At 45.0% G+C, this 71,475-nt stretch overlaps 7 protein-coding genes across 9 annotated transcripts in view; 3 read left to right on the top strand and 4 right to left on the bottom strand.

The window, feature by feature from the left end:
- Positions 1-314, bottom strand: part of LOC4349930 (dirigent protein 22) — an 801-nt gene extending 487 nt beyond the window's left edge. Inside the window, exon 1 of the mRNA XM_015761019.3 lies at positions 1-314. This exon is cut by the window's left edge and continues 487 nt beyond it. Within this exon, the coding sequence (XP_015616505.1) occupies positions 1-176 (176 nt within the window). The 5' untranslated portion in view covers positions 177-314.
- Positions 315-5,503: 5,189 nt separating this feature from the next.
- Positions 5,504-6,502, bottom strand: LOC4349931 (dirigent protein 22-like). The gene has a single exon (XM_015760520.3). It carries the CDS (start codon positions 6,355-6,357, stop codon positions 5,824-5,826), a length of 534 nt encoding a protein of 177 aa, XP_015616006.1. The 5' UTR covers positions 6,358-6,502; the 3' UTR covers positions 5,504-5,823.
- A 2,237-nt stretch (positions 6,503-8,739) lies between these two features.
- On the bottom strand, positions 8,740-12,937 carry LOC107275351 (NAC domain-containing protein 40). The gene has a single exon (XM_066305949.1). The coding sequence runs from the start codon at positions 10,332-10,334 to the stop codon at positions 9,531-9,533; it is 804 nt and encodes a 267-aa protein (XP_066162046.1). The 5' UTR covers positions 10,335-12,937; the 3' UTR covers positions 8,740-9,530.
- A 4-nt stretch (positions 12,938-12,941) lies between these two features.
- Positions 12,942-20,976, bottom strand: LOC107278568 (dirigent protein 23). 3 transcript variants are annotated; one of them, XM_015760066.3, is made up of 4 exons: positions 20,568-20,976; positions 20,170-20,250; positions 18,929-19,045; positions 12,942-14,556 (listed from the first exon to the last, which is right to left on the bottom strand). In XM_015760066.3, exon 4 carries the CDS (start codon positions 13,986-13,988, stop codon positions 13,452-13,454), a length of 537 nt encoding a protein of 178 aa, XP_015615552.1. In that variant the 5' UTR covers positions 13,989-14,556; positions 18,929-19,045; positions 20,170-20,250; positions 20,568-20,976; the 3' UTR covers positions 12,942-13,451. The 3 variants fall into 3 exon arrangements, with proteins under 3 accessions (XP_015615552.1, XP_066162048.1, XP_066162047.1); XM_066305951.1 differs by having other exon boundaries at positions 18,907-19,045; XM_066305950.1 differs by having other exon boundaries at positions 12,942-19,045.
- Positions 20,977-32,306: 11,330 nt separating this feature from the next.
- Positions 32,307-32,855, top strand: LOC136353899 (dirigent protein 2-like). The gene has a single exon (XM_066305204.1). It carries the CDS (start codon positions 32,307-32,309, stop codon positions 32,853-32,855), a length of 549 nt encoding a protein of 182 aa, XP_066161301.1.
- A 5,658-nt stretch (positions 32,856-38,513) lies between these two features.
- LOC4349932 (dirigent protein 2) lies at positions 38,514-39,231 on the top strand. Its single transcript, XM_015760905.3, has one exon. The coding sequence runs from the start codon at positions 38,531-38,533 to the stop codon at positions 39,083-39,085; it is 555 nt and encodes a 184-aa protein (XP_015616391.1). The 5' UTR covers positions 38,514-38,530; the 3' UTR covers positions 39,086-39,231.
- Positions 39,232-40,474: 1,243 nt separating this feature from the next.
- Positions 40,475-56,623, top strand: LOC136353970 (dirigent protein 21-like). Its single transcript, XM_066305416.1, has 2 exons — positions 40,475-40,824; positions 56,461-56,623. Exons 1-2 carry the CDS (start codon positions 40,475-40,477, stop codon positions 56,621-56,623), a joined length of 513 nt encoding a protein of 170 aa, XP_066161513.1.
- The last annotated feature ends 14,852 nt before the right edge of the window (positions 56,624-71,475 follow it).

Genomic DNA, 71,475 nt, shown 5'->3' on the forward strand with positions numbered 1-71,475 from the left:
TTCGTCGACGCCGCCTGCGCCACCCGGATCGCCGTCGGGTTCGGCCCCGCCACCACGTCGTGCCAGTACACCTTGATCTTTGTCATCCCGGCGCCGCCGCCGCCGCCGTCGTCCATCGCCCACGCCACCGCCGCCACGCACAGTAACAGAAGCAGCTGGAGAGCCGCCTTCGCCATGGCTGCAGCTGGAGCTTGAGCTGATCGAGCAAGCTGAAGGAGGAGCTAGTGAGAGGATGAGTGCTGCTAATATATAATTAATGTAGCTACTACTGCTGTACTCCTTCCGTCCTAAAAAAAACTTAACTTAGAAGGAGATGTGGCACATCTTAGTTATCCAAATTTGTTATATTAAAAGAGATCATATTTTTTCTTAGGTTGAGTTTTCGTGGGACAGATGAAGTATTTAAGATGAAAGGGAAGCAATGGATATAATGCGATGGGAGTGGTTGGTGTAGGAGATGAAGTGATGAAGCAGCATGCACGTGGTAGAGCTTTTTCCCTTTTCTAATGGGGTTGGTATGTGAAGTAGCCATCTCCTTGATTTAACCTATATTTAGCATCTCCTTAATTAGCCTATAGTTAGCATTTCTCTGTTTAATTATTCTGTCTTTTTTTCTATTATATATACTCCCTTCGTTTTTAATGAGACATTGTCAACACCTAACAATTCATCATTCATCTTATTTAAAATAAAATAAGTACAAATATATAGAAAATATAAGTCATATATACTTGAGCCGTGTATTTCATTCGTCCTAAAATAGTAACGTTTAGTCTTCAAAGTTTATTTAAAAATATAACAACATCTTTATCCATGTTCTCTTCCCAACTAATTACAACACTCCACAAATCAATTTCCTCACTTATCTTCACTTGCATCCAATCACAATCTTCCCTATTTAATTCTATCTGTTTTGTTAATAATTGTGTTCAACCCTAAAAATCCTAATATTTTGGGATGGATGTGGTATAAAACAAGTCGCAACAAAAGAAATAATGCTTATATAGTTCTTTTAGCAAGATAAATAGTAAAATTCTATGTTCAGAAATCGATAATTAACGTCACACATTAGAAAACGGAGAATGTGTATAGACTAATGAGGTGATTAGTCCTTAATAGTACACTAGTAGTGTCAGTAGTACAATTCATGCCACTACCACCAAGAAGTTACCCTTTTTTAGCGTGGACTCGTCAGGTTAGTAAATTGCATTACGCGTGCACATCTCATTAGCTAATTAAGCAAGCTATACTTTATAGTGCTGTAATATTTATTTAGTAAGCAACTATTAATTATTGTTAGTGACAGGCTGATAGTAGCAGGGAAGAATGTTAAGCATGTGAATTGTTTGTACCTGAAAACTGGGAGTAGTCGGTGTTAAGGCAGACTGACTGCGACTAGCTAAGATTCTTCAGACATTGGGGGTGGTTGGATGGTGGTGACACTGAAGAGAACATTATTCATGCAGGATTTCAGAAAAGGAGTTAACAATATGCAGTGGTGATTGGCCTGCTTAATTACATTTTGATCAACTGGTTTCATTATTATAGATATATTGAATTAATCATCCAAGTTATAGATATGCCACCTGAAGATTTTAATAATTGAGAAATTAAAATTAAGGTCGTGGTGTCAACGTGTCATCACTGCATTGCAGATCTGTAGTCACTGTTTGTCGATATGCATCTTGGTTCTTCTAGTGTGTTCCTATATTTTATCATCTTCAGGTTTGGTGGGTATAACAACAGTAATATGATAAGGAGAGAAATAATTGATCTGCCTTTTGCAGATAACCAACTTCACCAACACAGATTCGTTCTTCCTAATTTTGTTTTTTTTTATAATGAGAGTTTTTATTGAACCAGTTAATTATATCAATTTTTTTTCTCTCCTTACTATTTCAGAGATTTGTTATTACGAAAGCTCCCAGATTTAAGCAAAACGTAAATAAATTAGTCCAATTACTCATGCACGGTCCTGTACCTACTCATGCACGGTCAGAGAGTGCACATGATGGACTCTTGCTTGCAGCTAAATTTACACTCGCAGAATTAAGGAGTTGTAATTAACACAGTACGGAGTTTTTCATATTATTAATCTCTGCTTGCGTATACATTAACACAGTACTAGTAAGTTAGTTGCGTCAGAATTATCAACTTCACCCGTAGGAATTAATTCCTCTCTTCTTACACATTGGAAGAATCAGAATGCAATTATAAGGACTAGTCCAAATACAACAGGTCAGATAAAGTCACTCCAAACAAGTTATATTTAGAGCTGTCTCAGAGGACAGATGTGTTTGTTTGTCATTGGCACATTAGTGTGTGTGTATGTGTGAGAGGGATGCATATATACTTGAATTATTAGTTTCCTGTGTCAAGGAAGAGAAGCTAAGAACAAGACAGGGAGAGAGAGAGAGATTCAGAATTTTCAGACATGAGAGTGACTCAGTGGCACGGTGAAAGTTCCCTGACAGAAGTTTCCACCGATTATGCTGAGTTCTTTAGAGCTCATTGAGAAAAAAAAAGCCGAGAAAGCTATTAGCATATAATTAATTAAGTGTTTTAAAAAAATATCTATTTAATTCTTTAAAGAAACTTGTAAACAATTTCTTTTAAAAATATTGTTTATCAGTTAAAAAAGCATGCTAGTAGAAAACAAAGCACTGGTCAGCCCAAAAAGCTCAAAAGAACTAATCTTAACAGTGACTCGTTTGCCAAGGTGAAAGCCATAGGAAAGAAGTTGCCTGCAGCCATGAAAACATGATTGACCTGTATGACTACCAACCAAGGCTTTCAGTGCTGATCTGTCTGTCAAGCTATGTACTCTACAATTGATGATCTTGGGAGTAGTTTTTCTGGCCATGATCATCTGTAGAGGTTCGGTGGTGTGCGTAAAAGATAATACTCCCCTGACTGGCCGACCCTACCTAATTTTGCAGGTAACCAGCGCGTACCTTTGTCCCACCATGTTGCCATCGTTGTAAAGCTTTTGTTCTCGATCGATTTTCAGGTTCCAAATCCGATCGAATTTAAGCAAACAGATCGAACAAATTCCTCTGTGATAAAGAGCATAACTTTTCTCTACCCATTTCTCCATCTCGTTTTGTTCAGCAAAGAGTTTATTTGTGATGTTCAGTGGTGGTACAGAGGTTGTGATGATGTTCCAGTTGAGATCAGAGTTTTTGGAGATTCTTAGTTGGTATAATTGCGCAGTGGCACATATACTCCCTCCGTTTCAAAATGTTTGACACCGTTGACTTTTTAAGTACGTGTTTGACCAATTGTCTTATTCAAAAAATTTAAATAATTATTTATTCTTTTCATATCATTTGATTTATTATTAAATATACTTTCATGTACACATATAGTTTACATATTTTACAAAAAATTTTGAATAAGACGAACGGTCAAACATGTGCTAAAAAGTCAACGGTGTCAAATATTTTAAAACGGAGGGAGTAAGAAACATGCGCAATACGTACGAATTTTGTTTGGTTTGAAATGGCGAAAGATTAGCACAAATTAATAAGCTTTGCGCAGCTGTGGTGCCACTGAGCCTCTGAAGACTGAAGGAGAAAGAGAGGGTCGGAGAATTAAACTCCGTACGCACTGCGTAGTGGGCCGCAGCTTCACAATTCGGCAAATTGCACCGCGTTGGGCCCGACCCACTTCACAGATGGGCCTTCAGATTATGGCTGCTTCTTTACTTTGGAGGCCTGAAGGGCGATGGTCCAAACTGCATGCGGCCCAGTCATTTTGACAAGTGCTAGATAGATGAAATACTCCAATACATTAATCTTTTTTTTTAAAAAAAAATGAACGCAAGCATGTCCAGACTCCAGAAACCAGAATGACATGTGCGTATGAACAAAGTTATTGGCCGGTCGATTTTCATGGAGCAGGAGATATGGAAAATAACTGCGTACGGATGCTTATAATTTGGAGCGAGATTAATTCTTCTACCTGATGGCGTACGTTTATGTGTTAATTAATTTGGATCTAATTTGGAGTTGATCGTTCATGTTCGAAAGGGGGTAATTTTTAAAAAAATGGATTATTTGAATTTGACCCTGAAAGACGTGGAATGCATTGACCAGCTGCCGCATGCCGCGTTTCTACTTACCCATCACGTGGCCATGCTTACGTTTTTTCACACTATACTACATCCGCCATGGAAGCTTCCTCTTCCGGGTGCACTGCTGCTGACCTTTCTACTACCTCATTTCAAAACATAAACATTTTTAAAGATAGGCTGTGTTTGAGGAAGAGAGGATTGAGAAGATTGGGAAGATACGTAAAACGAGGTGAGCCATTAGCATATGATTAATTAAGTATTAACTATTTTAAACTTCAAAAATAGATTAATATGATTTTTTAAAGCAACTTTTCTATAGAAGATTTTTGCAAAAAAAAATGCACCGTTTAGTAGTTTTAAAAGCGTGCGCATGGAAAAGGAGTCGCAATCTCCCCTGTCTCCTGTGAACGAACGCAGCCTAAGGGTGTGTTTGAGAAGAAGGGGATTGAGGAGATTGGGAAGATACGCAAAACGAGGTGAGCCATTAGCGTATGATTAGTTGAGTATTAACTATTTTAAATTTTAAAAATGGATTAATATGATTTTTTAAAGCAACTTTCCTATAGAATTTTTTTGCAAAAAGCACACCGTTTAGTAGTTTGGGAAGCGTGCGCGCGGAAAACGAGATGTTTTCTCTCTCAATCTCCCAGATCACCTGGGAACGAACGAAGCCTAAGAGCAGGTACAATAGCAGGCTATTAGCTAGCTGTAAACATATTTTAATGAGATAAAAGATGAGAGAGAAGAGCAGTGGGCTACAGATCTGTAGCCAGCTGCAGCGCGGATTCCAAGACGCAATGTGTGCATGACATGTGGGACCATATATTAATAGTATAGTAAGCAACTATTGTATGAATTGGCTATTAGATTAGTTGTAGATGAATTGGAGCTAGTAGTGGGCTATACTATTAAACTTGCTCTAAGGGTGAGTTTGAGGGATAGGGGATTGAGAAGATTGGGAAGATACGCAAAACGAGGTGAGCCATTAGCGCATTATTAATTGAGTATAAACTATTTTAAATTTTAAAAATAGATTAATATGATTTTTTAAAGCAACTTTCCTATAGAAATTTTTTGCCAAAAACACACCGTTTAGTAGTTTGGGAAGCGTGTGCGTGGACTATGATGTATTTTCTCACCCTAACTTATCAGAACGAACGCTCCCTAAGGATAGAAACGGATAGAATTGGTAGCATCTGTTCGAAAAATATTATCGATTAATCTGGAATTGACCAACTATTTAGTGTCAACAAGAAGATCGAATAAATTAGAAAAAACTAAAATTTATATATTGTTAGAGTCGGAAACGGCAACACTTGTGTGGATACGACGCTCGGTTAGTGGGGAAAATTTTCCATGATTATTTTGAGTATATGTTATCTTGACGGGATGGTCAGTGTTAGGTGAACCAAGGCGTGCACAAAAATCTTGGAGGAATATTACCATCCATCAAAATAAAAAATTGTAACAAAGGTAAGCTAATGAAGCTCTCATTATTCTAAAACACATTAAGAACTTATAAACAATAATCATCCTCAAGAATACACCCCTACCAACAACAACAACAACAAAAATCATAGCTAGCGTTTTTTTACAGGGAAAAAAAAAGCATATGACACCACACCCAGCTTATATATTCTAGTAATCAACTGGTCAACACACAGCAAAAACCGGCAGTAAAATGAACTGATCAACACGATCATCATCTTCAATATCATCGTCTCAAGTAATGAGAATGAATGAATGAATTAATCGAGGCGGAGATGGATGTTGTACTCGACGGTGGCGTCGCCGGTGGTGGCGTTGAACCACCACGTCGTCGCCTGGCAGTAGCCGCGCGCGAACCGGAACACGCCGGTGCCGCCCACCACCGGCATCTCCCGCACGGCGCGCTCCGCCGGGTTGGCGCCGAGGATCGCGAGGCTGCTGCCGTTGTACGGGCCGTCGCCGGCGAACACGAAGTTCATCGCCATCATCAGCGACAGCGCGTCCTTGCCGGCGGCGACGTACATCCCCTGCGCGCGGCCGACCAGCCGCGAGGCCGTCAGGTTGGGCCCGTCGGTGAGCGGGTCGTCGATCACCACCACCGCGCCGAACCCCGTCGCCGAGGCGTTCGTCGTCGGCGCCTCCGCCACCTGCGCCACCGTGGAGTTGGGCCCGCCGCTCACCACGTCGTGCCAGAACACCCGCAGCTTCGTCTCCCTCTGCGCCTGCGCCGCCGTCGCCGCCGCCAGGACGAGGAGCGCCGCCGCGAACACGAAGGAGGAGGAGGAGGCAGCCATTGCTTGGTTCGGATTAAGCTAGCTTTAGCTGTGTGATGTGATTTGCGACGACGTGTGCATGGGTGAATTTAAAGGGGGAGGTCGGGGACGTGGTTGGTGTGTGCTGGATTCGAAGGTTCTTCGATCGTCGTCTACACGGCGAGGAAGGCGACTGCAAAAATGGTCGGATATATGCAAACAGTCAGGTTAGAAATATAATGGAGGATAAATTAGTTAACACTAGTGGAGAAAGGGGTTTTACTCCCTCTTCGGAACCCCTGTACTCCCGGTTTTACAACAGGAAGGACGAATCCAGGACTAAAGATAGGTATCTTTAGTCTCGGGTGAAATAACCGGGCTTAAAAATCCATCTTTAAAGATGGATAGGGGCCACATCCCAACTGTTTTTTTTCTTTTATTTATTGTTTCTTTTTGCTGCTTGTATCTATTCCCCCAGCCAAATCCACACAAATCATCAATCATGCACAATAAAAATTTCCACAAATCAAGCACAACAAAAATCATCCACAATACATACACATCCACAATCTACAAATCTTGTGAGATCATCCCCAAATCAACAAAAAAAATATCCAATAAAATATACAAACCATTCATCATTCACTACAAAAATTCACAAAATAAAAAAAATCCAGTCGCTGTTGTCGCCGCCCGGCCGTGGGCTGCTGGCCTCCTTGCGCCCGGCCACCGCACGGGCCACCGCCACCGGCCGCCGCCAAACAATACGTCTCCAATCCAGCGAGTAGATGAAAGAGCGAGCCATTCCTTGCCATGGCGGTATGCACTACTACAGAAATAATTTTTCTAGACAAGATCCTCTTTAGATTGCAGACAGACCGTAACTAGTCCAGTATGTAAAAAATCGTACTCCATTTTCGCATACAGCTCCTTAATAGGACCGCACGCAAAAATCGATTTTCACAAGTGGTCCTCTTAAGGATTCGCACGCTAAAATAAGCTTATTTTTACAGGCGAACCTCTCAAAGAGACGCCCGTTTCGCAGGCGGGCCTCTTAAATATATTTTTGTGGCGGGCGACGCGGCTGACAACGAGCAGCGGGCTGTGTGGTTGACGGCAAGCGGCGAGCGGATCCGCCTCCGCCGGCCTCGTAATGGGCGGCGGATGGCGTGGCTGACAGCGGGCAGTGGGTGGTAGCAACGGACCACGGTGGCGGGCTCCCCCGCACGTTGAAGGAGGCAACGACAGCTTCCTTGCACGGAACAGTCGGGCGGCGAGCGGCAGCGATGGAGCACGGCGGCAGGCTCCGTCACACGTCGAATGTGGCGAAAGCGGCTCCCACGCGGATCCAGCGGGCGGCGGGCACCGCCCGGATCTGCTGGCAGAGGGAGGAGCCCGGCGGCGGTGGCTAGAATTTTTTTGCGATTTTTAATTTTTTCAGATTTTTATTTTTAAGTGCGGACGATATAAGCACCCGCATGCAAAAGTTGAATTTTCGTATGCGGGTGCTCCACTAGCATAGAAAAAGAGAGATTTTTTCATAACTTTCCTGGTAGACGGGCCAGAGTTCCGCATGCAAAAATGATCACTTTTGGCCCATCTTGAGATATCTAAATTATTTACACATAAAAATTTTGGTATCATGGAATATCTAGTAGTTGAAGATATACCAAATTTTACATAAAAAATACGATATCTCATAATACCTTCTCTAAAAGATGAAAAAATATATTATCTTCTGACACCTTCTTAAGGTTAGCTCTAGCTGATCGTGTGTTCAATTTAGACTTTGATTAATTTACATTGCATTCTTCAATAATTCTTGCATGCTTGGATTAACTACATGTAGAAATTCTTATGGCATTCTTGCGTGCATGCATGCAAGTTGGATATGTTAATTTATTTTAAATTCTTTTGGCGTGTGAGAGGGTAGGAATGGACTGGGTCGGTGATCGGACTTTTGAAGAAGCTGGCAACAGATGCAGTAGGTGAAGTGCTGACTGTGAATTGGTACGTATGAACTACTCGCATCGATCTCTGGGGTTTTCTTCTTCTTTTCTTTTTTAAGGTGAAATTAGCACGCGTAGCCGCGTATATAGGTATTTGGTGAGATGAAGGCATGCTTGGTTTAATTAATTTCCAAGCTTCTTCGGTATATATGTTCTAGAAATCTATTGATGTAATTAAATATGCTCCGATCATCACCTTTGGTCTTTGGAACGTCTGTACGTGTCTATCCAAATTGTGATAACAGAATTATAGCAAAGTTATGTTGCTTCTGTATGTTCAAAAATCAACAGATTTTTTTTTGAACGCTTAGAAGTTCTTGCTGACAAGGCCTCTAGTTTAACTTCGTTTGTGCTAGGCTTATTCCGGGTCAAGTCGGGTCAACAGAAAAACAAATCAGTTTATAGTTCAGTCCAAAAATATTTTGTCTATAGTCCAAGTATTGGCAATTAAATCGTACAGAAATTGTAACTGTACAATACTTATTTACAGCTCGTTAAAGCCAATGTCTACAACAGACAACACTCTAAAGAGAAAGGCACTCCTACAGAAAGCTTTTTCTCAAACGATCATATATATTCAGCTTTTTCAAACAGACGCCAAACATGTATAAAAATACTGATTGTTATGGGCTGGCACCGTAACCACATGCAAAATCTTATTTTCGTAAGCGGACATGTGAAGATGTTCTCCTGCAAAAGAATTTTAGCCATAAAATCTCCAAGATAATTTATACCCCTAGCCACCGTCAAATCGGGTAAGCTTGAAGGCTAGCGTCGTAGCTGCCCAAAGCGAGGTATGAGAAGAGGCGATGAAGCTGTCATCATTGTCCCCCACGTCGAGCTCCACCAGATCCAACGAGCCTGAAGCGTGCTGCCACTACCCAAAGCTCAACCGTGGGAAGCGAGGGACGGGGAGAGGCGATGGAGGTCACCATTCCTGTGCCGCCGACGGTGGATCCGTCACTCCTGAGGCCATTGGAGGTGGATCGACTGCTCTCGAGGCCAGCGACATTGTCCAGTCAGCTCGCGGCAGCGGCTCTTCCCTGTCAAAGAGCCGTAGCCATAAACGTTATTGCCGTCACAGTCCTCACACAAGTGCAATGGCTCGCCGCCGCCACCCGTCGCCGGCCACAAAGCCATTGCCGGCGACCTGCTCGCCGTAACCATATTGGTGGCTCGGACCCGGCTGGTCTGGATAATATTAGACTACACCGCCGCTGCCATAGTTGTTGTCGCCGCCGACGTTGTATTGTTGTGGTTGGCAGTGGCGCTGTCACCGGCGCCGGCGGCGGTGTGGTCTGGGTTAGGGCCAGAGCGCTCGCCGGCGGCGGAGGTGGAGCAGGAGGGCTCCTCCTTGATGCACAGCTTCTTGTCCTTGGCCCTGGGGGTGGCCCTGATCCGGGAGAGCACGGTGGCGGGGAGCGGCGGCGAGGTGATCTCGTACTCGTGCATGACCCATCCGGAGGAGGAGCTCTCGCCGCGGCGGTGGAAGCTCAGGTTGCGCCGCTTGTACACCACGTCGAGCTCGCCTCCGCCTCCGCCGCCGCCGCGGACGATGGTGAGGATCGCCACCTCGCCCTTCTGGATCCGCCACACGCCGCCGCCGTTCTTGACTGCGCGCTGCACCTTGCGCCTGCCGCCGCCGCCGCCGCCGCCGACGCTCTCGTGGTCGTGGACGAAGAAGGCGTGCGCGCTGGTGGCGTGGCCGTGCTCCCGCATCAGCGTCCACGGCTCGCACCTCGACACGTCGTCCTGGATAACGGCGGCGTGGCCGCGGCCGTAGAGCGCGCGCGGGAGGAGGTAGGAGGCGACGATGTCGGCGTCGGTGGGGTCGAACTTGAACGCGGGAAACCAGGAGAATCTCGAGAACCCGAACCTCCACGCCTCCATGCCCGCCACCGCAACCCGCTCCTCGTCCTCTCGCACCGCCGCCGGCGCCTCTGCCGCCGATGAGGTCTGCTCATCTTCTTGCAGGCTACGCGCCGAACGTTTCCTCGACGTGGAAGCCATCGAATTCGTTCGGAGATCGATCGCTCGATGGGTCGGTTGCAAATTTACCTTGCAAATTAAATACAGAGAGGTTTACTTCGATTCCTACTCGGATTGTGTAAGTGTAATCGAGCGATGCGTTGCTCCCCACGTCGGCCGGCAATCGAGTCGGCGAGCGCGAGGATCGCCGCCCGGAAGGAGATTCTTCCTCGCCGCGGTGACGAGAAGCAGCCGGAACGCCGGCGAGCGCGGGATCTCGATCGTCGCCGCGGCCATGGCGGTTTCGCTAGCCGCCGCGCGCACCATAGGTCCACAGGTCAAGTGTGATGCAGGCGATGATTCCGAGACAACGCGAACCGTTCAGATTAGATCTAACGGCTGGCTGTGGTCAACTTTGAGTCTTTGACCATGACGGCTACTTGATGGGCCTAATTGGCCCACATAAAACGTGAGACACCATGGGCTGCCTTCGTTGGTGAAAACGGGCGGTCGTTAGCACGTAATTAATTAAGCACTACTAGCTATTTTTTAAAATAAATGAATAAGTATGATTTTTTAATCAATTTTCGTATAGAATTTTTTTTAAAAAAGAACGTAATGTTTTATAGTTTGAAAAACATACGTGTGGAAAATGAGAGGGGGAGTCAGGGACTGCTAAAGCTGTTGACGAAAAAATCGAACACATCGGCCTGGGAGATCTGCTTAACTCCAGTGCAGGTCCAAAGATTGGTGAGATGCGAGCGTGCCAGTCAGTTTGATCCTGCAACTGACAAGATATGCAAATAGTAGATTAAAACAGCCGATCGGCCGACAAGCCGATGGAGTAGTTCCAGCCGATGCCGATAATAGCCGATGCCGATACCAGCCGATAGCGATAGGGTTTAAGCAATCGACTATATGTCCAATGTAGATAATGATATAAAGGCAATCGGCTGACGATGATGTAATAAAATAACAATGTAATCAAGTATAAACCAATCAGCAAATAATGATATGATAAATAAGCATCGATCCGAAGGTCAAAGCACACATCGGCTGGAGGTCCGATGTCATGAAATCCACAAGATTAGCTTAAACAATGAAGCCTTTGTTGTCATCGGCTAAATCCAACTTATATGTATATGCAATCCTTATGAGCCGATGCAACGTCCAGATAACTCACCGGCTGAAACCCCGATGAAACACTTATTGGCAATCAAGAAGCAGGCTAGAGATTATAGTTCTAAGCACGACTTAGTAGATCAAACTTAACTGATGCAGCACTAAGTATGAAAAGAAATATAATATCTAGACAATCAAGCCGTTGACTGAGTTTTCAGGGTGGTAGATGTCTAAGCTAATCTAATCTAGCAACGCGATTTAGCCGATACCGGCAGAAACCCTAAAATGAGAAGCAGCCGATAGAACTAAATTGATATGCTAAGACTAGATTAACAGAGATATATGATAAATAGATAGGCAAGTATATCATCCAAACCAGAGCAATCCAAGAGGTCGAATGTACTGATGCAGCCTTCAACGACGCCGACGTAAACGATACAATTGCCTGGGCCGATGGAATATTGGACTTATCCCTTCACCGGAGATCGAAGACGATGCAGCCCCGCGTCGGGTGCCAAGTTCCGCCGAAACGTAAAAACAAAAGTAGAAATAAAAAGGGTGGCGATGCTCCGAATTGTATTGATCGTGGAGATAGATTACATAGACCCCGGGTGTACATATTTATACCCAGGGGTTGATACAAGTCCTTGTCGGACAAGAAAGAAACTAACCTAAAGATAAGAAAGAAACTAACCTAAATATAAAAGGAAAATATAAAGTCCTTATCGGACACTAAACACACTTTCCTAAAGATAAAAGGAAACTAACAAACTATTCCTAATTAATAGATAAACTGCCATGCCGTATCCTCTTTAAACTCGGTCACTTAGGGATAAGCTCCCTTTAATAGATTGATTTCCTTAACCGAATATAGCAGGAATCCGACTATTGGCGACTTGATAACTCCCATCGGCTGATTCCGAGATGCTGCAGCCGATAATGATTCTAAGCGGATGGCGTCTTTACCGATTATCAAATTTCACTGTTAACAGCCGCCCATATCGCTTGACGTATCTTATTTGAGGCCAGAGTTTTAATCACGATACTCAACGGTAAAGTCAACTATAATATATTTTCTCATTAAATAAAATGTCAAAATAATATCAAGCTCGAAGTATGACTGACGTGACGTCTATGTTAATAAGGAGTACTCATTACAACGTAACATATTATCTTAATTTGTTTTGTTAAAATGTTGATGGTTGTTTTGGGTTCCATGCCCGCATGCAACATGTAGCTAGGATACGGATTTTCATTCCTCGACGGAACATCCTTCGTTATTTATATACCATCTAAATATTTATAAAATTTTTTAAAAAAATTTATAATATAGATTAATACAAAATATATCACTCCACAAACATGCAAGACCAAATTCAACTTCTACAAGTTGTAACAAAAATAACAAATTAAACTAAAAATAGTTATCGTATATTCGCAACTATATTTGTTATTTTTGTTATAACTTGTAGAAGTTAAATTTTAACTTGCTTATGTTTGTGGAGTGATATATTTTATATTAATCTATGTTGCTAATTTTCTTTTCATATTTTTTATGACTATTAGGTGGTATGCACGAAACTAGGGATATCCCTCGAGAGATAAAATCATTTTCCCCATGTACCTAATACTATTCTCATCCTAAAATAATTTCATTTTTCATCCATCTCATGTATACCAATATAAAACCAAGAAAGCTAAATTACTCTTAATTTATCAAATCGCAATGTAACTATTTTTCACCTTATTTTAAAATAATAATTTTTATTATAATAAATTCTAATTTAATAATTACTCTAAAAATAAATTTATTTTATGCTAAATAGAAGGTGCTAATTAAAATGAACTTTATTACGGGATGGAGAGGTAGTACATGATACAGTAGTAATTGACACACAACGTATCGCTACCTGGCTAACTAATTACTCCCTCCGTTTTAAAATATAAACTTCTATGATCGGATTAGATATTTCATACGTCCTATCCGATATTAATTAGGTTCTTATATTTTGACACAAAGGAATAATAATGAATCAGTTAATCGTGGCGGATATGGATATCGTACGGGACGGTGGCGTCGCCGGCGGCGTTGTACCAGTACGTGGTGGCGCGGCAGTAGCCGCGGGCGAAGCGGAACGCGCCGGTGCCGCCGACCACGGGGATCTCACTCACCGGCCTCGCCGGGTTGGGCCCGAAGATGGCAACGCTGCTGCCGTTGTACGGCTCATCGGCGGCGAACACGAAGCTCATCGCCATCAGCAGCGACATCGTCTCCTTCCCGGCGCTCACGTACATCCCCTGCGCATGGCCGACCAGCCTCGACGGCGCCGTCAGGCTGGGCCCGTCGGTGAGCGGGTCGTCGATGACGTACACAGTGCCGAACACCGTCGCGGAGGCCCTCGACGTCGGCGCCTCCGCCACCTTCGCCACCGTCGAGTTCGGCCCGGTCACCACATCGTGCCAGTACACACGCATCCGCATCTCCTTCTGCTGCCCCGCCGCCTCCGCCGCCGCCGTCACGGCCTGGAGGAGTAGCGCCGCCGCCGCGAGCACGAAGGACGACGAGGCTGCCATTGCTTAATTAGCTAGATTAATGTCGAAACAAGATTTCGGCAATAATAAAAGGGGTGGCTATCAAGCTAGGAAAGTGGATGAGTTTGGAGACAAGGAATTTTATATAGGTTCAGGCCTTCTTATTCAACAAGTAATATCCTACTCCTGTCCGGAGATGATTCCGCCGAGTACGTTATTGATTGTATAAATTGGAAAAAAGAATCGCGCCCCGAGAGGCACACGGACCCTCCTTATATAGGGGAAGGAGTCCGCTTTACAAAATACAGCCCATATCCTAACGGAATATGGGATTATAGATAAAATACAATCGTAACCGACTAAGATCTCGGGTATTTCCTTGACATACAAGTAAAAAACTAACCCGAGTCTTCATAAAGATATTCTATCTATATTTGGTACCGTATATCCGACTAAATTATAACTGTCATGTAGAAATGGGATATCCATATTCTCCACAGTAGCCCCCGAGACCTTCGCAGTTGACAAAACAACCTTCTCGAAACAAAAAACAGCAATCCGAGTGCTTCAATTCAACTTGCTCCAGTTTGCCGAGTGCTAAAATCAAAGACTGCGAAGGGCGAAAATAAAACATGGTGCATCGAGTAGATGCACCTAATTAGGTATAGCCCCCGACTATGTAATTAGTTGAAAAACTAAACACGTAGTCAAGAACCGAGTGGTTTTATCAACACTCCTTGAACATATCAAGGATAAAAAAATATGAAAGGGCCGAGTGATAAACACTCAAAAGGTCCAAAAATAGACATATTTGATAGGAATCCGAGTAAGAAACTCTTAAAATGATTCACCAAACATGATAAAAAATCACGGTAATTAATGAGTCTAATAGCCTAGGCTGTGACCCTTACAATAACCAAAATAAGCATATAACATGCTAAAAGAATAACTATTAGTAAACCAGTCATCTCAAATCAACCCAAACAGCTTTTGCAGCCTAATAAAGCTTACAAAAATGGTATAACACCTTTCTGTCGGGCACCTTTTGTTTGCATCGTGTTAATTCCAAAGAATTATCAAACCGCATTAAAAAGGGTTTTAACAGCATTGGACCACATCATTGTGAGCACAAATTGCCAAAGCAAAAAGTGCCTAAGTCCCTAAGGATCACAATGGGCCACGCTGGAAATAAAATTGGGCTGAAGTACTGTGCCGGCCCAGGCCTGCTAGCGCTCCCGATACTCTAATATCACCGAAGTGAAAAATGTCTCTTCGTCTTCCCCGCCGAGACTCTCACCATTTTCCCCATTTCCTGCTACAGTACAAACTGCGCCGGCCAAGCTAGGGTTCAGCAATCCGCTCCAATCCATCCTCAAACACTCCACAAAATTTCTACCCGCATCCACCGCTCCAATTCCCCATCCCTTTCCAGCCGTATCTCGGACCAAATCAAACCATCCAGTCCACATTCATGGCGGAAGAGAGAGAAAGCTTCGAGAGCCAGTGGGCGTCCTCCGATGTGACGGAAGATAATCTAAAGGAGATGGTGGCGCACGGCGTTCTTCCAGCAAAGGAGATCATCGGATGGCGACCAGCATTCGGCGAAGCATTCCCGACCCCCGATACACACGAAATCGTGGTATTTGCTCATTTCTTCTATGGCGGATTTTCTCTTCCAACCTCAAGGTTCTTCCGGGGAATTATGAACTTCTACAGGATTAGCTTGCATCATCTGAATCCAAACTCTATAGTGCATATCGCCAATTTTATTCATGCCTGCGAAGCTTTTCTGGGCATTAGGCCTCATTTCGCCTTGTTCTGCCGCATCTTCTTCCTCAAGCCCCAGCCAAACAAAAGCAAACCATGTGTTGTTGGGGGTGCTGGTTTCCAACTCCGGGGAACGCTAAGCCAAAAATACTTCTCCATGCCCTTCAAGACCTCAAACAAAGGCTGGCATGCAAATTGGTTTTATGTTCAAAACCCTGAGCCTGCTCTCCCCGAGTACTCCTGTCTTCCTCCAGTTTATCGGGATACTTGGAACTCACTGCCAATGGGAGACGAAGCTGCACAAGCAGTGGAACTGATGGAGCGCATGATAAAGCTGAAAGAACAAGGCCTTCAGGGAGAACAGATCACACGGCACTTTATCAAGTGTCGGTTAGCTCCAATCAAAGAGAGATCTCGCACAGCCTTCGAATTTGACGGCAAGCACGACCCAAATCGTGAAGATCCAGATTCTCTTGACTTCAAGGTCATGAAGGAAAGGATGTATAAGATCTTCTCTAATGCTATCGTTGTCAGCTATTCACACTTGCTGCCAGTCGTGCCATTCAATGCCTTTAATCCTCCTCCACCGGTATGTAACCGAACACTTCAACTTTTCACAGAATACGGTCTTATCTGTTTGTTGAATCAGTTAACAATAAAGGATGTCACGCCCAGGAATTTGCTCTGATGAAATCGGATCCGCCAATCGCTCAACGCCAATCACCTCACCGCCAAACTGGTCAGGGAAGCGGAGGACCAAGAATCCGGTCTGAAACTCAACCAAGTGCTCCTGATCCAGTCGGCCAGCCAAATTCTCGCAAGAGGAAGCTGGTTCTAAGTGACGACGAAGGCGACACTGCTAGAAAGCTTGGAGACCGAGAGGCAACCAATAAACTGCCGAAGCAGGCTACTCCAAGGAAGAAAACATCCAGTCGTCTTGTGCCAAAGATCAGGAAGTCTTCTAGGTGCAACTCATATTACGATCTTCATTGCATTGATGCGTACCCATTGCGATAATAGTACTGACAATCAAACTTGCAGGAAACCATCTGATATAGACCCATCTGGAAAAGACTCTGACCCGACCAACATGGAGGCGAGTTCCTCAAAAGAAACCGGGCCGACTGCAAAAGATCTCCCGAGTGATAATCTGTAGGCCAGCAACAATGTAGAACCCAGCGACGAACCCCCGACTGGAAACCAGTCGGCCGAAGCCGAAGCCGGAGTTAATCAGGAGCCCCCGACTGGAAACCAGTCGGACGCAGGGCCAAGCCAAGAGATTCTAGAAGTTGAAACCCAAGCAGACAACCCTCGCGGACAAGACGCCAGCAATGACTGGAGATCTGGATCTCCTTTAAGGGCATCCGAATCCACTCGTCCTCGTCCAGAAATCATTACGGGTAAACACTTTGTCTGAAACCATGTTGACCCAAATAACTCTGATCAATTGTCTAACCTTTGTCAGTGGATACATTAGGACCAATGATTGGTGATGAAGAAGAAATTCACCGTGGTCAAGTGGATACACTTTGCCGAAGATTCGTGCTCTCCCATTCTGGTCAAGTGGTGGGATGACAACTTGCAACCTCAAGGAATTGTAATAAACCGGCAAAAAGAAGATGAAGAAGTCTGCCTACTGAAGAAGGCACTCAACCAAGCGACTTGCATTGTAAATGTAAGTTCCTTGACACCTGACCTCAGCCATCATGTTTGCCGTCTGGCTCGAGCGCTGATTAAACTGCTCTGCAGAGGATTCATCTTAGAAACGAGGCGAAAACCGCAACCCTTGAGAAACTAGTTCCTCATCTTGGAACCCTTGAAACCACCAGGAGTCAACTGCACGAGGCCAGAGAACTTGCCAGAAAGAATGAACACGATCTGAGGGATCGGATTGCTAAGCTCCAGGAATCCAATTTTGAACTGAGTGGCTCATCCAAAGGTTCGCGCAAACTCTGCCCAACTGATTTGTGCTGTTATCTCTGTAATCTTGATTAACCGAAGTTAATGTAGTGCAAGCTGCCAAGATATCTCAACTAGAGAAGCAGATCCAAACTCTGGAAAATGACAAGGCAGAGCTGGCAAGACAGTGGGATTCGGCTTTAAAGGAGGTTGAAGGTACCAATAATCAATACCTCAAAAGCCATTATCTTCTATATGCTGATTCATTAATGTGAATCTGTTGATGCAGACCGCAAGATCAAGTCTCAAGCACAGTTTGATGTCTTAGTTGACAAGATCAACAAGCTTGAAGGAGCCAGGGATAAAGTCGCTAATGCCGCTACTCCACTCATCCAGGCAATGTTCTTCAATAACGCCGGTTCGAGTACACTTGATACTGCCGAAATCTTCGACAAGCTGAGAGTCGCTCCAGATACTTATTTCAAGAATATCAAAGAAGCTGGAAGTATGGGAGCAAGTCTGGCATTGGCGATGACCAAATCCCTTTATCCAAGGGTTGATATGGATGCCATTGATGGCTTTGCAGACGGGACGAGCGAAGAAGCTGCTCTTGACCTCATTAACGATGCACAGAAAGCCGCTGACAAGATTGCTGCTGATGTGGTTGAAAGATTCCAAGAAGTCGACCTTCGGCCGACTGGATCTGATAAGTCTGATGATGAAAAAACTGATACTGATTGATATAACAATGATTTTGATAATTAATGATGATGGAGGCTCAATTTGTACAATACTGATGAATTTATGCTATGCTTGGTGTTCCATACTTAGCTTTTGATTTCTTAAAAGCCTTTATCTAGCCTTATTGAGCCTAAAACCCGCAAAAGCTATTAAAAACCTTCAGTCCTCATTGACTAAGTCGAAAGACCAAACAGGGCAATGATAAATCAAGTAAGCAAATTGAATTGATAAAAATCACACTCAATTATTATCATAGTAGCCCCCCGACTGAAAACTTCAAGGAAAAACTTGAGGTTAGCAGTCAAAGAGGAAAGATACAAACGTAATGCCTAAGCATAAAATTGATGAAGGTGTTCAATATTCTAAGAATTGTTGATGGGAGTACCATCTTCGCGCTTGAGTCGATAAGAACCTGGCTGTCACGCCCGGAAATTCACTAGTAATTTCCGAACTTATTTGTGCATTAAACCCTCGTCCAGGAATCAGCCGAGGTACACAAACTGACAATTTAATATATAGATTTATCACATTAACTAAAACGATAAATACTTACTTAAGAGGCACTTAGTCCTCACCATGAAGAAAACTGCAGCGGAAAAATAAAATCTAGCGAAGCTCCGGCTCCACTCCCACAGGCAGCTCAACTGGGGTATAAGCCAAACGTCTTCTCCTTCTGGATCCTTTATCTTCAACTGAGGTTGATTGATTATTGCAAGAATGAGCATATGACATACTCAACAAGCCACACAGCAAATATGCAAGTGCACAAGGATTCCAAAGGATGGCATAATATAGGCTCATTTGCGAAAGCAGCATTTAGCAAAGAGTTAAGAGTAGTAAAACAGTAGAGTAATTAATTAAAAATTTTAATCAACACTGAACAGCACACCCATGCTGCACAGGCCCAACCATCCTGAACAACCATACCCGGCTGTACAGATCTAACTCCAAACCAGGAGCTAAGCAAATTATTACCAGTTATAGCATCCATAATTATCGTGAGAGGTGTGAGACTAATCACGAAAAACATTGCTCAACCCGCCCATAACCGCGGGCACGGCTATTCGAATAGTTTTACTCTGGCCAGAGGTGTACCACTGTACCCACAAGACACAACCCCACATCATGTCACCATGTGCCTCAATACCACCACGGTACCTCGGAAAGGAGTTGTGACAATACCCCTTGCACAACATAACCCATTACAGCGCACCTTTCCTGGATCATAATCACCCCCTTATAAACAAGGCATGGACTCCCCAGCGACCCCCGTGGACTTCTCGCCACTTCTCAGTCTGGCGCACTATAATGAATCACGCTATACAAAAGATAAAGCCGTTGCCCATGCTGGCTTGTGGTTGGCACGGTAAATGTTTCACAACAGTAGCTCGCGAACCGGTCCTTAATTGTCATGAGCACAACCATCAAAACCATATGCTCACAACCCACCATTATCAAGTTTTAGTTGGCAAGTAATTAATTAACCAATCACGATTAACCATCGTGAACTATCATTAAGCCATCCTTAAATAATAGTGAGTCATAAGTTATCCCAATAGTGTGCTAATGTTTCTAAGCATGGCTAAGCAATCATAACTAATATCTAGCTGAACCAATATATAAAGCCCAACTAGTCAAGTTATAATAACCCAAGGTATCAAGGAATAAAGTAATCAATGTAAATTGGCCATAACAAAGGAATAAGTTCACACCACCCGGTGACATTCGAAAATAAATGCACAGTTGAAATAAATAGAGAATTTAAATATAGGATCAACATGCTCAAAGGATTGTGTTTAGGATCTGTGTGACTTGCCTTGCAATAATCGGTCTTCAAGTAATCTTCTTGATCACTTCCGACGCACTCACGAACCTTCGCAACGACGGAAACGACAAGCTAACACGCAAAACGAAGAAAAAGACTAATAAAAACCAAATAAACAGTACATATAAAGTAAACAAACATGTAGATCATGATTTTAGATGAATTTAGCAACTTGAACCACTCAAAACCGAGTTACCATGATTTAGTTATGAATTTCCGAAGATTTAATCTATTAGAAAAACAGGAAAAAGAAAAACGATGATGACGTCATGATGACATCATCAATGGCCGGACCAAGATGGCGACCTCGCCGGAGATAGAGCGACCGGCTGCGGATTTGGAGGACATGAACACGTAGAGGACGACGAGACGAACCCAACGATACTCACCCTCGTGCCAAACGACGAACGACGACGGCCGGCGACTCGGCTTGCACGGTGGCGACGGCTCTACGGGTCACGGGAGAGGACGGGAGAGGGGGCAAACGAAAGAGGAGGACTAGGGGGTCCTATTTATAGCCTTGGATTGAAGAGATCGGACTCCTCCCGCAAGAAATCGATCCGGGAAAATCAAAACTCGGTTTTGGAGATAAACTCGAAAACGAGTTTGATTCGGATAAAATACCCAACGATTTGCTCCGATTCTTGGGGGAAAAGATAGAGGAGGATGAGAGGATCAAAACCCCTCAAAAATCCGGAAGAAACGGGGTCGGATTGGAGCGGATTTGGAGGCGGAAGGCGGCGCAAGGTGGCGGCTCGGGCTCGGCCTGGCTGCAGCCGGCTGAAGGTTAGGGACGACACTGTAGCAGGGAGGCAAAGTAGACTTTTGACGGGCTTCATTTTCCTCGGCCCGATTGAAGGAGGGAGGCAAAACAGACTTTGACAGAGAGAGAGAGGAGGGGGCGGGCGGCGGCAGCTGGGCCGATTGGGCCGATTCGGCCGCGCGGAGAGAGAAAGAGTTGGGCCGAAATCGGCCCAACGACTTAGGGAAGGATTTAAAAACTTTTTCCAATTAAAATAATCACTTAAATGATCTTTCAATTGTTAAAAATACTTCCAATGCTCAAATAATTTCAAGAAAAATTCTGAAAATACTTGGACACTCAAAGTACTTAAAAAAATTATAATTAGACCATTTAATGATTAATTTAATATGTGGGTAATTACTGAAATGCTCTTTGTATGATTAAAATTAAGAATTGAGCTCCGAAGAATCCGAGAAAATTCCAGAGAGTATAATTAACCATGGAGAATTTAATAAAAATTAAATCCAACCATGCTTTATATTTAGGAAATTTTATTTCCCACATTTAACTTCACTTGTAAATTAATGAACATTTAATATAAATTCTATTATTAATTTATTAAATAATTTATAAATCCTGAAACGAAAATCAGGATGTGACACTGGCCGAGTAACTTCAGCAATTATAAACGGTCCTTCCCATAAGGGAGATAATTTATGCCGATCCTGTGTGGTTTGAATTTTCCTCAGAACCAGGTCGCCGACTAAAAAGGCTCGCGATCGAACATTCCGATTATGATAACGGCGCAACCCTTGCAAATACCGAGTCGACTGAATTAAAGCTGCTTCACGGGCTTCTTCTAATCGATTGATGTCGTCTACTCGGCCCTCTTCATAACGCTCCTCGTTGAAGTTCCAAAATCGTAGTGATTCAAATTCCACTTCACTTGGCAACATTGCTTCTGCACCATAAACCAAAAAGAACGGCGACTGGCCGGTAGCCCGACTGGGAGTAGTGCGTAAAGACCAAAGTACGGACGACAGCTGATTGACCCACTTGCCAGCATAGGGACGTAGTCGGTCGAAAACTCGTGCTTTTATCCCTTGAAGTATCATGCCATTAGCACGCTCGACTTGTCCGTTACTCATGGTGTGTGCCACGGTGGCATAGCAAATTTTTATACCGAAGTCTTCACAAAAGTCTTTAAATGCTCCGCCAGTGAATTGAGTGCCATTATCAGTGATGATCCGATTAGGTACCCCAAACCGATGCACAATGTTAATGAAAAAATATCTAGCTTTATCTGCCGTAATCGTGATGACCGGTTTAGCCTCAATCCATTTGGAGAATTTGTCAATAGCCACAAAGAGATGCATGTAACCCCCGACTGCCCTTTTAAACGGGCCGACCATGTCAAGCCCCCAGACCGCAAACGGCCAGGACAACGGGATGGTTTGCAACTCTTGGGCTGGTAGGTGAATTTGTCTGGCAAAAAATTGACAACCCTCGCACGTCCGCACAATCTTGTCAGCATCAGATACAGCTATAGGCCAGAAAAAACCTTGCCGGTAAGCTTTGCCGACAATAGTCCGTGCAGCGGCATGGTTACCACAAATACCAGAATGTATATCCTTCAACAATTGTCTTCTTCTTCCAAAGACACACATCGTTGCAGTATTCCTGATGGACTTTTCTTGTACAGATAAGTTTCATGAATAATGTAAAGTCTGCTGCGCCGAGAAATCCGCTCGGCTTCATTTTTGTCTTGAGGAAGTTCTTGTTTGCTCAAAAATTTTATGAACGGTTCTTTCCAGTCGGCTTCGATCATGCTCACGCCTTGAGTATCCATGGCTTCAATTGTCTCTTTTCTGGGCACGGTTGGTTCGTAAAGATGTTCAACGAACACATCTGATCTGAAGGAGCTGCTTCCCGTTTTGAACCAAAATTGGCCAGCCTGTCGGCTGCCTCATTGTTATGTCGAAGGACATGGGTGAGCTCGAGTCCATCGAATTTGTCTTCCAACTTGCGTACCTCTTGTCGATAAGCGGTCATAGTATCATCTAGACAGGACCACTCTTTCATGACTTGATTAACAACCAACTGAGAGTCCCCTCGGACAATTAATCGGCGAATGCCTAGAGAGATGGCAATCCTTAATCCATGGAGTAGCGCCTCGTATTCCGCCACGTTATGGGACGCAGAAAAATGTATCCACAATACGTAGCTCAATCTTTCTCCAATCGGGGAGATTAAAACAACCCCAGCTCCAGTGCCTGTAAGCCTCTTCGACCCATCAAAATGCATAGTCCAATATTCCATCTTTTCCTCTGGCATGTCTTCTTGGCACTCGGTCCACTCGGCAAGGAAATCAGCTAAAGCTTGTGACTTGGTCGAAGTTCGTGGTTTGAACGATATGTCCAAAGACATCAATTCTAAGGCCAACTTCGCAATCCGTCCGTTTGCTTCGCGATTATGAAGTATATCCCCGAGTGGAAACGATGTGACCACCGTGACCGAGTGACTTTGAAAGTAGTGAGATAATTTCCTGACGGTAATTAAGACACCATATAATAACTTTTGAACCTGAGGATACCTTGTCTTGGAGTCGGCTAAAACCTCGCTGACAAAATAAATTGGTCGTTGGACTTTTTGAATATGGCCTTCCTCTTCATGCTCAACAACCAGGATCGTGCTCACAACCTGGGAGGTCGCCAACACATATAACAGTAGCGGCTCTTGTGGATGCGGCGAGGCCAAAACTGGTGGAGTGGTGAGAAGTCTCTTGAAGTCTTTAAAGGCTTTTTGTGCTTCGGGTCCCCACTGAAAATTGTCAGTCTTCTTCAGCAGCTTGAAAAAGGGCATCCCCCGCTCGCCGAGTCGTGAGACGAACCGGCTGAGTGCCGCCATGCAACCAGTCAGCTTTTGGACGTCTTTTTGGGAGCTTGGCGGTTTCATGTTAAGGATGGCGTTGATTTTCTCCGGGTTGGCCTGTATGCCTCTTTGAGATATCATAAATTCGAGCAACTTCCCTGACGGTACTCTGAAGATGCACTTTTCAGGGTTTAGTTTCATCCTGAAAGCATGAATGCTTGTAAAAGTTTCCTCTAAATCTGTGATCAGGTCATCCTTCTGCTTGGTCTTGACGACTACATCATCAACATAAGCTTCAACATTGCGGCCGATCTGAGTCGAGAAATATCTCTGAATCATGCGTTGATAGGTTGCTCCTGCGTTCTTCAATCCAAAGGGCATGGTGATGTAGCAGTAGGCCCCGAAGGGTGTAATAAACGAGGACTTCAAGCAGTCGGATTCTTTCAGTCGAATCTGATGATATCCCGAGTAGCAGTCCAAGAAACTGAGTAACTCGCAGCCTGCCGTTGAGTCAACCACCTAGTCAATGCGAGGTAACCCAAAAGGGTCTTTGGGGCAAGACTTGTTGAGGTCGGTGTAATCAACACACATGCGCCATTGCCCCGTCTTTTTCCGAACCAGGACTGGGTTAGCCAGCCAGTCTGGATGAAGGACTTCCTTGATGAAGCCCGCTGCTAACAGCTTGGTTAATTCCTCCTTGATCGCATCCTTCCTGTCCTGTGCAAAATGGCGGAGTCGTTGCTTGATGGGTTTGGCGTCTTCCTTAACATGTAAAGAGTGCTCAATCACCTCTCTAGGAATACCAGGCATATCGGATGGTTTCCATGCAAAGATATCTTTATTATTTTGAAGAAAGGTGATGAGCGCGCATTCCTATTTACAATCTAACTCAGCGCCTATTACAGCAGTCTTATCAGGATTAGAGGGATCTAAGGGAATCTTTTTCGTCTTAGCATTGCTTTCTCCGCTTTTGAGCATCTTGGTTGCGGGCACTTCTCCTTCGCTTGCCATGGTCGTAGCCAGTCGGATCTCTTCTCGGTCGAGTGTAATCTCGCGGGTCTGGGCCATCTCGCAACGTTCTTTGTCACATGTGACGGCTTGCTTGATGTCGCTTCGTAGTGATATGACTCCTCGAGGACCAGGCATCTTCATCATCATGTAGGTGTAGTGTGGGACGGCCATGAGTTTGGCTAGGGCCGGTCATCCAAGTATAGCATGGTACGCTGTCTCGAAATCAGCGACTTCGAAACAAACATTTTCTATGCGAAAATTCTCCCGAGTGCCGAAAGTGACCGGAAGAGTGATCTGGCCGAGTGGTGTAGCTGATAATCCTGGGATAACACCGTGGAAGGATGCATTACTCGGCTTTAATTCCGTGCGAGGAATCTGCATATCGTCCAGGGTCTTAGCGAAAAGGATGTTGAGTGCACTGCCACCATCGATGAGAGTTCTTCGGAGCTTGACATTGCGAACCACTGGGTCTAGTACCAGGGGGTACCGCCCCGGGTGGACCACTCGGTCGGGATGATCCGAGCGGTCAAACTTGATTGCTATTTCTGACCACCGAAGGTATTGGGGCATGTTGGGCTGAATCACATTGATCTCCCGTTCTGTTAGCTTCTGCTTTCTCTTAGATTCATAAGCCAGAGGTCCACCGAAGATGTGATTGAGTTCTTTGCGATGATCTTGAAAACCAGTCGGGGCATCGTCTTCATCGTCTTTCTTCTTTGATGTGCCTTGCTCTCCGTTTGAAGGCTTAAGTGCATTCTTGACGTATTGCTCCGCAAATTGTTTGTAGACGAAGCAGTCTTTGGCCACGTGGTTGGAGTTAGGATGATGCGGACATTGGGAGTTCATTATCTTGTCGAATGTGTTGACGCGGGGACGTTGTCGGGAAGATGGAGAGGTTGTTGCCACAAGTTCTTCGGGCTTACACTTGCGATCCTTGCGGTTGTTACTTCCACTCCCTCCTGCGGTCGGCGTGTCCTTCTTTGGCTTCCAAGTGGTGCCTGACTGCTTGGACGCCGTAATAGCATCTTCGGCTTTGGCATACTCGTTGGCTTTTTCAAACATCTGCTTGACCGTCTTGGGAGGTTTGCGTCCGAACTTGCCGACTAGGTCCTCGTGGCGAATGCCTTTAGTAAAGGCGGCAATGATGACGTCGTCGGTGATGTCGGAGATCTTGTTGCGTTGCTCGGAGAAGCGCCGGATGTAATCTCGAAGGGATTCTCCAGACTTCTGAACGACGTTGTAGAGATCAAACTGTGTGCCGGGGCGTTCAAAGGTGCCCTGGAAGTTGGCGATGAAGTGATCACGAAGTTCTGCCCATGATCCGATCATGCCACGGGGTAGTCCGTGGAGCTAGGATCGGGCGGAATCCGCTAGAGCCACAGGCAGATAGTTTGCCATGGCCTTGCTATCTCCTCCTGCTGCGTGGATTGCGAGACCATAGACGGTGAGCCAAGACTCAGGGTTGGTGGTGCCGTCATATTTCTCGATTTCAGTCGGCTTAAAGCCGGCTGGCCAATCCACTCGACGCAGATCGCTTGTGAAGGCAGCAACGCCGTCCACATCATCGTCATAACGATCTGGTGAATGGTGGCCTCTTGCTGCGCGGCGCTGGTTGATGGTGTCGCGAAGATCGATGGGGCGCCTTCGATGTGGGGAGTGTGGTCGTTCAACTCGACGCTCCCTATATCGTTCGGGAGGCGAACGAACAGACCGTTCATCATGTCCTCTGCTCCTGCGACTAGATCCGGCGCCGGCAATGCTGAGGCTTGGCTGGTGATAGTCTTGAGATCGAAGATGAGGGACTTGGCTACTAGTCGGGGTGCGGGTGCTTGCAGAGTTGGCTGGAACCGAGGCAGCGATCATGGTCTTCGTCTGGTTCAAGATGTTGACAACATGATCAGCTTAGTTGAGTGCGTCTTCCTTGAGGAGGGTGTCGAGGAGAGTGATTGCTGCAACCGCGTTCTGCTGGGGGATGCGAAAGACCGCTGTTCCGTCGACGTCTTGTTGCCCAATGAGCTATCTCGCTCGCCGCCCGGATTCCAAGGCGCGTTGCCGTCGATCTTCAGCCTCCTTTGCAATCCTTTCGTGATCTTGTTGCTCACGCTGTAGTCGTTCTCGCTCCTGTCGCTGTCGCTCTTCCTCCAGTCGGCGACGTTCAGCTTCTTGCCGTGCGCGATCTTGGTCCGCTTCTCGGGCTCGGCGCTGTTCCTCCGTTTCGTTGGCAGCCATGAATACGCCGAAGAAGAGGGGCGTGTAGTTATCCTCATAGCTGTCGTCGAAGTTGTCGAGGTCGCCGTGGTCATAGTGGTAGCCGAAGTCGTCGTAGTCGAGGATCTTGGTTGGTCAAGAACTGACGCCGGGGGAGCTGAGGTAGCCATCCATCTCTTCCGTCGAGACTGTCCCAAGAGGTTGGAGTATAACGCCAACCTCCCTGGATCTAGACTAGATCGGGGCCGATGCCGGAGCTCGCCTAGATCTCCGAGTGGGAGATGTTTTGGCTGTGAAGACGGCAGCCAAGTCATCAGGAAGTTTCATCAAGATTGAAGGATAGGACCCGTCGTCTTGATCTGGTCGCGGAGGAGTAGATTGGATCTCGTCCGAGTGGTTTGAAGCCGACTCGGAAGATATGATCTTGGAGTAGGCCTCGGCCGAGTTCGGAATACCAAACGGCACGGGGACCTGGTCTCTCCCCGACTGGTTCGAATCCGAGTCAAGGAGAGAGATCTTGCCGAAGTCGTTGGTGATGAAGTTGAGGCTGCCGAACCAGAACGCCTGCCCGGGAGGGAAGGCGAAGTTGTCGATGCCAGAAACGGAACCCATCGCACTTAGTCGGCAAAAACTTGACGCTGCCCCTACCTGGCGCGCCAACTGTCGAAACAAGATTTCGGCAATAATAAAAGGGGGTGGCTATCAAGCTAGGAAAGTTGATGGTTTTGGAGACAATGAATTTTATACAGGTTCAGGCCTTCATATTCATGAAGTAATACCCTACTCATGTCCGGGGATGATTCCGCCGAGTACGTTATTGATTGTATAAATTGGAAAAAAGAATCGCGCCCCGAGAGACACACGGACCATCCTTATATAGGGGAAGGAGTCCGCTTTACAAAATACAACTCTTATCGTAACGGAATATGGGATTATAGATAAAATACAATTGTAACCGACTAAGATCTCGGGTATTTCCTTGACATACAAGTAAAAAACTAACCCGAGTCTTCATAAAGATATTCTATCTATATTTGGTACCGTATATCCGATTAAATTATAACTGTCATGTAGATATGGAATATCCATATTCTCCACAGTTAATTTATCGATATAATTAAAGCTAGGTAGCTATAGGGTGATCTACATAAAAAGGCAAGGGGGTGGTGGTGGTTGTGTTTAGTTCGATGATTTCGTCGTCGTCATCGTCGTCTCTACTCCCTAGACAAATCTCTAGACAAAGACGAAGACGAAGACGAAGACAACTAGCTCTGCAAGCTAGCACATCTGCACATGCGGCATGCAATACATCTAGCTAGCAATGGAGGATTAGTTAATTGATTTTAGCTGATCTTGTGTGTTCATCAGTTTAGTATTCACTTTACATTACAATTCTTTTAAGGGAAAACAGCACGAGATTGTGCCTTTACATTACATGATTACACTGATCTTGCATATGATGGGTAATGGGTTAATTTGTAATGAAGTAATCCATAGTCCATACTAGATACTTTTACGGCATACACGCTGCAAGTTGGGATATATATGGACTCTGAGGAAGCTGACAGAAGTAGTAGATGCAGTAGGTGAAGATCAGCTGGCTTGGTTTAGATTTCTTCAATCTTGTTTAACACTTATTTTCTCCATCCCAAAATATAAAAAGGACTATGATATTCGATGAGACACATTCTGCTACTATGGGTCTGTTTGGGGAGCTTTTAGCAGCTGTAGCTTCTCCTAGAATCTCCAGTACTTACCACTTGCCAGAAGCTCACCAAAACAGTCCAGCTTTTTATCCAAATTCTAAGAATTTGTGGTTGTAGAATCTGGAAAATGAACTAGAAGACAGAAGCTGGGTTTCCCAGCTTCTCCAGATTCTCACTAGCTAGTTTCTCAGTTGCTGCTTCTCAAAATTTTAAGCTCCCCCAAACAAGCCTTATGAATCTGGACAACTCTCTATTCATATTCATGGTATTAGGATATGTTTTATTCACCAAAATCTTCTGCCTTATATTTTAGGATGGATGGAGATACTTGGTGGAAATGCATGCTTTAGTTATTTAAATTTTGATGCCTCTTCTACACGTGCCTCCATTGATCGGCAGGGGTATACCGCTATATATGATATATCTGTGGGCTTGATTATAACAACTCACCTTCTCATGCATCGTACGTGCTGTCGTTACTTCTTTTTTTTTGTTTTTTTAAAAAGATCAAGATTTTGTTTGGTTTAAAATTAAGCTGCCGTTGTAATGCTTGCCAAATAGAGATTATTATGTGGTGTGTCTATTCCAGCCAACAACTCTTGTCTCGATCACAGATCTTCCTGTAACAGTAATATTAAGCTAGGTAAAAAATTATCTAAATTTTATAAAACCCCACTTATCATGAGCCAATTTACATAAAACCATAGATTTTAGCATGTGACACATAATTATGGTCCAAAAGTTTTCTAAAACCACACTATTAGTGTTAACTGTTAAGGATAAGACATACCTCTTATATTTGGGTTTGTGCTATATGAAAGTACCACATACCTAATAATATACAGGAATATATAGTCAATTAAGGTAATACGGTGATCCGAAAGGAAATTGTTTTCTAGGGATAGAAGATGTCAAAGTCATATTCAGAGAAAATAAGGTCTTCTTGGACCATATCTAATTCAGGTTCTCTGATTTCTACTTTGAGAAAAAGATGATCATCCCTATAAATACAGGGTCCCAATAAGGGGAGGATATTGAATTACAAGCCATAACAAGAGCAATATCGAGATACAATTCGGAGGAAGCCAAAGCCCTAGTCGTTGATTGTAATCTACTTTTTCCCTGATATACATATAAATGGAAGTAGGGTTATTAGTCATCTTAAGGCCCCGAACCAATATAAACACTTGTCCCTTGTCTGCTAGCTAGATATGATCTCAACGTTTTTCATACTCTACAAATATCGTAGGTGGGCACCATAGTCCATCAACACATGGCGTTAACCAAATCGACATACTCCTATATCAAAATTCAAAATTGTATGTTTACATGTATGTAACACTTATATAAGGAATAAATAGCTTATAATTCAAAATGATCAATAGTGTGGTTTTGTAAAACTTCATGGCCATAATAATCAAGGTTATGTGTTACGTGTCAAAACCCACGTGGTTCTGTACAATTTAGACCATAATAGTACATGGGGTTAGTTGAAATTTACTCTAAATTAATTTGAGTCTTAATTCATGGGTAAGGTAAAGATCAAATATAAAACGTACTTCCTCCGTTTCACAATGTAAGTCATTCTAGCATTTTTTACATTCGTATTGATGTTAATGAATCTAAACATATATATATATCTATTTAGATTCATTAACATCAATATGAATGTAGGAAATGCTAAAATGACTTACATTGTGAAACAGAGAGAGTACCGATGAAACGGCCCATATCTCGATGGGCCTATTTACGGCCTCTTCTGCACCGACGAGCAAGACAGACCGTGCGGAAGAGGGCCATGCTAGTGTCGGTGGCTGTGGCGCTGGCGGCCGCCGGAGATGGGGGCATGAATACAAGAAAAAAAAATCCAAGCAAGCAAACACTTTAAAATTTGTTTGCATCTTATGATGAACTGTTTTCTTGTGAGATTTTCTTTTGTCGCTTCACAGTTTCTTGGAGACGGTCACCCGGGCCAGGTGGTTTCCAACTGAATTAAGCTCGATAGATCCATGTGATGTGCCGCAGTCACTGCAACCAGCTGCAATAGATGCTTAAATTCGTAAGTGAACTCACAATAATTCTTTTCTTGAGCGAACCTTTCAAACTATATCATGTTGCCATTGGATTTTAATTAAGTTGTAATGTTAAGGTACTGCCTCCGTTTCACAGTATAAGAGATTTTGATTTTTTTTAATCATCTTTTATATGTGCAAGTTAATTTATGTCCATCCTGCTAATTTTTTCCCCGGTTAGATGTGCAAGTTAATTTATCTTTCTCAAGAAAACGAGATAAATTAGAACAAACTTTTGTTAAGCCACTTCATCAAAGCCTCGTTGTAGAAACGGGTACAAAATGCATATGTAAACAATTATGAAACCTGAATGTGAACAAACTGTTTTTTTTAGAACGATAATGCCAACCATGCCATATTACAGAAGTTTTTGTGATTGTCTCGAGTAGTCTGAAAACACAAGTTTTTTTTTTTCTACAGAGGCAACAAGTTTGTTAAGGGCCTTATACAGCAATTTCATGGATGTTTGTTGCCAAATGTTAACTATTTCCTCTGCATACTACTACACGCAAGTATAATTATATTGCTTGATTTTTATAGAAGAATTATCTCCGTCCCATAATAATTGTATTTCTACCATTCAAATTTTATCTTAAAAAATTGTATTTCTGGTAAGATGGGACACAACAACAAATGGAATGTGTACCCCCAACCTTCATTTTAATTAAGTTTACATATCGAATGTGTTGCTCAACTTTCCTTTTAATCAAGTATAGACATATAGAATATGCGCATGCAGTGTAGTTATTAAATATATATGGTTATTGTGATAAATTGTGTTTGATGTTAATCTATCTCTAATTTCTAGAAATGTAATTATTATGGGATGGAGGTAATACTATGTGAGAAGTGTAACGTAGTACATTCCACATAAATAATATCTTCACAATTGTCAATGTTTCCATTTTTTTACAGCATGTTTTTTTTGTGCTTAATTTCTTTACCATTGCTTCCTGTTCATTTATACTACATTGTTGGCGCTGAAAATCTTAATGCATCACGCAATTCATTTTTTTTTTCTAGGATTTGGTTCAAACATATATTTTTTCCCTCTAGGAGCATATTTTTGTGCACAACTGATATTGCACCGTGTGGACTTTGGGCATTGATTGACTAGCTATGATGCTGCTGGTTAGGACCTTGCTTTCAGTCTTTCCTTGTACGTATAATGTGCCAAATTAACTTAACGCATCCTTCAGTTTGGAGAACTAAAAATAGCCAACTAGTTTGGGGTATTTTAGTGATAGTAACATTTTTCATATATGTACCTCAATACTGTCCACACATATACACAATTTAAATGCAAAACATTACAATCTCTTATTCTCTTTCGGTTGTTCACTCGGTCTACAAGGACAGGTCAATGAAATATCCATTGCTCATGAGGAGACAATAGATATCCATGATTCCCTCAATCACTGCTTCACACTTGTCCTATCCCTTGCCTCCATAAATAGGTCATGAGTATATCATCCACTCAACACAAATTAACACAAATTCAATTCTAAGATCAAAATGGCAAGAGGATTGGCGGTGATGAGTGTACTCTTATTTGTGTTGGCCACTACTACTAAGGCTGACATGGAAGGCAGGTCTAGGCCCAACGCCTTAGGCAACAGTTTAGTGCCGACACACCTACACTTCTACTTCCATGACAAGGTGACCAGTCCGTCACCGTCAGCGGTGAGGGTAGTAAACCCGCCAAACAACACATCGTTGACCTTCTTGGGGATGGTGGTTGTCATGGATGACCCATTGACCGAACGGCCCGATCCCGCATCAAAGCTCGTGGGCCATGCCCAGGGCATGTATGTCTCGTCTGACCAAGCCCGGATAGGCTTCTTGCAGGCCATGAATATCGTGCTCACCGCTGGGTCGTATAATGGAAGCGTGGTCATAGTGCTTGGCAGCAACCACATATCCGACATTATCCATGAGATGCCGATTTTGGGCGGAACCGGCCACTTTCGCTTCGCTCGTGGCTATGCCCAAGCCCGCACCTACTTTCTCGACCCAAACGGACTTGATGCCATTGTCGAGTACAACGTTTATGTCTTCCATTGATCTTCATGCTAGGTTGGCTTAATTGTTGATGCTATTATTCCCTCCGTTCCCTCTTACTTGATATAAGATACTATTCATGTATAAACTTGGACCACTCATCTTTATGAAAAAAAAAGGTATAAATATTCTATTATCAAAGTACCAGTCCCGACATTCCATATGGCTTAACAGTTTAACATGCACTGTGTTGACTAGTGCAAGCCATATGGAATGTCGGGAGTACTAAATTTCTACCACATATGTGCCCCGTGTAATAAGGAAGACTTAATTCATGCAAGGTTTGCTTTAATTACTAATCTTCAAAGTTTGAAGATTGGTCTACGACAACGTTGTCCATTTCGGGCCAACGCACTGTGACACCGCCCATCTCGCGTCCCACGAGACCGTGGCGCTCTTCGTCGACTCGTCACGCCATCGTTATATTCGTGCAAAGATTTAGCGATATCAATGGTATATTTGTGCCAAAAAAAATTACATCCTAATATATTTCCAAATTTAATCATCCTTCTAGAGCGTATAGATTAATTTGGAACAAGAATTGTACACTATAGAAAAGGGACCAAATTAATGCTAGCCCCGCGACACCGCCGCTTGTCGTCGCGCGCACTGCGATACCGCGGCGACGAACTCAGGTGGGTTTCCATCAATTAACTACTCTAATTGATATCTGTTCTGAAAAAAAAATTGATATCATTAGTAATTAATTCATTTATATTAGTTACCGATGACATCACGCCGCACATATGGCGTGGCTAGCGCCGACCAGCTCAACACCTCTTGTTTGGCGTCGAGAACGACCCGTGCGGCCTCGCCATAGACGCAGAGCTCGGGCACCGCCCATGCGCCTTGGCTCCTCGCCTCCCTTCACCACCGTGGAGCGGGTGATTGAGCTCCTTGGCTCCTCACTTCCGATGACATCGCACCACGCACATGGTGTCACCGGTGCCAACAGGCTCAACACCTCTTGCTTGGCGTCGAGGACCCACACGGCCTCGCCGTAGGCGCTAAGCTCGGCTGCCACCCATGCATGTACAATATCGTCCCCTGCCTCCAAGAAGACCAAGAAGAGAAGAGGAGGGAGGAGAGAGAGAAAAATAGAAAGAAGAGGAGGATGCACTGACATATGGGTCTCACACTGAATCAGCCGGTCAAACTAAGTCAATGAGCTACATTAGCAAAAAAACCGCTCTCAAAACCATCAAGGGGGTCATTTTGCATCGATTTTAATAATTAGAGGAGCGATTGAGAGATAAGAATTAGATTAAAACTATATATATTTGAGGAAGCCAATGTGAACTTATGCCAAAGTGGAATATATTTGATTGGGCCGCATGCGTAGCCCAAAATGTGTGGCATCTGATGTGGGTTAGCCATGCCGGCCCCAAGCTGCAGCAATTGTAGTAGGGAGTACCTATGCATCTTTCGAAAGATTTTTATAATCATATCACACAGATTTTTAATCCTTGGATTAAAATCCAATAGACACAGTAAAATGCAAAAAACAACTAAGAAACACCATAATGGACACTATATTTCCATATCTTCAGAAAAAAAAGACCAAATCCAATATAAATTTCAAAACTTATATGCGAAGATTCAAAAATTACACTGTAAATTACAAAAGTTACAGTGTAAATTTCATAAATTACATTGTAACTTACAAGAAAACACACTGTAAATTTGAGTGAGAAAATCGAGTGAGAGATAAGAAAAAATCTTTCGAGTGAGAGATAAGAAAAAATCTTTCGAGTGAGATATAGCAAAATCGATTGTAGTAAGCAAGCGAAGCAACTGTGGCATCTCTTCTTATATTCTTAGAGCAAGGCTAATAGTATAGCCAAATACTAGCTTCAAATTATCTATAGCCAATTTATACAATTGTTGCTTACTATACTATTAATACTTAGTCTCACCTGTCATACACACATTATGTCTTGGAGTCCGCGCTGCAGCTGGCTACAAATCTGTAGTCCGCTGCTCTTCTTTCTTCGCTTTTATATCTCTTTAAAATATGTTTGTAACTGGCTTATAGCCTGCTATTGTACATGTTCTTAAGTTAGCTCACAGTAAATTGTTTCCAAGGAAACCCATTAAACTACAATATTTGATCTTGATTTCTTAAGTTATAATTTTATATATTTTTTCTAAATAAGGAACATGTGCAATATACTTAGAAAAAGGGATTTATAAGATTATTTGGCGAAACTTATTTTCTTTATGGTGCTCTCTATCGATAGTAAAACTTCATCCAAACCGTTAATTTATTTTCTATATGAAAAGGTTAGATACTTTTATTATACTAACACCTCCATTAAGTCGTTAACGGTAGCAGAAATTATCAACGGAAAAATCGTTTTAACAAATAACGGCATGGAGGGGTAAAATCTTTTGTCGCTCTCGTTCACAATCACAACTCCTGGGGCAGCTCTCCGCCACTCAGCAAATCGGAGGGGACTCGACTGCTGTATTCTCTCTCTTCAGCCATCGGAAAAATATTTTTCCCAACAATAGTCTATACTAGGAATTTTGAAATATTGGAAGCTATAAGGTATTTATATGTGGCTGTGAAAAATGATTTTTCTCTAAATATATTACAAAGTTATATAAACCTTCCAAACGAATTGAATTTTTTTCCAACAATTTTTTTACAGCATAAATATTTTTCCTACAATTGTTTTATACAACTTCTGAAAATTAAAAGATAAATCACATTTTCATTGGTTCTCTTATAGTAACTTTTAGCTACACAGGGGCATATATTGGTTTTTGTGGACAATATGATGGTCAACTGACATTGACCACCAGAATGGCAAAAGAGGATGGGGCACTAATGGAGTAGTGGTAAAAGAGAGAAATGCAAAATTTTGATGGCGGGACGAAAAATACGGTTTCAATAAGTGGTAGAAGAAAAAAATTCCCAACTTTAATCGACATGCAAGATCTTGAGGCAAAGGGACTGACTATGTAACATTCACAAGAAAATGCTTCCTCATTTCAGTCACTTTTGGATGCCCTGGATTGCTTTAAGATTCGTACTATTACAGTTCTTCTACTTTATCATCTTCTCTGTCGTTCTCCTTTACACAATGCTTCAAATCGCGCCTAATCTCGACGATAATGTTGCCTCCCTCGCCGATTGCGCCTTCCCCGGCCTTGCCCTCATCAGAAGGCGCCAATGGTGCCAGTGAGGCCATGTCAGCCATCATGCACCCCATCTCCCCCTCTCTCCCTCTCCTTCCCATCATGCGGTGGTAAGGTGCCCCACCCCATTGTTTTCCACACCTCCTAACTGGTCAGGAACCCACACCCCCGCTACCAATGTTGGCCAACCACCTGCTAACGATCCCGTGGCTTTAGCTCCACCCACATGTTCTGCCACCCACGGCCGTCTCGCTAAGCCCTGTGAACTTCCCCCGTCCCCCGTCCCCCCCCCCCCCCCGTCCCCTTCCACCCCAACTTCGAACCCTAAACCTAAATCGGTTGGGCTGTCGCTAATTTCTTGAGTAAGAGGAGAAGACCCCGGCATGAATCTTGTGGCGAATGGGACAGCAGAGAATCTGCAAAGATTCCTCTAAAAAATCTATCGAATTAAGTCTAACAAATATTTTTTAAAAGGGTTAATTGGATCCATGTGATTACGAGTTTGCCGTATTAAATAGGGTTAATTGATATGCTTAACTATCGTGTAGGAGTATTTCTTAGCTCAGCTTCAGCTCCAATATTTGAAATATTCACGAGCATCCAGTATTCACTATTCAGATCGTATCGTGTGTTTTGTGAAATCGGATGATTGGCGTTCGTTATACCATATCCCCATCGATTCTCCAAAAGAAAACATTAATAGAGCATTCAGAATTCTTTAAAAAAACAGAGCATTCACAAGCAAAGGATCCCCTTAATTAATTCTTTCAGATATAAAAACAACCAGCAACATTCATTGGGTCATCAGAGTAGAGGAGGGTTTGGTTTTTTTTCAAGTTCTAGATTTGAATGATAGACGATGACAGCGATGCGTCTACGACGACTTCATCAACCTCAAGATATACCAGTCAAATCTCTCAGAGGTCCTTCAAGGGATAGAGTGTGTATGTGCCTTTATAAGGCTAAGTGTGTGTATGTGAGCGCCTAATGTGTTTTTAGAAAACAATTATTTGAAGAGGGAATTGATACAATTTGTTTCAGTGTCTTCGAAAATTGATGCCATCCTTCCTCTTTCACCGAATCATCTTTTATATATTTGGTTCCCTTCCTTCGTGTGCAACTTAATTATTTGTTTTCCTGTTTAGAGGTGCAAGTTAGTTAGTCCATCTTTCTCATGAAAACAAGATGAATTAGAACAAATTGGTTGAGTTGCTGAAAGATATCCACTCCAAGCTGGCTGAGCTGCTTCAGAAATGCTGGCAAAGAGATCGATTGAGAGGCATTGGAGATCCTTCAAGACTCCTCAAATGTGCCATTTCTTTTTTCTTTTAACACAATATATATGTAGGTGCTTATAACACGCACATACTCTCATTTCAATAAATGCACATGCACATATTCTATCTCTGTAAGCACATTTAAAGACTGGGTTAGTATATCTTAAAATCGATAAAGTCATATGACATATGTCTCACTGTCGATGGTATGTTTTAATGCATGTGTATCTTAATTTGTTATTACTCCCTCTAGTCATTTTTACTTCATGTTGGGAGAGTTAAGCTTAGCTTTCCCCGCATCAAATTAAAGTGATAGGAGGGAGTATCTAATTATGGCAAATATCATCAAGATTGTCAAGAGCTTCATTTTTTTTACAGTATGATATTTTTGCGCTTAGCTCCTTACCTTTGCTTGCTCTTGAGTATATTATGCTCCAGAAATCAGAAATGTACATTCTGTTCTAGCGTCCGATGCTGGCGCTTAAAAGCTTAATTCATCACGCAATTCGAAATTTTTTTCTAGGACTTCGTTTACTCTCTCCGGGTTGATAATATTAGTCGTTTTGGACAAGAATAAAGTCAAACTTTAAAATCTTTGACTACAAATAATTTCTAAAATATTTATCTTAAAAATATAAAAACCATATGTGTAGATTAGTCTTAAAAAGTACTTCAATAAAACCATATATTTATATTATAATAGAAAATAGTTGTCAAAGTTACTTTTTAGAGACCGTGTCCTTGTTCAAAACGACAAGTATTATCAAATCGGAGGGAGTAATTTAGTTTTCTCTAGGAGCACATTGTTGTGCACAAGTGATATTGCACCGTGGACTTTGGGCGTGGTTGGGCCCTTGCTTTCAGCAAACTACAAGGCATCGTCCTTCGGTTTGGAGAACTAAAAATTAATTAACCAACTAGTTTGGAGATTCGGGGTACTTTACTGAAAGTAACACATATATTTCTTATATGTGCCTCAATGTTAACCACACTTAATCATACACAATCTAAATGCAAATTAAGTAAGCATTACAATCTTTTATTCTAGTCTTTCGGTTCAGTCGATCTACAAGGACATGTCAACTAAAATGTACTTCCAATTGGTCATGAGCAACAATTAATAGATAGCCATAATTCCTCCAATCGCTGCTCGCCACGTGTCCCTCCTCCAACTCATATATAGAGCCCTAGAGCTCCCATGCCTCTATAAATAGGATGCGAGTGTTATTCACTCAACACAAACTCTAAGATCAAAAAATGGCAAAGGAAATAGTAGTGATGAGTGTGCTCCTTTTTGTGCTGGCCGCCACTACTAAGGCCGACACGCAAAGCGGGTATGGGCATGGGTGTAGCTCCTTATGCAATAGTTCAGCGCCGACACACATACACTTCTACTTCCATGACAAGATTACCGGCCCCTCGCCATCCGCTGTGCAGGTGGTCAGCCCACCGAACAAAACATCACCAACCTCTTTCGGGACGGTGTATGTCATGGATGACCCATTGACCGAGGGGCCTGACCCAAGGTCCAAGCCCGTGGGTCGAGCCCAGGGCATGTACCTCTCATCAGACCAAGTCCGGATAGGCTTCCTACAGGCTATGAACATCGTGCTCACTGCTGGGCCGTACAATGGCAGCGTGATAACCGTGCTCGGCAGCAACCACATATCCGACAGTATCCGTGAGATGCCGGTTGTCGGTGGCACCAGTGCTTTCCGCTTCGCTCGTGGCTATGCCCAAGCCCGCACCTACTTTCTTGACTCAAATGGACTTGACGCCATCGTGGAGTACAACGTCTATGTCTTCCATTGATCTTGATGCACGCTTAAGTTTGTCTTAGTTAATTACTGATGGTGTCAAGAGAGAAGCTTTATTTAATTCTACCACATATCTTGTGTAATAAGGGAGAATTCATGCAAGGTTGGATTTAATTGCTATTCTCCAAGGTTTGATGTGTATAGTAGGATATACATTTGGTTCCTTTTCTATGGACTGGTACAACTTTTGTTTCAAATTGAACCACATATATGGTACAGAAGTACTACTAGACTAGCTTCTATCTCAATAGTTAGGTTATAAGTGGGTCAACTCGTGAATCCACTTATAGGCTAAATAAGTAGTAACCCTGGATTTAGTCTATAAGTGAGTTTACAGGTTGACCCTGTTACAATCTTAGGTCTCAGTCTTTGACAGATCGACAGTATAGGGTGTCTGATGTAATACCCTTGTGTTTGTTTCTTTTTCATGTTCAAATATATATGCAAAGAAAAACCATTAATGAAACAAAATCTGAGAAAAAATAGATATTATGAGGAATTTATAAGTGGCCATAGCCACTAGCAACTTGCCAATAGATAAAGACTCTGAATTAATGCTTGCGGTCAAATCTCCAAATTTTAATTCACGGTAAATAAAATAATTCCTTCTTGTAATTGCTTAAATATTTCTTTTATAGTATATGATTTTCTTAATAGTACTGGGACAATTGCTAGCTTTATCTTGTGCATCAATCTTGTGTTCTAACTAATACATGCATGTATGATGTATGCAAGTTCTTTTATACTCTCTGAGACTCTCTGTGGCTCAGCGTGCATTTAACTTTGGGTGTGGTTAACAGCTCATTAGCAACTTGCTTAGAGGCTTTCCATGTCCATGTAATATTTGACGAGGAAAACAAATACTCCCTGTTTTCAATGTTTGACGTCGCTTATTTTTTAACTTACTTTTGACTACCTAATCGTCTTATTTAAAAAATTTTGTACAAATATAAAAATATAAAAGTATAAGTCATACCTAAAGTACAATAACAATAAAATAAACCGTAACAAAATAAGATTAATTATATTTTTTTAATAGGTCGAGTCTCCAAATATATGTATAAAAGTCAATAGTGTTAACTATTAAAAGCCAGACGGCATACTATTACTCCTATACTTAAGTAACCAAACCAAGTGTATCGGAGTATTTTACCTATAGTCAACACTGTATGGATCGATGTGCCTCAATACTGTCCACATGTATATACAATCTAATTGTAGGTTTATATTTAAATATCACTCGATCGATCTACAATAGTTACAAGTCAACTAGAAAACTTCCATCTATCATCGTCCAACCCTCTAGCTCTTAGAGCTCCCCATGCCTCTATAAATAGCTCATGGTCGAGTTATATCACTCAGCACAACCACTCTAAGATCAAAAATGGCAAAGAGATTAGCACTAATGCTTATGATCTTCCTTGTGCTGGGAGCCAGTTGTAAGGGCCACACACATGGTGGGCCTGGGCCTAGCCCCTCAGGCCATGGCTCCGAGCCGACACACCTACACTTCTACTTCTACGAGAAGGTCAGCTGCCCTTCCCCATCGGCGGTCACGATGGTGAACCCGCCGGACAACACGTCAAATACCTTGTTCGGGATGGTTGTGGTCCTCGACGACCTACTAACTGTGGGGCCCAATTCGAGATCCAAGCCCGTGGGCCGAGCCCAGGGCATGTACGTCTCGTCAGACCAAACCTGGATCGGGCTCCTGATGGCAACGAACATCATGCTCACCACCTGTCACACCCCGAAGTTCTCCTCCCAAGCCAAAAATTTAATTTATAAGCGACCCTAAGAAAATACCAGTGCAAAGTAAGAGTAAACCCTTTTAAATCAATGCAAATAATAATCGGAATTGGCATGTGGAATTTTTCTTGAGTTCTACATGTCGAAATTCACTAACAGGATTTTTAGTGGAATTTTCAGAGCCCTAGAAATAATTTTAACCAATTAAAATTGAGCAAGCAATATTTTAATTCCAGGAAATCCTTTTCTCCTTTTTCTTTTTATTTTTCCCTCCCTTTTTCGAATGGGCCGCTGGCCCATTCTCTCCTTTTCTCTCCCTCCTCCCTGCTGGGCCGGCCGCAGGCCGAGGCCCAGCCAAGCCGCCCCTCCCTCTCTCCCCGGGACGCCGATAGGTGGGCCCCACCTGTCGGACCCGTCACCTTCCTCCAGCCGGCGCTGCCGCGCCCGCAACCGCCGCCGCGCCCACGCCTCCGCCTTCTCCGGGCCACGTCAGCCACGTCCGCGCGTGCGCTGCATCTCCCGCGCCCACTCCCCTCTCTCTCCCGCCCGCGCCCGCGCCCGAGATGGCCGGGATTCGATTTTCGAATCCCGCCTCTCTCTTCTCCCCCACTCCCCACGTTGGCCGGCGAAATCCCTCCCCTACCGGCCACGTCCGGGGCTCCCCTCCCCTATTTAGGCTTCCCCGTCGCCCCCTCTCGCTTTTTCCCCATTTCGCCGAACTCTCCCGAGCTCCCCATCGCTCCCGCGCCGTGCAACCACCCACCGCCGCCGTTTCCACTACTCCGGCCGCCGCTAGCCGCCGCTAGGGTCGCCGCCGCACCGCGCCGTCGCCGCCGTCGGGTTCGCGAGGCTAAGCTCCACCCCGGCCGCCCCTTCCCCGTCGAGTTTCGTCGCCGGAATTCGCATCCCCTCGCGCTCCGGTGAGTTCAACCGCTACCGCCGCTTTCGGCCATGAATACCGGTCGCCGTGGTTCATCTCCCTCTCTCTAATCTCTCTCTCTTCCTTCCTTAGGGCACCCCGAAGCCTGTCCGCCGGTTGCCGTCGCCGGTAACGCGTTCGCGTGTGCGCGTGCCATCGCCGTCGCCGCGGCCGGTCGGTCGGCCTTGAGCCAAGCCGAGCCGGGTCGCCGCCGCCCCTTCCTCCCCCCCTGAGCCGCTGACCGGTGGGCCCCGTGTGCCGGCGCCCCTTCCTCCCTCTCCCGAGCCGCTGACCGGTGGGCCCCGCATGTCGGCGCCGCCCCCCCCCCCCCTCCGTGCCGACGACAGCCCTGGGATTTATTGCACAATAAATGATTTAAGGTTTTTCTTTTATAGTAATAAACACAGTGAATCTTCTAAAACTCATAACTAATTCATCCGAGTTCCGTTTAAGCCCATTCAAGTCTCAGTAAATCATGAAAAATGTGTAGAATCCATTAAAAATGGTTTTGTTCCCTGTTTCAGTAGTCTTATAGCCTGTTTGCAATGTTTGCTTTGTATGTCGCTAGATTCCGGTTCCTCCGACGCTCTGGTGTATTTCGACATAGTCGCCGAGGTTCCTCCAGCAGCAGAGCAAGGCAAGTCATGCTTGTCACTTGAACATGTTGATCCTATATTGCAAATGCTCTATTGTTTTCTTTCAAATATTGCATTGTTTTATAATGTTTCTATGGGGTGTTTACCTGTTGTCATAGCCATGCTATTGTTGTACCATGTTTCTTTGTCAGCTTGGGGTTATAACATGACTAGAGATTGGACTAGGGATTGCTTAGCCATGCTTAGTTCAACTAGTGCACAATGGGGAGAATCCTTTTAATGTTTAGACTGTTGGTTCTAATGGTCTTGTTGGATTAGTGCCACCGCTTTGGTGTTGGTTAATTAAAATAAATCACATGGTGGGCTGTGGGTGCATGGTTTTGCTGGTCGCACCCATGGCAGTTAAGGACCGGTTCGCAGGATGCCCTGGAAGAACTTATCATACTTACCACAAGCCAGCGTGGGCAACGGCTGGGCTTGTAGTGTAGCTTTCCTCTAGTCAACTCATCCAGGCAAGGGTGGGCGTGATGGAGCGGGGCGGGCCCTGTGACGGCCTCTGTCGCTTCCGGATTCACCTAGGCACGAGAGGGGACTGCCCGCTGCCTTGCGAGGAGTGGGGGTGAAACCTGAGGTGTGGTATGCTTGGTTAGAGGGGGTTATGCGAAGGGTCCTGTCACGGCCTCTTTCCGGTATGTCGTGGTGACATGTCGGTGCACGGTAACGTGTCGTGGGGCTGTGTCTTGTGGGTACAGTTGTACACCTCTGATCAGAGTAAAACTATTCGAATAGCCGTGCCCGCGGTTATGGGCGGTCAACCAGATTCACCGTGATTAGTCTCACCCTAGTGTAATCTTTTGATTTTGGATAGTTTAGGAGCGGGGCGGGCCCTGTGACGTGGATCTGAATGTCAACATTGTCGTTTGTGTACCCGGCCGGTCCTGGACGGGGATTTTAATGCACATTCTGCTTGGAATTCTATTCGGGAATTTCTGGGCCTGACAAGTTGGTATCAGAGCCGACCTTGACCGTAGGACAAGCCAAATGGAAAAACCTAAGAGCCCTCTGAATCCTTTTCATTGCATATGTTCTTTGCAATTGGATTTGTTACGGGAAAATTGGGATCTGTTCTTGTGGTTCAAGGGGAAAAATCTTGGTCGCTCGTTTAAGTGAGATTTGTCAAAACGAGTCAGTCTAGGGTTTTAGTAAAACTATTGAGATTTATTCGTCAGTCAGTTGGGATTTGATGGGTGAAATGCATTAGGTCCTAGCTCAGGAACATGGGTGTAGCGCCCGTTCCGTCGTGGCACCTAGCGGGAAAATTATCTCTTAAAAACCCTAATTGCGAAATTTGTTTCTTTGCTTGTTGTCTAGTGTCCGTGCCATCTCAAGATCTCAAATCCCCGATCTATCGTCGAGTTCAATTCCGAATCCAAATCCTTCCAAATCAAATCCCTCCGCAAAAGTCTATTTTACCTCCCCCGGGGTCGATGGGCCGAATTTCTCTCGGCCCATCTCCCCCTCCCTCCCGGCGCTCTCTCCCTCTCTCTCCCTCTTCCCCTCCCCCTCCGCTCCGCCCGCGCGCCGCGCGCGCGTGCGCGTGAGCCGCCGCGCCGAGCGCCCCTTCCCCGCCTCCATCCCTGGCAAAGCCCCTCACCCGCGAAGTCGGCCCCCGCGCGTCGTTCGCGCGCGCGCGCCCGCGTGGTCGTTGCCCGCGTCGCGCCTGCGCCGTCTGCGCCGCCCGGCCCCGCTGCCCTGCCACGCCTGCAGCCGCTCGGCCCCGCAGCCAGCGCGCGTGCTCGAGCCGCGCCACTCAAACCGCCGCGCCTCCCGTTGCATTCCGCGCGCGCGTGCCGTGGTGGCCGACCGCCTGGTCGCCGCCGTCGTCAGCGCCTGCCCGCGCCTGTCGCCCGTGTCGCCGCTCCGCTCCAAACCGCCCCGCCGTCATCCCCGTCGTCATCGCCTCGGCCCCGCCTCTCCGCGCGCAAGCCGCCAAGGGACGGAGGCAGAGCCCCTCCTCCCACTGCCGCGACGCCCCCGCTCCCCTCCTCCTTTTCCCAGAGAGGCAAGGGGCGAGCTCCCCTTTTCTCTCCCTCTTTTCCCCTTTTTCCCTCTCGCCGGCGTCACCTCTGTCGCCGTTTTGGCCGCTAGCCGGAGCGCTAGCTCGCGTCTTGACCACCCTAAGTCGGTTCTCAAACCGACATTGCCATCCCATAAACCCAAGCCTCCCCCTTCCCTTCCTCTCCCATTCGCCTCCACGCCATTGTCGCCGCCCCCGTGCTCTGTTCGCCGTCGCCGTTCGTCGTTGCGCATGTCGGAGGAGCCGGCACGAGCAAGGACGCGGAAGAGGACTCCGGGCGCACCCTCTTCTTCCTCTTCCTCGGCCCGAGGCCGGAGAGATTACTCCCGCGCCGTCGGCCTCTCGTCACTGCGCCCCGCCCGCACGGTAGTGCCTCCCTCCGTTCTTCCTCCTCGCTCCACCTCCCCCCCTTAGTTTTCGGTGGTAGCGCGAGTAGCCTCCCCGTAGCTAGCCGGCGCCGCCCCGACCATTGCCGTCGCTCGCCGTGTGCTCGCCGCCGTCGCCGCCCGAGCTCCGTAGCACCCGCTCGTCGCCGGCCTCGCTCGGCGTAGCTCCGCCCAATCCGACGCTAGCAACGGATTCCCGTAGCCGCGTAGATGCTCTCTCCGCCGGGAATTGGCCCCTCGTGACCTCGTCGCCGTTTTCCCCTTTTCTCTCCGCCGGTTGCCGCCGCCGTAATCCGCCGCCGCAATCCGCCGCCGACGGACTCCCTCCGGCGAATCCGAGCCGTTGGCTCGTCTCCCCTCGTCTCGTGCAACTACCCAGTGTGCTCGCTTTTGCCTGTATCGCCGTGGTTCGCTCCGCCGCTCGCCGCTGTCGTCCGCCGTCCGTTCCGGCCGGCGTCGTCGTCTACCTCCCGCCGGCCCGCGTGGCAGCCACGTAGGCGCCACATCGGCGCCAGCTCAGCCAAGACCAGGTCGAGCCGACCCCAGTCAGTCCCTCCCCGTGTGCGCATTCCACCGCGAGCCGTGAGGCTGCGCGTGGGCCCGCCGCATCCGCGTCCACCGCGAACCGCGCGCGTGCACCGCGTCCCTCCCCCACCCTAGTGCCGTGCCGCGTGCTCCCTCCGCACGGTGAGCCGAGCCGCTGACAAGCGGGTCCCACCCGGGACCGCGCGTGGTGAGCCCGGTCCACAGGCTCTCTCTCTCCTCCCTCCCGCGCGCGCGCGTCTTGGGCCGCTCTGGGCCGCCTTCTTGGGCCGGCCGGCTCGTTAAGCTCGGCCGAGCCACCCTTTCTCTCAGGCCGCGCCCTAGCCGCCCGAGGGAAGTCTATTTTCCCTCCCTCTTTCCTTTTCTTTTCTTTTCTTTTTCAAAAAGGATTTAATTAAATCCTTTTCCTTTAGACCAAAAATCCAATAATCTTAGAAACTCAATATCTTCCCAACCGTAAATCCGTTTGACTCCGTTCAACTTCCAAAATTCCTCAAATCTCGAGATCTATCTAATGGCACGCTTAGAGGTCTTTAATAGGGCTTTATTTTCGCCGTTTGTTGAGTTGTCCCGTTTCGCGTGTAGTTTCGGAGCCCGAAGACCCGCAGTGCGCTGATTTCGAGGATCAAGCTCCAGATCTCGAGCAAGGCAAGCCACCTTTGAACATCTTGAGCCTATATTTGAAATTTAATTATGTTGCTTGAAAAATATTATGCATTGATAGGACTGCACTTAAGCTGCTTGTCCCATCTGCAAGGCAGATTGGCGGACCTACCCAATTTGTTGCATTTGATCCTTCCTTTGTTAATTGTGATACCATGTCCCCCTTGTAACCATCTAGTTGCGTCTCGATATTCGTGCACCCTGCACGAGTATCGACGGACGCCTTCAAACTTAAAATTTTGAGTAACAACTTGGGTAAAACTTGGGTTTTACAAAAGACTTGGAAAACCTGACACCTGGGTCGGTGCTTGCGAACTAAATGAATTTCCAAAACCGCGGACCGGGGAACGTACCGGGTGTACGGTTTTCCGCTCTTGCACTTAAGGACCGTTTCCTTGGAATTTCATCCAAACATAAGACAAGTACGACCACATGGGTGGAATGGGACACCCCTGGCTGAGTAACTAGCTTATCAGGGGAGCCTTGATGCCGAGAGACATGTGGATTCGCCGGGGTGGTGTCGGGGAGGACCCCTGGGCTTCCTGGCACAGTATGGTCTGGGACCTAACCTGTTGTTGGTCTGGGACCCCTCTCGTCGGCATATGGTAAACCTATGACGGCTTTGGAAATGCCTTGTCATGAAAGCTTGGAGGTCTCCCGACGTGGCTGATCCCCACGGGCTGGGTGATCCGGGTTAGTAATGTCATGTGGGTAAAGTGTACCCCCTCTGCAGAGGTTAACAAACTGTTCGAACAGCCGTGCCCACGGTCATGGGCGGATGTGAGGTGATTCCTAGCGTAGTTTTGTTTAACTACTGCTTGTGAAATTGCTGTTGTGGAAAGGGGTTCGATGTTTGAAAAATCTGTAGCTGATAGAATCAGCTAGGCCTGGGTGGCCGTTTGAAAGTTGTTGGCCCGGGTGGCCGTTTGAAAAGCTGTTGGCCGGGTGCCAACCTTGTTTCAATTCTAAAGACTGATACATTACACATACTCTGACCGGACGAGACGCACTGTCTCATCCGTGTCGTTTGAGAAGCACTCACTTAGTTGTTTTTAGAAAAGAGTTCAAATAAAATCAATTGCAAAAACAACAGCCTCTCCTTGAAGCCTGCATTAAACACTTATTTCCCCTGGCTTGCTGAGTACTCCCGTACTCACCCTTGCTCTATATAAATAATCCCCCCCCCCAGTTGCTGAAGAAGATGAAGCGGATCCTGCTGATGAGGAGTTCTTCTAGGAGCAAGCCGGCTACGATGAGTTTTAGGGTTTCGGCCTAGTTCCCAAGTCGCGCCTGTGTTGTTTGGTCCTAGTCCTGGCTTCCGCTTTCCTTTTGTAATGCAGTTGTGAGCTCGGGGCCTGTCCGCAGCCCAACATGACTGTACCTCTACTCTATAATAAAGAGACCTCTATTGCTGTGATAATCTGTCTTCCTGTGATACCAGCACTGTTTCCTGGGACTGGTATCGATTAACAGGTTAATTTGGAGCGTCACGGGCTAGTTCCGGTCGGTACTAGTTCGGGGCGTGACAATGGGTTGCAAGGTATTTATGCTCTTAGTGTTATTATTAGTATGTATCTAATTTCCCCATTATTTTATCGTTATGTGAGTCTGTCTTATTTATTCGCTCTCATGCAAAATGATCTATGCATAAAATTTCGCTCTTATTCGATTCTCTTATTTGAGTCTTTTATTGCTTTATTTAAATTTGGATTTGAGCATGCATTGATCCTACTCCTTTGTCTTCTCTAGATGGCCGGCCACCCACCCAACCACCGCGGAGAAGGCATGATTGACTTTGTGGCAGAGTTGGCACGTATGACGCTGGTGGTGGGCTACCCCAACGCGCCAGAGTACACGACTGTTCCACCACTCAGTGGCAAGCTTCCTCACCGTGTTCGCCTGGAGGTCCACGGCTACGTGGGTACCTGCCTAGCTAATATGGTGGTTGAGGCATCCGGAGGCACAGCAGATCACGCCTGTCAGGAGGCAGCATACCTGATGATGGCCAGACTACGGGAGCGCCACAACTTTATCTTCCACGACACGGCGTACCGATTTCACCCTTGTCGAGCCAGCGGTGATGATGTCAGTACTTTCCGTTCGACAGCCGGCGAGAACGACACCACCTTTGGTCACATGTGTGCTATGATGAGGGGATTGGATAGGATGCACTCGGACCTGCACAAGGCGTCCAAGGCCTTGAATGATGGGAAGCTCATGAGGATCGTCGCTCTGAAGGACGAGATAGCGCGCCTGAAGAAGGAGAATGCTCAGTTAAAGGGTCTTCCCGCGCCAGGAGGAGTCCGGATCCGCACTACGCCCCGCAAGACGACGACTGCACCCGTGCGCATCCAGCTTGCGCCCAGGAACCCACCTCCATCAGCAGCTCCCGCAGCACCTCCAGTTCCGCCCGCAGCTCCGGTAGTTCCTGCAGCTCCAGTACCAGCTCCAGCTCCCGTTCACGTGTCAGCTCCCGCGTCCGCTCTCTCCTTCGCTCCAGCATCAGCCGCCAGGGGTCCAGCCAGTGGCAACGGAGGTTGGTTGTCTGCTACTCCCAGTGGCAGCCGCGATCTCAGCAGCAGTAGCTCCAGTGGCTCAGAGCCGGGCGGCGGCGAGACTTATCTGCCAGGCTCCAGGAGTCGCTCAGAGGGACCTGGTGACGAGCAGGAGGACGCCTTCGACTCCACCGACCGCAGGAGCCGTTCCGAGCATTAGGCTCGCTTTCCATTAGTTTATCGACTGTCTAGTTTCTGCTTGTTAGTTTGTGTGTTTAGGTTGCTTGCTTGGGGTCAGTCGACGGTCGATATCATGCGCCTATGATATGGCTGTCTTAATAAGGATTTTTGCTTGCTTTTTAAGTGTTTTAATTCAGATCCGAACAATTGCAGTTTAAATTCCTATATAATAAAGCTTAGTTCCTGAGCATCTGTTTTCCTTCTTTTCCCCCGTCTGATTTTCCCTCCAGATGGTTTACACCAAGAATGGTAGCCGCGCAACAGGCGAGGGCAGCAACGGCGAAGAGCGCACTAATGGGGTGCATCCCCACAGCGATTCCGGCAATGGTCCGCCACCACTTCCCGAGAATCCGACGCTACCCCAAGTGATGGCACATCAGACTCAGATGATGGCATCCATGATGCAGCAGATGCAGCAGCAGCACCAGCAGATGCACCAGCGGATGCTGCAGCACGCCGAACAGCAGCATCAGCAGTTTGGTCCCCCTCCCCCTCAGTCCAAGTTGCCAGAGTTTCTACGTGTCAGGCCACCCACCTTCTCCAACACCACCAACCCTATGGAGGCGAATGACTGGCTCCATGCCATAGAGAAAAAGCTGAATCTCCTGCAGTGCAATGATCAGGAGAAGGTTGCTTTCGCCACACACCAGCTTCAAGGTCCTGCGTCAGCTTGGTGGGACAATCACATGGCCACCCGCCCACCAGGTACTGAAGTCACTTGGGCAGAGTTCTGCCGTAGCTTCAGGAAGGCGCAGGTGCCAGACGGGGTCGTGGCACAAAAGAAGAGGGAATTTCGGGCACTCCATCAGGGCAACAGGACTGTGACGGAGTATCTCCATGAGTTCAATCGCCTCACGCGATATGCACCAGAGGATGTCCGCACCGACGCCGAGAAGCAGGAAAAGTTCATGGCAGGTCTGGATGACGAGCTGACCAACCAACTAATATCTGGGGACTACGTCGACTTTGAGAGGCTGGTTGACAAGGCAATCCGTCAGGAGGATCAACGCAACAAGATGGACAGGAAGAGGAAGGCCGCTCAGTTCAGGGCACATCAGGGAAGTCACCAGAGGCCGCACTTCACTCCTGGACAGCAGGGTGGACCTACCACCATGATCGTCCGCCAGTACCGCCCGTTCAACCCTAGCAATTTTCCCAGGGCGCCAGTGGCAGTCAGAACCACCATGGAGGTCAGCCCAACCGCGGTGTATCTCCACGCCCACCAATGACACCGGCACAGTCAGGCCCGTCCGCGCAAGCCAAGGAGACTGGAGCAAAACCAGGGTCCTGCTTCAACTGTGGCGAGCTTGGCCATTTCGCTGACAAATGCCCGAAGCCTAGGCGTGCCGGGCCAAGGTTTATCCAAGCTCGTGTCAACCACGTATCTGCGGAGGAGGCACAAACAGCACCAGAGGTTGTACTGGGTACGTTTCCTGTTAACTCAATCCCTGCAACAGTACTTTTTGATTCTGGTGCAACGCATTCGTTCATTTCAAAGAAGTTTGTCGGGATGCATGGGTTAATAAGAGAGGAACTTAGCACACTGATGCGGGTTCATACCCCAGGGAATAGCTCCACTTCGGTTCAATTCAGCCCTTCTATAACAATAGAAATTCAAAGATCACCATTTCTAGCCAACCTTATTCTTCTCGAATCCAAAGACCTAGATGTCATTCTTGGGATGGATTGGCTGACCAAGTTTAAGGGAGTCATCGATTGTGCGAATCGCACAGTCACCTTGACCAACGAGAAGGGAGAAACAGTAGTGTACAAATCACCAGACTCACCAAAGCAAGGGGTCTCTTTGAATCAGATTGAGGCGGAAATCCCAGTGGACACCGTGGAGAAGAAGTTGAGGAAATTGGAAGATATACCCATAGTCTGCGAGTATCCAGAAGTGTTCCCCGAAGACCTTACTACCATGCCACCCAAGAGAGAGATTGAATTCCGGATTGACTTGGCACCGGGAATCGCTCCAATTTACAAGAGACCATACAGAATGGCGGCCAACGAACTAGCAGAGGTCAAGAAGCAGGTTGATGAGCAGCTGCAGAAAGGGTACATTCGACCAAGTACTTCACCTTGGGGTGCTCCGGTCATTTTTGTGGAGAAAAAGGATAAGACGAAGAGGATGTGCGTTGATTACCGCGCACTCAACGAGGTCACAATCAAGAACAAATATCCTTTGCCGCGAATCGATGATTTGTTTGATCAACTGAAAGGAGCTAAAGTGTTTTCTAAGATAGACCTGCGATCAGGCTACCACCAGTTGAGAATTCGGGAAGAGGATATTCCAAAGACGGCCTTCACCACTCGGTACGGGCTATATGAGTGCACGGTTATGTCTTTCAGACTTACCAACGCACCCGCATTCTTCATGAATCTGATGAATAAAGTGTTCATGGAATTTCTGGACAAGTTTGTTGTGGTATTCATCGACGACATTCTTATCTATTCAAAGACCGAAGAAGAACATGAGCAACATCTCCGTCTGGTACTCGAGAAGTTGAAGGAGCACCAGCTATACGCCAAGTTCAGCAAGTGTGACTTCTGGTTGACGGAAGTCAAATTTCTAGGACATGTCATTACAGCTCAGGGTGTGGCAGTTGACCCATCGAACGTAGAGTCAGTTACCAAATGGACCCCACCGAAGACCGTGTCACAGATTCGAAGTTTTCTTGGACTTGCGGGATATTACCGCCGATTCATCGAAAACTTCTCCAGGATCGCCCGACCCATGACTCGGTTGCTTAAGAAAGATGAGAAGTTTAAATGGACAGCTGAGTGCGATAAGAGTTTTGAGGAGCTCAAAAAGAAGTTAGTATCCGCACCAGTTTTGATTCTGCCCGACCAGATGAAAGACTTCCAAGTCTATTGCGATGCATCCCGCCACGGACTTGGGTGTGTCCTAATGCAAGAGGGCAGAGTGGTTGCGTATGCCTCGCGGCAGTTGCGTCCACACGAAGGGAATTATCCGACTCATGACCTGGAATTGGCAGCAGTGGTTCATGCTTTGAAGATCTGGAGGCACTATCTGATTGGCAACCGCTGCGAAGTATATACGGACCATAAGAGTCTGAAATACATCTTCACCCAACCGGACCTAAATCTCCGACAACGAAGATGGTTGGAACTAATCAAAGACTATGACATGAGCATTCACTACCACCCGGGTAAAGCCAATGTGGTGGCAGACGCATTAAGCAGGAAAAGTTACTGCACTGCCCTATGCATCGAGGGCATGTGTGAGGAATTGCGGTAGGAGTTTGAGCATCTCAACGTGGGAATTGTTGAACACAGGTTCGTAGCTGCTCTGGAGGCACGGCCTACGCTCGTGGATCAAGTCAGAGCAGCTCAAGTAAATGATTCTGAAATAGCAGAGCTGAAAAAGAACATGAGAGTCGGAAAAGCCCGGGATTTCCATGAAGATGAACACGGCACAATCTGGTTGGGAGAAAGATTGTGTGTACCTGACGACAAGGAACTGAAGGATCTGATACTCACCGAGGCTCATCAGACCCAGTACTCCATTCATCCAGGCAGCACCAAAATGTATCAAGACCTCAAAGAAAAGTTTTGGTGGGTCAGCATGAGGAGAGAAATAGCTGAATTCGTCGCACTCTGCGATGTTTGCCAACGAGTGAAGGCAGAGCACCAAAGACCAGCAGGTCTACTCCAACCTCTTCAAATCCCGGAATGGAAATGGGAGGAGATTGGAATGGACTTTATAACAGGACTGCCCCGGACATCATCGGGTCATGATTCCATCTGGGTAGTCGTGGATCGACTCACTAAGGTTGCTCACTTCATACCAGTACATACCACGTATACGGGCAAAAGGTTGGCGGAGCTTTACCTCTCGAGAATCATATGTCTACATGGAGTACCCAAAAAGATTGTATCTGATCGAGGGAGTCAGTTCACCTCAAAATTCTGGCAGAAGCTGCAGGAAGAATTGGGGACCCGTTTAAATTTTAGCACGGCCTATCACCCGCAAACTGATGGTCAGACCGAGCGAGTCAATCAAATCCTGGAAGATATGTTGAGAGCTTGCGCTCTTGATTTTGGTGGAGCTTGGGACAAAAACTTGCCATATGCGGAATTCTCGTACAACAACAGCTACCAGGCCAGTCTACAGATGGCACCGTTTGAAGCTTTATACGGCCGGAAGTGCCGCACACCTCTCTTCTGGGATCAGACAGGCGAGCGTCAACTGTTCGGGACAGAGGTATTAACAGAAGCGGAAGAGAAAGTCAGAATCATCAGGGAAAGGTTGAGGATTGCCCAGTCTCGACAGAAGAGCTACGCGGATAACCGCCGAAGGGAGCTCACTTTTGAGGCAGGAGATTACGTGTATCTTCGTGTCACTCCGCTCTGGGGAGTACACCGTTTTCAGACGAAAGGCAAGTTGGCACCACGCTTCGTGGGACCCTACAAAATCTTGGAACGAAGGGGAGAAGTTGCTTATCAGTTAGAACTTCCATCCAATATGATCGGCATCCATGACGTGTTCCACGTGTCCCAATTAAAGAAGTGCTTAAGGGTACCTGAAGAACAAGCTGATTCGGAACACATTGATATCCAGGAGGACCTAACCTATGTGGAGAAGCCGGTTCGTATACTTGATACCAGCGAAAGAGGAACCAGAAACAAGGTCACCAGGTTTTGCCGAGTTCAGTGGAGTCATCATTCAGAAGAGGAAGCAACCTGGGAAAGGGAGGATGAGTTGAAAGCCGCCCATCCGCACCTCTTCGCCAGCTCCTCCGAATCTCGGGGCCGAGATTCCGTTTAAGGGGGGTAGGTTTGTCACACCCCGAAGTTCTCCTCCCAAGCCAAAAATTTAATTTATAAGCGACCCTAAGAAAATACCAGTGCAAAGCAAGAGTAAACCCTTTTAAATCAATGCAAATAATAATCGGAATTGGCATGTGGAATTTTTCTTGAGTTCTACATGTCGAACTTCACTAACAGGATTTTTAGTGGAATTTTCAGAGCCCTAGAAATAATTTTAACCAATTAAAATTGAGCAAGCAATATTTTAATTCCAGGAAATCCTTTTCCCCTTTTTCTTTTTCTTTTTCCCTCCCTTTTTCGAATGGGCCACTGGCCCATTCTCTCCTTTTCTCTCCCTCCTCCCTGCTGGGCCGGCCGCAGGCCGAGGCCCAGCCAAGCCGCCCCTCCCTCTCTCCCCGGGACGCCGACAGGTGGGCCCCACCTGTCGGACCCGTCCCCTTCCTCCAGCCGGCGCCGTCGCGCCCGCAACCGCCGCCGCGCCCACGCCTCCGCCTTCTCTGGGCCACGTCAGCCACGTCCGCGCGTGCGCCGCATCTCCCGCGCCCACTCCCCTCTCTCTCCCGCCCGCGCCCGCGCCCGAGATGGCCGGGATTCGATTTTCGAATCCCGCCTCTCTCTCCTCCCCCACTCCCCACGTTGGCCGGCGAAATCCCGCCCCTACCGGCCACGTCCGGGGCTCTCCTCCCCTATTTAGGCTTCCCCGTCGCCCCCTCTCGCTTTTTCCCCATTTCGCCGAACTCTCCCGAGCTCCCCATCGCTCCCGCGCCGTGCAACCACCCGCCGCCGCCGTTTCCGCTACTCCAGCCGCCGCTAGCCGCCGCTAGGGTTGCCGCCGCACCGCGCCGTCCCCGCCGTCGGGTTCGCGAGGCTAAGCTCTACCCCGGCCGCCCCTTCCCCGTCGAGTTTCGTCGCCGGAATTCGCATCCCCTCGCGCTCCGGTGAGTTCAACCGCTATCGCCGCTTTCGGCCATGAATACCGGTCGCCGTGGTTCATCTCCCTCTCTCTAATCTCTCTCTCTTCCTTCCTTAGGGCACCCCAAAGCCTGTCCGCCGGTTGCCGTCGCCGGTAACGCGTTCGCGTGTGCGCGTGCCGTCGCCGTCGCCGCGGCCGGTCGGTCGGCCTTGAGCCAAGCCGAGCCGGGTCGCCGCCGCCCCTTCCTCCCCCCCTGAGCCGCTGACCGGTGGGCCCCGCGTGCCGGCGCCCCTTCCTCCCTCTCCCGAGCCGCTGACCGGTGGGCCCCGCATGTCGGCGCCGCCCCCCCCTCCGTGCTGACGTCAGCCCTGGGATTTATTGCACAATAAATGATTTAAGGTTTTTCTTTTATAGTAATAAACACAGTGAATCTTCTAAAACTCATAACTAATTCATCCGAGCTCCGTTTAAGCCCATTCAAGTCTCAGTAAATCAAGAAAAATGTGTAGAATCCATTAAAAATGGTTTTGTTCCCTGTTTCAGTAGTCTTATAGCCTGTTTGCAATGTTTGCTTTGTATGTCGCTAGATTCCGGTTCCTCCGACGCTCCGGTGTATTTCGAAATAGTCGCCGAGGTTCCTCCAGCAGCAGAGCAAGGCAAGTCATGCTTGTCACTTGAACATGTTGATCCTATATTGCAAATGCTCTATTGTTTTCTTTCAAATATTGCATTGTTTTATAATGTTTCTATGGGGTGTTTACCTGTTGTCATAGCCATGCTATTGTTGTACCATGTTTCTTTGTCAGCTTGGGGTTATAACATGACTAGAGATTGGACTAGGGATTGCTTAGCCATGCTTAGTTCAACTAGTGCACAATGGGGAGAATCCTTTTAATGTTTAGACTGTTGGTTCTAATGGTCTTGTTGGATTAGTGCCACCGCTTTGGTGTTGGTTAATTAAAATAAATCACATGGTGGGCTGTGGATGAATGGTTTTGCTGGTCGCACCCATGGCAGTTAAGGACCGGTTCGCGGGATGCCCTGGAAGAACTTATCGTACTTACCACAAGCCAGCGTGGGCAACGGCTGGGCTTGTAGTGTAGCTTTCCTCTAGTCAACGCATCTAGGCAAGGGTGGGCGTGATGGAGCGGGGCAGGCCCTGCGACGGCCTCTGTCGCTTCCGGATTCACCTAGGCACGAGAGGGGACTGCCCACTGCCTTGCGCGGAGTGGGGGTGAAACCTGAGGTGTGGTGTGCTTGGTTAGAGGGGGTTATGCGAAGGGTCCTGTCACGGCCTCTTTCCGGTATGTCGTGGTGACATGTCGGCGCACTGTAACGTGTCGTGGGGCTGTGTCTTGTGGGTACAGTTGTACACCTCTGATCAGAGTAAAACTATTCGAATAGCCGTGCCCACGGTTATGGGCGGTCAACCAGATTCACCGTGATTAGTCTCACCCTAGTGTAATCTTTTGATTTTGGATAGTTTAGGTGGATGGTTGGGCCTGTTGCAACGTGGGATAGCGTTGGACAGTGGATAGTTAATGTTAATTAATTATTACAACTGTTTAAATCTTTCAACTTCTGTTTTTAAATACTCGCTTTATGCAAAGAACCACTTTAGCTCTTCTTTGATAATTCCCTGCATCATGCCTCTATTCCGGTATGACTTGCTGAGTACAGTGGGTAGTACTCAGTCTTGCTCTATTTTCCCCAACCCCAGAGTACGAGTATGTGTCAGATGAAGGTTTCTCCGAGGAGTAGGCTTTGTCCGTGCCGTCGAGGATGCCTGTGGAGTGGTGTTCCCGCTGCAGATCTAGTCAAGGCTTAGCTCCTGTTGTCTTTCGTTTTTCCGCTGCATTTATGTAAGACTTTTAAGATGTTTGTAAGACGTGGATCTGAATGTCAACATTGTCGTTTGTGTACCCCGGCCGGTCCTGGACGGGGATTTTAATGCACATTCTGCTTGGAATTCTATTCGGGAATTTCTGGGCCTAACACCACCGGGCCGTACAACGGCAGCGTGATTACCGTGCTCGGCAGCAACCACATAGTGGACGATGTCCGTGAGATGCCGATCGTCGAAGGCACCGGCGCCTTTCGCTTTGCTCGAGGATATGTGCAGGCACACACCTATGTAGGATCAAATCACAAGAACTAAGCCAACAAGAGAGGGGGTGAATGGTTGGTATACCCTAAAACCGAAAACTTTTAGCAGAAATAAAAGTTACCCTCGAAATCGACGGAAGTCGGTCTGACCGAAGATGTTCTGCCGGTCTGACCGAGTTGAATCTCCGGTCTGACCACCGAGATCGCTTGCTGCGCCTGTCACCGCCGCCGGTCTGACCGCCGTGCTCCCGCCGGTCTGACCGCCGCAATGCCACCGGTCTGACCGCCGGTGACTTACCGGTTAAACCGCCGAAACCCGGTGAAACACAAATCGAAGAACTCTTAAAGTAGATGACTTTATTGATTATCTCTATGTTTACAAAGTGCACCAACAGCACTCCTTACAAAAATTTTGACTAAACGCGAAATCCTAACTCAAAACTCAACTCAATTGCTCTCAAAAGCGATACCGGGAAGCCTCACGCTCCCCCTCTATTTATACATGAGGTAGGTAGCCTAAAACCACGAACAAAACTCATACTAAGAGTCCTAAACACATTAGGAAACCCTATAGTATAAGAAAGAAACTTTACATAACCAATCGTATCAAATTTGGACTCCTTCCAAATTCGACTCTGCATCCCATACGCACACAATACCTCCATCGTATGCCATATGGAATCCCTATCAACCACGTGCATCAACTCTAGCCTAAGTATCCCGCATGATCTCTGACCACCACGGACGTTGTCTTATCCCCAAGTCGACTCCCGGTCCATCACCGCAAATACTCTCTCGAGACATCGAGTCACCTACACATGAAATAAACAAAGAAACCATATTCCAAGACCAAGCTATCTCTAACTTGACTCATTAGTAGCAAACAACAGTATTACATACGTATAGTATCCATCTAGAAGTCATAACCATGAAATAATCACGGATATCCAAATAAACAACCTGAAACTGAAACCGACACAGCGTCGGCCGGTCAGACCGCGGGCCGGCCGGTCCGACCGCTCGATCACCGCCGGTCTGACCGGCACACACTGCCCGGTCTGACCGGTAAGATGAAATAACATAAGTATCCTGTAGATTCACCTGTGAAATCCAATCATCTCCAAAACCACTTCGTGAATAAATTCCAAATAACAAAACCAATAATCTCCAATGCCCAATTGTTCATCACAGAATAATAATCAAAAACACCTTTGATCTTACAATCTCCCCCTTGATGAACATATTGGCAAACTCATAAAAAATGTTTTGGTGTTTGGAAAAATAAAAAACAAAAGTGGTAAAAAGCACACTTCGTACAAATGTACACATCGTGCTTGAAAATCCAAAAGAAAACTTCTCCCCCTTTTTAAAAGAAAGAAATTCCCAATTGAACCAAAAACATGCTCTTCTCAACAACTCTTCAAAAATTTTCCTTGCTTCTCCAAAAATCCAAAAATCCAAAAAAAAATTTCACATTACTTCTCCCCCTTTTGACAATGATTTCATCAAGCATAGGAATTATGTTCATTAATGTATAAGAGCTTAGCATACATATAGCATATCAAGTCATGTGTTGCAATTAAAAGAAGATGAACCCATCTATAATAGAACAAGCATGCATTAAAGTATAACCATGAACCAAAGATTTTACAATTAAGCTTAAATCAACAATCAAAATTCATGATTTCATACAATTTATAATGCAACATCTTAACAAGCACATAGGTTGAAAAATAAACACTAAACACATATACCTATTGCATTTATCACTCTTTCTCAAATAACCTTTAGCACAAAATAACCAAGAGAATTTTTGAATTTTTTCTTTTCTTGAGCCTTTTTGCTCATATTTTTCTCTTTTATTCCAGGTACATCCCTGTCGTCAAGACTGTTTCCAGGGATTCAGCACCCATTATTTTGCTCACATCGAATACGTCCTTGTCGTCAAGACTGTTTCCAAGGATTCGGTATTCATTTTTTTCATATTTTTATTCTCTTTTCACAATGAGCAATTAAAGCTATTTGAGGAATAACAATTCAATAAAGCATATATATATATATATATATATATATATATATATATAGCATTTACAAATCAAACCATATGCTAGCATCAACATTGCATATTTGCTTAATTCAAGTATAGAATTTAAGTGTCATGCATCATCTCCTTTAAAAGCGAAATCTAAATCTCATGAAAAGACTAGAATACATACAAGCTATGCTATAGACAAATAAACCTTTAAATTATTGCTAGCATGCACAAGAAAATACCATATGCATAAACAAAGCTCTCTTTTATCAATTTTTCTCATTGTCATATTATTGCTTGATAAAACCACGAGGTACAAACTCCCCCTCAAACCATGCCAAAAGGATGAATTATGCCCAATTCACCACGAAGAAAAGCAAAGCGATTAGAATCCAAAGGTTTAGTAAAAATATCAGCAAGTTGTAACTTTGTGTCCAAAAACTGCAATTCAACATCTCCCTTCTCAACATGATCCCTCAAAAAGTGAAAACGAATATCAATATGCTTTGTGCGTGAGTATTGAACAGGATTCTTAGCAATATTGATAGCACTAGTATTATCAAAAAAGAGAGGTACTTTCTCAAAAGTAAGACCATAATCTTTCAAAGTAGATAAAAGTCAAAGAATCTGTGAACAACAACTAGCAGCAGCAACATATTCAGATTCAGCACTTGATTGAGCAACACTAGATTGTTTCCTAGAAGACCATGCAATCAATGATGTACCAAGAAAATGACATGTTCCACTAGTACTTTTCCTATCAATTCTACAACCACCAAAATCAGCATCTGAATATCCACTTAAGCATATATAAGATGAAGTAGAATACCAAATTTCAAACTCAAGTGTATGATTCAAATACCTCATTATTCGCTTGACCGCTTGACGATGTGAAGCACGAGGAGAAGCTTGAAAGCGTGCACACAAACACACAGCAAATTGTATGTCTGGCCTAGAAGCAGTTAGATACAACAAAGATCCAATCATACTTCTATACTCTTTTTGATCAACAGCTTCACCATCTTCATCAGGACCCAACACAGCTGTAGAACCAATTGGTGTTGAAATTGGTTTGCAATTCTCCATCTTGAACCGTCTCAAAAGATCCTTCGTATACTTCGTTTGATGCACAAAAGTACCTTGAGGTGTTTGCTTAATTTGCAATCCCAAAAAGTACGATAACTCACCCATCATGCTCATCTCAAATTCCCTGCGCATAGTCTCAGCAAAATCTACAACCAAAGCGTGAGTCGAACAACCAAAGATGATATCATCCACATAAATCTGAACAAAAAGTTGATTATCACCATGCTTAAGAACAAAAAGCGTTTTGTCAACCTTTCCCATTGTAAAACCTTTCGCAAGCAAAAAGTTCTTAAGCCTATCATACCATGCCCTAGGAGCTTGTTTCAAACCATACAAAGCTTTAGACAATTTAAAAACATGGTTGGGAAAATCAGGATTTTCAAAACCTGGTGGTTGTTTGACATAAACTTCCTCCTGTATAAAACCATTTAGAAAAGCACTTTTCACATCCATTTGATACAATTTAAAACCTTTTGAAGCAGCAAAAGCCAACAAAAGTCTAATTGCCTCAATTCTAGCAACAGGAGCAAAAGTTTCATCAAAATCCAAACCATCAACTTGAGTAAAACCTTGAGCAACAAGTCTAGCTTTATTTCTCACAATCAAACCATCCTCATTTTGTTAATTTTTTAAAACCCACTTGGTTCCAATAATATTATGTCCAGAAGGTGGTTCAACTAAAGTCCAAACTTTGTTTCTCTCAAAATTTTCAAGTTCTTCATGCATGGCATTAATCCACGATTCATCAGTTAATGCATGTGACACATCTTTCGGTTCAAAAGAAGCAACAAATGGAGAATTTGCACAAACATCATGAGTCGTTACCTTAGACCTTGTAGTCCGCTCACCTATATTACCAATGATTTGTTCCGGCGGATGTCGTCGTTGAATGTGCAAAGGAGCAGCGACTTCTGAAGTTGATCCACGTTCTGTATCAGTACTGGTCGAAGTTGTAATCTCTAGAGGTCCATCTCGATCAGCATCAACAGTACCCGAACCCAACGACCCTGGCCGGTCTGACCACACGTCCTGCGCCGGTCTGACCGGAGGTGTGCCGGCGGTCTGACCGGCCTGGCGCCCGGTCTGACCGGCCGACCCGACCTCATCGTCGTCGTTGTCATCGCTCTCGTCTACAAAAATACGACCATTCTCCACCTGAACCTGTGACAGTGTACCTGCAATATCGAGTCTAGTACCTGGACTAGCCTCATCAAAAGAAACTTCGCAAGTCTCAACGATTTTGTTAGTCTCCAAAATAAGTACACGATAGCCATGAGTATGTGCGGGGTAACCAAGAAGCAATCCATCGGTAGAACGTCCCACAAACTTATCCAAATTTCCAGATTTCAAGACAAAGCACTTGCAACCAAAAACATGCAAATGTGAAACTTTGGGTTGATGTCCAAATCGAAGTTCATAAGAAGTTTTTCCAAGTTTAGATCTCAAGAAAACCCGATTTGAAATATAACAAGCAGTGTTAATAGCCTCAGCCCAAAATTTTCTAGGAGTTTTATATTCATTCAATATCGTTCTAGCCATCTCAACCAAAACACGATTTTTCCTTTCAACAACACCGTTTTGTTGAGGAACATGAGGAGAAGAAAATTCATGTTCAAGACCTCTTTCGTTGTAAAATTGTTCAAAAGAAGCATTTTTAAATTCACCACCATTATCACTTCGAATTCTTTTCAAAGAACCAGGAAATTCAAGCTCCAATCGAAGAAACAAACCACGAAAGTGTTGAAAAGCTTCGTCCTTAGTTGCCATAAAGAAAACCCAAGAATATCGAGAAAAATCGTCAACAATAACCAACACATACCACTTTCCTCCAACGGATTGCACTCTAGCCGGACCAATAGTGTCCATGTGTAATAACTGTCCCGGTGCATCCGTCATCACAGAAACAATAGGAGCATGTGAAGAAGCAACCATCTTAGCATGACGACACGGTGTACAAACCAAATCAAGATCTTTCTTAGGTTTAGGCAAACCACAAACAAGATCCAAACCACTTAACCTAGTGAGATGATCAAAACCAACATGTCCAAGTCTACGATGCCAAAACATCACATCTTTATCAAACTTAGCAACCAAACATGTTATCACAGGTGAAACAGGATTTTCAAAATCAGCTTTAAACACTCTTCCATAGCGAGAAATATTCAACATAGAATCACCACAAGAATCAAAAACTTTACTTCCAGTTTTCTTAAAGTGAACCTCAAAATTTTCATCAACATTTTGTGAAACTGAAAGCAAATTATACTTTAAGTACTCAACCAAAGCTACATTCTTCAATTCAAATTTCTCATTTACCTTAACCATACCTGTAGCGAGAACGGCACTCGTAGCAGCATCACCAAAAATAATCGATTCAGTCTTAGATGCCTTCTTTAGGGAGGAGAACCAATTTTTATCACCGGTCATGTGCCGCGAACAACCAGAATCCACGATCCACACGTTCTCCTTCCTTGCCACCAAAGCCTACACACAAGCAGAAGTCGAAGCCTCAGTACTGGGATTAGATGACAATAAAATTTTAGAAATCCAGTACTGAGACACACGACCAGAAGATCCAATAGGCATATATCCACATGCAAAATCAATTTTAGAATTTTCAGAAAAATTCCTCCGAGGCCGGTCTGACCGAGGGTGTGCAGCCGGTCTGACTGAGGCTTCACCGCCGGTCTGACCGGTGGTTGGTCTAACCGAGGCTATTCAGCCGGTCTGACCGGTCGTCGGTCTGACCGCGGGACCCACTACGGTCTGACCAGTTTCCTCGAGGGAAAACCAGATTTTTGCCACTTTGATTTTGCAAAAGCAATCTCTCTCTCCTTTTTCTGTTTATGAGCTAATCTGAAACAAAAACCAACAATATGTCCATCTTTGCCACAAAAAGAACAAGTATATTTTTCATGATGATTAGACACATTGGTAGAATTAGAAGATTTAGCAACACAAGCAACAACATGAGATTTTGCATGCACAACATTGGATTTTGAAGAAGATGCACTCATAGTAGACATGATACCAGCAGATTTAAAAACAGTTTTGTTAGTATCAGGTTTAACCAAAATCTCACCCCTTCTAGCACCAACACATAACACAACAGGAGGATGTCTAGAATTATGAGCATAAGGATTAAAACCTGAACCACGATTATGTGTGCTAACCTTTGATTGATCCAAAATCATGTTGAGGTTCTTTTTACCATCAGAAAATCTTAGCAAAGAATTTTTCAAATAAGAAACCTCTTTTTCCAAATTAGCACAATTTTCACAATCTACCATGACACCTTTGCTTTTACGACATTTAGGGCAAGAAAGCACTTCATTGTTTTTCACAACATCTTCCATGTACTCAACACGACCTAAAGCATCTTTCGATTTCAACTTATTCAAATTACATGTTGAGCAATCCAAAACATCATGAGGTTGTTTTAACTTCTTAGCAGAAATCATGTTAAACATCAAACTAGCATGAAAAGCAATTCGATATTTTTGCAACAACTTTTTGGTTAAAAACAACTCATCCAAAGTGCGTGTGTGTAACGCAAAACTACAAGCAAGAGAATATCTATTTTTCAAATCATGTGCAGCATTAATATCTCTAATTTTTGAAATCTCATTCATTAAAACCTCACAATTTGAGCAATCATCATCATTAGGAATAAGAGATTTTAATCTAGCAATTTCAGATTTAAGAGATTCAATGATAAATTCCTATTTTCTATACATCTTCTCACACTTCTTATTTTTTTTCACTCAAAATATTAATAGCTTCCTCAAAAGCACTTACCTCATTATCTTCATACTCTGTGTCAGATTCACCACGCGCCATGAAGCAAACATCGGAGATGTTCTTTCCCTTATCATCATCTCCACTCTCACCATCTACATCACTTAGTGGCTCGAACGCGGCGCAAACTTGTTGAAAAGCCTTCCTAAGATTCTCCATCTTCCTCCCTTGGTATGAACCCTTCGGCTTGTTGTTGTTGTTGGTCTTCTCACCATCTTTGTCTTCTTTTTGCCTCTCCCAAGCTTAGGACAATGCGAACAAAGATGATCAATTGAACCACATTCAAAGCAACAATTTGGACCACCTCTTTTCCTGTTCCTGGCATTATTCATAGCTCGAGCAATTCTGTTAGCAACCAAAGCCAAATTCTCCTCCTCGATCTGTTCGAGTTGATCATCGGATGTGGCATTAAAAACAGCAAGAAAAGAAGGCTTAGATGAAGAAGCATCAACATCCAAAGAGGAAGAAGAAAAAACTAAAGCACTCGATTTAGAATCAACTTTTCGAGAAAGAACATCCATCTCATGTGTTTTCAATTTTGTATAAAGTGAATTCAAAGTCAAAGTAGACATGTTAACAGACTCCTGAATAGATGTAACTTTCATCTCCCAAATAGACATGTCAAGACCATTCAAAAAGTGGCGAGAAATCTCAGATTGTGGATAATTAGCATCACAAGAAGAATCAACGGATCTAAGATTACTCAAAATTTTATTAAACTGAGAAAGATAGTCATCCAAAGCTTCTCCAGGTTTCATCTCAAATTTAATATACTCCTTTTTGAAAAGATCACGACGAAGTTCTTTAATATTATTTGTTCCTTGATGAAAATTACTCAAAGTAGTCCAAATCTCATGAACAGTTTGAAGATGGGCAACACGATCATAATCCGAACGAGAAATACCACTCAAAAGAATATTGCGAGCTTTGCAATTTTGTTCAAAAGCGGTTTTTTCAGCAGCAGTATTAATAGCTTCAGGAATCACATAAGGATGAGAAACTTTTCTCCAAATATCATAATCTTCAGCCATAATATAAAATTGCATCCTACTACACCAATGAGAAAAATCAGTTCCATCGAAAACATGAGGCTTAGTTGAAAACCTAGCGGGAGTAGCCATGGCAAAAACTCTAGATCGATAAAAATCCAAAGAAGAAAACAAGGCTCTGATACCACTTGTAGGATCGAATCACAAGAACTAAGCCAACCAGAGGGGGGTGAATGGTTGGTATACCCTAAAACCGAAAACTTTTAGCGGAAATAAAAGTTACCCTCGAAATCGACGGAAGTCGGCCTGACCGAAGTTGTTCTGCCGGTCTGACCGAGTGGATGCCACCGGTCTGACCGGTGTTGAATCTCCGGTCTGACCGCCGAGATCGCCTGCTGCGCCTGTCGCCGCCGCCAGTCTGACCGCCGTGCTCCCGCCGGTCTGACCGCCGCAATGCCGCCGGTCTGACCGCCGGTGAGTTGCCAGTTAGACCGCCGAAACCCGGTGAAACACAAATCGAAGAACTCTTAAAGTAGATGATGACTTTATTGATTCTCTCTGTGTTTACAAAGTGCACCAACAACACTCCTTACAAAAATTTCAACTAAACTCGAAACCCTAACTCAAAACTCAACTCAATTGCTCTCAAAAGCGATACCGGGAAGCCTCACGCTCCCCCTCTATTTATACATGAGGTAGGCAGCCTAAAGCCACGAACCAAACTCATACTAAGAGTCCTAAACACCTTAGGAAACCCTCTAGTACAAGAAAGAAACTTTACATAACCAATCGTACCAAATTTGGACTCCTTCTAAATTCGACTCCGCATCCCATACGCACACAATACCTCCATCGTATGCCATATGGAATCTCTATCAACCACGTGCATCAACTCTAGCCTAAGTATCCCGCATGATCTCTGACCACCACGGATGTCGTCTTATCCCCAAGCCGACTCCCGGTCCATCACCGCAAATACTCTCCCGAGACATCAAGTCACCTACACATGAAATAAACAAAGAAACCATATTCCGAGACCAAGCTATCTCCAACTTGACTCATTAGTAGCAAACAACAGTATTACATACGTATAGTATCCATCTAGAAGTCATAATCATGAAATAATCACGGATATCCAAATAAACAACCAGAAACCGAAACCGACACAGCATCGGCCGGTCAGACCGCGGGCTGGCCGGTCCGACCGCTCGATCACCACCGGTCTGACCGGCACACACTGCCCGGTCTGATCGGTAACATGAAATAACAGCAGTATCCTATAGATTCACCTGTGAAATCCAATCATCTCCAAAACCACTTCGTGAATAAATTCTAAATAACAAAACCAATAATCTCCAATGCCCAATTGTTCATCACAGAATAATAATCAAAAACACCTTTGATTTTACAACCTATTTTGTGGACTTCAACACCAGGGATGCCATTGTTGAGTACAGTGCCTATGTCTTATTTTGATATTCTACTGTATCTATGGATTGATATACTACTACCCAATTGGTTCATTGGCTGATACTGTACGCTTCAGCAATCCCTCTCCTTTGCTGGCGGGTAATTGAATATGGCTTACTCAACAATGGCATTCCTGGTAGTAAAACAAAAGGTATTTGCTTTTTAATATAACCTGCCATGTTTCGCAAAAAGAAAAGAAAAAAAATCGTATCCATTAAGCTAGCTTTTGTGACTTGGAGGGCTTATATTAATTTTATATACTAACAGAAAGAGTAAATTGTATTGGTGATACACAAACTTGTTAGGTGGGTACAATTTAGTACATAAACTTGTAAAACGCTCGTTTCATTACATGAACTTGTCTACTTCATGCGGACAAGGACCAAAATAACTTATAAATGTTAATTTTACGAAGTTGATGTTGATTAGGATGTGACGTGTATACGTGTAGTAAGCATGCATAAGACATGCCATATTTATAAATTTGGTATCTACTTTATCCCTCATTATGGAAATGATGAATTTCATATATTTCTAACATTTATATTATTGCTTGCTTTTTTAAAATTTTTCTACTATCACTATATCCTATTCTATTTTTTTTATTGAAGAGGTGTATATCTAATAGTAACCTTCTCAGATATATGTTTACATAGTATCCTAATCATCCCCTAAATCAATAAGATTAGCCATGTAATGTCCTTTTTGCCTTCCTCCGCACGCACCAGATAAGTTCATGCACCAAAACAAGTGTTTTACAAATTCGTGCACTAGATTGCCCCACCTAACAAGTTCGTGTACCGGCGATGCAATTTACTCCTAACAGAAAATTTTCTTCCTGTGTAAGTGTAACGGGGGAAGGAATACGATGTGTTGCTGTGGGCTGTGGCCTTCTTTTTTTTCTTTTTTTCTCTTATGAGAGTAGTGGTTTCCCTGCGAGCCCAATTGGAAGAAATATACTGGTCCGGAAACCCATAGAGAAAATGGATTTGAATGAATGAGCTTGAGAGGCCCATCTGAACAGTCATCGCTGTTTCTTGCCTTCATGTGGTACTGCTTTTACTACCTCGTTTGTAAAATATACCAATCGAGTCATGCCCAGATTCATAGCACTAAAATGTGTCATATCATATATACAAGGTTATCATCTGGTACAATGGCCGGTGGTATGTTCACCCAAAGATCAAAGGGGCCTGGGGATCCTAGATTTGGAAACAATGAACAAAGCTTTGTTAAGGAAATGGATCTGGAGATTGGAAAATGAGGAAGGTTGGTGGTAAAGCTTTTTGACCAGTAAATACATGGGTTGCAAACCCATATCTTTATTGAAATTTAAAAATGGAGACTCCCATTTCTGGCATGGGCTCATGGAGATCAAAAACATCTTTCTGAAATTCTGCTCCAAGGTGATAGGCAATGGTGAAAAGACACTTTTCTGGGAGGACAGCTGGATAGGGGGCAAACCTTTAAATGAACAATTCCCCAACCTTTACAACATCACTTTGACAAAACATATAACTGTGGCAAAACTGAAACAAAAAGGGATAAATTGCATCAAGTTTACGAGAGACCTGAGTGGAGGGAGATTGAGAGATTGGCACAAAATTTGTACTAGTTGGGGTGATGTGCAATTAAAAGATAACTGCAATAACAAACTACGATGGAATTTAACTAAGGATGGAACCGTGAACTCTTTCTACAAAGCTTTGAAGCTACAACAAGTGCATTTCCCACAGAAAAAAATTTGGAAGTTCAGAACTCCTTTGAAGATTAAGGTTTTTTTGTGGCTCTTCACCAAAAATAGGATCTTAACAAAAGACAATTTATACAAGAGAGGCTGGAGAAAAGGGGATAAAAAATGTCAGCTCTGTGATAGAGAGGAGACTGTGCAACACTTGTTTTTTGACCGTCCCCTGGCAAGATTAATGTGGAACACTGCAATTTGTGTCCTGAATCTGAACCCAGCCCTTGATAGTCAAAACATTTTTGGAGATTGGTTGGAAAAACTTGATAAGAACATGAAAGACTTAGTTATGGTAGGAATGGCTGCTATAATTTGGGCCATCTGGAAATCTAGAAATAAAGCTTGTTTTGAAAAAGTTTATCCAAAAGACCCCACTGATGTGATCTTTTTGGCTTGCCATTGAGTTGATTCCTGGGCACTACTGCAAAAGGAGGAGGCAAGTCGAAGAAGACTGCTACTGGGATCCAGACTCATAAGATAGGGCGGCAAATGAAGTCTACAACTCGCAGTTCGGATGGAGAATCAACAATAAAAGGATTGAGGGATGAGATAGATATAAGTGATGATGTTTTGTAATTCCCTCTCCTTCTTTTTTGCTGTTAGATATCTGTTCAGGCAAAACTTCTGAAAAGAGTCAGGAACCCCTTGTAATAGGGCTAGCTTTTGAATTCTTAACCCCCATTTCTCTGTGGAAGGTTCCGTTTTTATTTCCTGTTTCTTTTTGAAGACTACTGTAGCTCGATGTTTTATTTCTAATAAAAGAAATGGGACCCGTCAGGCTCTTGATAAAAAAAATGTATATAAGGTTATTATATTATAGGATGGCGGGAGTAGTTAGGCCATTCACCGAGCTTCTTGTTTGCATTCAGCCTATGTGTGACACGTTGGAGATTTGGTACCACATCCATCTCTGGCGCTACCCACCTGAAGCCCACGCGTCCAAATAAGGGCACTTATTTTTCAGCTAACATTGTCAAAAAAAGCAAGGGAGATGAGCCTTGGGAAGCGGGTACAATGGATCCGAAGTTGCCGCTCCTCTCCTCCAACTTTTCTGCAACCACCGCGAGGGCTTGGGGACGCCACCGCCTAGACCGCCTCTTCGGCCAGATCCGACGTGTGGGCTCGGGGAGGTCGCCGCCGCCACAGCGTGAGCTCGAGGAGGCTGCCACTGCGTGGCAGCAGCAATGAGGAAGATAGAAGGTGGAAGAAGGAGTCGACGAAGAGAGAGAGGCCGCGCCGCCGAGGTCGATTCGGAGCCGACAAGGGAGGCGACGGAGAGGGAGAAGAGCCTCCCGAGATCCGTAACTCGGCGGCGCCGTCGTCCGCATCTTTTGCCTGCCCGACGTGGAGCCCCGCCCGGCGTCGTCACCGCTTGGGCCATGCCACCACCTCTCCTCTACACTGCCATCGTTGTGGCCGTGGCGGCGGCCACTGCCGATGTTGTTTGGGCTTCTAGAGCTGCGGGGGCAGTGCCCCGATGCTCGCTTGTGCTTGGTGGTGTCCGGCTCGTCGGCAGGGATGGAGATGGACTCACGGAGGAGCGGGAGGTTGAGCAATGGCTCCGGCTCCGGCAGCTTTGACCCACGGCGAAGGAGGCAGTGGAGAGGTTTGGGCTCGGACGATGACATCGCTGCCTCCGGCCCTGACGAGGAGAGGTGGAGGTGTGGAGCCCTGCTCGCCACAGGTGCCGCTTCGCTTCCTCCGCCCGAGAGAGAGAGAGACTGGTGGGAAAAGTGAGAGGAGAGAGAGGGGGAGAGATAAAAGTGAGGAGAGAGATAGGTAAGACCCACTATAAGTAACATGCATTGTGGAGTATATAGCTAATATGGTTCTTAGTCTATGTGGTATGTGAGGTCGGTAAAATTTTGGGACGCATTACTATTGCTCTTAATCATGAAGAGTGGTACACATATATATCATGAATATAACTTGTCACATGCATATACTTTCAACAACTCAACACATCTGAATTGTGGCAAACGTTCTGGTTCAGTGATAGCATAATTCACACAATTATATGCGTAGGCCAACCAATTATAATATATGCATGGGCGGCCCAGGCCCGGCGGCACTCTATGCTTCGGGCAGCATCGAAAACTCATGAGCCACAATCAGTGACAAAGCCAGGATTTGGCTATATATAGGATGAGCCTAAAAGTCTTGCAGGGGACCTAATTATATAATTATTAATACACTAATTAGGTTAATTACCTAATTATAGATAGGTGATTATATGTGAAACTATTTTTGTTGGAGGGGGCCAGGCCGCTCCGCCACTGGCCACAATGATTTTTTTATCACATATGGGCAGGTCATTTTAAGACACCCGTAGACCGGCTAATACCTGAACGATAATTGTAAGACAATATGGGGTATCTGACCAATAGCCACCATATCTATCCTTGTGTCCTCTTTCACCTTTTTTTTTCTCCAAGTTGCTCCAAATTCCTGCCACCTAACTCCTAACAAATTCGATCGCGATGTCACACCGTTGTTGTGTGCGATATATGGCCTCATTCAATTCATCTCACGCACATATTCACAGTACTCACCGGTGATGACGAAGATACCTTAACCGCTGGTCTCTTCAAGCGGTTATTATCAGCCAGTCCCCGGGTTGTGTCGTCTTGTGCTCTGCTTTAGTGCTTCTTTTGCACCATACGGCTTGTAAGACACAGAAAAGGGGAAAACATACAAAGATATCTCACACATCGGGGTTTTTTAGGATTTTTAAAACATATGAATTTAGTGGCACTTTGGATACAGGGACAATCCCTGTCACATCGGATGACTGGACGCTAATTTAGAGTATTGAACATAGACTAATTACAAAACTAATTACATAGATGGAGGCTAATGCGAGACGAATCTATTAAGCCTAATTAATCCATGATTAACACATGTTTACTGTAGCATCACATAGGCTAATCATGGATTAATTAGGCTCAATAGATTCATCTTGCGGATTAGTCCAGGGTTATGGAATGGGTTTTGTCATTAGTCTACGGTTAATACTTTTAATTAGTGTCCCAACATCCGATATGACAGTGACTAAAATTAGTCCCTATGATCCAAAAACCACATTAAAAGATCGCGAATTTGGTTGGTCCATAGGAAATAAAACACATGAATTTTAGAGGAACTTGTTTTGTAGGAGATATACTAGAGAGGAAAGACGAGAACACATCCGACTTCTCAAAGGGAAAAAAACATGGGGTATATATAAGATCTTGTCATATAGCTTGGTTGTAGCCAGGACAAAGAGTCTATTTAGGGGAGCTTTAAGATTCTGAGAAGCAGCTGATGAGAATCTGGAGAAGCTGGGTTAGTTCATTTTTCAGATTCCACAGCTACAGATTCTAAGAATCTGGATAAAAAGCTGGATTATTTGGGGGAGCTTCTAACAGCTGCTGCTAGAAGCTCCCTCAAACAGGCCCAAAGAGGCTTAGAGACCTCCTACCTTGCTAGCATAGACCGCTCTCAGCCATGTATAGTTTTCTCTTTTAACCCTTAGGGGTTTTACTTTATTACCTCTATATTTTAATGAAATAGCACAATATCATATTGATTCCTCAGAAAAAAATGTCGTATAGCTTATTCGTCCAAAAAATTTAGTATAATATGTAAAAATATATGTAAAATAAATAATATTTTATTTTTTAATAAGATGAATGATCAAACGTTATGTGAAAAGTAAGTGGCGTCATACGTTTTGGAACGAAGGGAGTATATTGCTTAGGAGTTAAAGGGGTTATTGGTAAGAAAGGGTTTTTTTTTCCAAAAGA

The sequence above is a fragment of the Oryza sativa genome, chromosome 11, assembly GCF_034140825.1.
Source record: "Oryza sativa Japonica Group chromosome 11, ASM3414082v1".
In the NCBI taxonomy this organism is placed as follows: Eukaryota; Viridiplantae; Streptophyta; class Magnoliopsida; order Poales; family Poaceae; genus Oryza; species Oryza sativa.

What these genes read in the sequence shown, in the direction of transcription:
- LOC4349931 (XM_015760520.3), bottom strand. Translation starts at nt 6,357, where the DNA reads ATGGCTGCCTCCTCCTCCTCCTTCGTGTTCGCGGCGGCGCTCCTCGTC.
- LOC107275351 (XM_066305949.1), bottom strand. Translation starts at nt 10,334, where the DNA reads ATGGCTTCCACGTCGAGGAAACGTTCGGCGCGTAGCCTGCAAGAAGAT.
- LOC107278568 (XM_015760066.3), bottom strand. Translation starts at nt 13,988, where the DNA reads ATGGCAGCCTCGTCGTCCTTCGTGCTCGCGGCGGCGGCGCTACTCCTC.
- LOC136353899 (XM_066305204.1), top strand. Translation starts at nt 32,307, where the DNA reads ATGGCAAGAGGATTGGCGGTGATGAGTGTACTCTTATTTGTGTTGGCC.
- LOC4349932 (XM_015760905.3), top strand. Translation starts at nt 38,531, where the DNA reads ATGGCAAAGGAAATAGTAGTGATGAGTGTGCTCCTTTTTGTGCTGGCC.
- LOC136353970 (XM_066305416.1), top strand. Translation starts at nt 40,475, where the DNA reads ATGGCAAAGAGATTAGCACTAATGCTTATGATCTTCCTTGTGCTGGGA. An exon ending in ATGGCAACGAACATCATGCT is followed by an intron (nt 40,825 to 56,460) that starts CACCACCTGTCA and finishes TTCTGGGCCTAA; the next exon opens with CACCACCGGGCCGTACAACG.